Source organism: Coptis chinensis, chromosome 1 (genome assembly GCF_015680905.1).
Source record: "Coptis chinensis isolate HL-2020 chromosome 1, ASM1568090v1, whole genome shotgun sequence".
NCBI classification, from domain to species: Eukaryota; Viridiplantae; Streptophyta; class Magnoliopsida; order Ranunculales; family Ranunculaceae; genus Coptis; species Coptis chinensis.
Window position 1 is genome coordinate 42,844,266 of NC_141456.1, and position 72,089 is coordinate 42,916,354.

The window sequence follows — 72,089 nt, forward strand, 5'->3', positions numbered from 1 at the left end:
TGAATAATTGATGAAAGGAAAGCAGTTTGCAACTACGCATGCGGACTCAAGTCATTTCACCTAGATAGTAAGAGCATTCCTAATGCAAGTCACTATGAGGAAAAATTGAGAGTTTTTATATTTGAATCCCAAAAAACTCTTGCCCAATGTAAGGGTGACAAAGTTGGTGACTTGTAACTAAGTGACAACGAGGGTAGCACTTGCTATTGAGATTTTCACTGAGTTGTGAGCTCCGGACTGAATGTTTTATTCCATCCGATGAGTTTTTTCAATTTTTACATTCAGACGGAATCAAACATCCGGTCCGAGATTCAAAGTCACCTCTGCATTGGGCACTCTCACCTTGCTTTTCACCAAAGCGATAGCAAAGAGGGTAAATTGAGCCTACGTGGAGGTAAAAAAACACTTACTTGCATTGGGAATGGTCTAAGACAATTATTAGTGCCACAAAAAATAGGAAAAGAATCAAGAAGGAAAAAGAAGGCTTGATTATTCGAACATAATAAAAGGTTTGTGGAAAAAGAGGCTTCCGAGTGGATGCCCATCCATGTGGTTTTGACTTTTGAGTACATGGTCACCTTTCTCTTTAAAGAACTAGCTTTGTTGTGTTGTTATCTTCTTTCTTCCTATCAGGTGTCATCGTTTAAGTCTTCTGAACCCAACCAACTGCCATTTTCTAAGCACAAGAAATGGCTGATACAGCTCTTCAAGTTGTTGTCTCTCTCTTTCTTGGAGTAGTCTACGAAACATTAAGCTCTCTGATTCGCAGGGAGTTTGGTCTAGTGTCGGGTGTCAACAAGGACTTGGAGAAACTTTCTGAAATATTGGACACTATTCGACTAGTCCTTGAAGATGCCGAGGCGATCCAAGTTAGGGACAAGACGACTAGGGACTGGCTAAGACAGCTCAATGACGCTGCTTATGATGCCGACGACGTCTTGGATGAGTGTGCATACGAATCTCTAATGATAGAGTTGAATGTTGGTGATAGAAGTTGCAATGATAAAGTTAGTGTAGTGGGCAAATATCGTGCCTGGAGATATTATAACTGATATTTCAAAACTCGAGACATTGGCATAAGGGTCAATGTCTCAGTATATTTCGTAGTTGTTTTCAAACATTTGCAGGTATTGAGCGGGAAAGAGGAGGAAGACAAGGGACACGTATCAAAGATTGACTGGATCAAAACCAAATCAGGATACTATATAAAGACTGGAAGAGAGAAGGGATTCTTGAGTTCATTGTCAGAAAAATCATTAGAAGAGAGAGAGAGAGAGAGAGAGAGAGAGAGAGAGAGAGATTGTAAATTTCTATCGCCAATCAATAAAACTTTGATTCAATTCATCTTCTTCATTCTTCATTCATTTCTGTTCATTGATAAGGTTGTGTGGTCTTAGAACAATTGAGAAAAGGTGTTCTTAGACATCACATTGGCGTCGTCTGTGCATCAAGAACAAGAAAATTTGAAGTTTTCTTCTTCTTCAATATAGAATCCATAGTTTTGTTTTGCGTTTGAGTAACAGAAGAGTGAAGGTAGTTGAGTAATACAGTGAGCCTTGAATCATAATGGCTCCAAGGAAGAAAACAAACAGCAAACGAGTGGATAATGATAATCAATCACAAACAAGAAATATAAGAGCTTCTGTGAGTCGGCGATACCAGGAGGAGAACATGGAAGGTAACACTTCAATTCAAGAAATTTTGAAAAGGTTGAGGGAAGTGGAACAGCAAAATGTGATCTTTCAAAAGGAGAACTAAGAGATGAAGAAGGGAAGTCTGAGTGTGGTTGTCAAGGATATCCAAGGAGACGAGGAAGAGGAGTGTAGTTCAAAATTAGGTAGTAATTTTACGGGAAAAGCATCAGAAAGACATGAAAGAACTACAGAAGCTTCGCCAATACTTGAAATGCCAATACCACAACCCATCACCAAAGAGATGATACAATAAATGATGCAGAACCAGCTTCTTGAAAAGACTTCTGCTTCGATAAGGAAACTGGCAGACGATGTTAGTAGAAATCCGATACATCATAGCGTTGAGATGATGCCCGTTCCACCAAAGTTCAAACTTCTGAAGTACACCCAATATGATGGGACGTCAGATCTGATGGACCATCTATTCGGATATCAACATCAGTTTTCGATATACAAAGGTACAACTTATCTGGATTCATTATTATGTAAATTTTTCTCTTCAAGCCTGAAGGGGAAGGCGTTGAAGTGGTTCTGTTCTCAACCGGAAGGGTCGATATTATGCTATCGGGAGATTGAAGAGAAGTTTTTGTCCAATTATGGTCATCAGCGAGTAAAACCAAAACAGGTGTCAGTCTTGTTCCAACTTAAGCAAGGGAAGAAGGAATCTTTAAAAACTTTCTTATTGCGGTTCAAGGTAGAGGCACAGCTAGTGGAGCATTTGGATCAATCGGAAATGACAACAGTAATGGCGTTTCAGACAGGACTTATTCCAGATTTTGACAAGCAAAAATATATGCTTCAAAGGAGATCAAAACTCTGAAAGAATTGTATGATAAAACTCAAAAAGATGTGCAAGTTGAGGAGGGAATTATGGCAGCATCGAATCAGTCAGTATTACAGATTTCAAAATCAAGTAAGTCTGCTAAAGAGGATAATTACAATAATTCTGATAAGAGGAAGACGGTAGATTCTTATGCAAAGGTGGAGAACTAACCATCACAGAAAAAGAGATTTGAAAGATCGCTGAAAGAAGAGTTAGATCCCAGCAATTATATCGCCATTAATACAACAGTGGAGGATATCTTAAGGAGGGTGGGGAAAGAACCATATTTCCAGCATCCGATTCACAAGCTCAGAGAAATAGCAGATAAACTTGTATACAATTTCCATAAGGTGAAGAATCATGAAACAAATAAGTGTTTACAACTGCTCAGAGAAGTGGACAGATTAATGCGAGATGGGAAGCTTCACGAGTTCAGAGCGGATGCTCGGCCAGAAGTAACAGCTATGGTGAATGATAAGCCTTTAGGAGTGATCAATATGATTTACAAAGGAGTTATCCCACAGAAAAAGATTATAAGGGATAAAATCCAAAAGATATCGACAGTAAGGGAGGTGCTAGAGGTGAACATAGAGCCGATACCAATGAACCCCTCATTAGTAATGGCAAGCATACCTGGAGCTATTATGTTTGTTCCTGATGATTTGTCAAAGGTGATGTTACCTCATGATAATGCATTGTTAATTACATTAAGGATATCTGGCTATGATGTGCAGAAAGTATTGGCGGATTGTGGAAGTTCGGTCAATATTTTGTTTTGGAAAGCATATACAGGTATCGAATTTGATGAGTCGCATCTAAAAGAACCACAGTTTAATTTGTTTGGCTTGAATGGAACTTCAACCAGACCAGCTGGAGAAATAAAATTGCCAGTAAGGGCAGGTCCACAGATAATAATGACTAACTTTATAGTCATCAAGCATCACTCGGATCATAATGCTATTTTAGGAAGAAAATGGATACATGCTATGAGAGCGGTTCCCAGTATTTTTTATCAGGTTATCAGATTTTCGACTACTTTTGGACCACATGAGATACGAGGTGATCAGTCAAAATATGATAAGTGCAATTTTGTTACTGTGAAAGGTTTGATGAAAGGGAAAAAATAGATACTGGGGGATTCTCAGAAGACACCAAATAGCAATTAGCAGAGGATTTATCTCTAAAGTCCGATACCACGAAGCTTCAGCAGGATTTTAGATTTACGCCAGAGCTGAAAACAGAGATGGAAGTAGTTCTAAGCAAAACAATGGAGGAGGTACAAAAAGTCAATATCGGTCAGAATAATGAAAGTTGTTTTACTTTTATTGGAACAGAGCTGAGTACGAGGGTCAGACAAGATTTGGTAGATTTCTTAACAATAAATAAAGATGTATTCGCTTGGTCGATGACATATCTCCCGGGTATTGACCCTCTTATATGTTCTCATAAGTTGAATATGCAAGAAGGAGCAGTTCCTGTGCATCAGAAGCATAGGAAGGTTCGGCCGATATACGCAAATGCGGTGCAAAATGAAATAAAAAAGATATTAGAATGTGGAATCATTAAGGAAATCGATAACTCATAATGGGCTGCAAATATTGTTGTTGTCCCAAAAAAGAATGGCAAGGCTAGGATCTGTGTGGATTTCACCAATGTTAACACAGAGTGCCCGAAAGATTATTATCCGATGCCCAGGATTGATGAATTGGTTGATCGAACAGCGGGTTTTGAGTTGCTGAGTTTTTGCGATGGGCATTCAGGATATTTTCAAGTTGTCATGGTAGTTTTAGATCAGTTAAAAATAGTGTTCGTTGTGGAAGGAGGTCTTTACTGTTTTGTTCGAATGTCATTTGGTCTAAAAAATGCTGGAGCAACGTATCAGTGGTTAGTTGAGAAAATGTTTAAGCATTTGATTAAACAGATTGTGGAAGTCTACATCGATGATATGGTAATCAAATTGAAAAAAGTAGAAGATCATGTTAAGGACCTCGATGCAGTGTTTCGGGTATTCAAACAATTTAATATGAAGCTCAACCCAGAGATATGTACTTTTGGGGTCAGTTCAGGAAAATTTCTGAGGTATATAGTCACAAAAAGAGGTATAGATGTGAATCCAGACCAAATTCGAGCTATTCAGCAGATGCCTTCTCCGAGTACTAGGAAACAGATACAAAAGCTAACAGAAAGAATTGCAACTTTAAATTGTTCATATCAAGAACTTCTGACCGATGCAAACTTTTATTCAAGTTGCTGAAGAAGAATACAAAGTTCATATGGGAGGAAGAATGTGAAAAGACTTTCTCAGATTTAAAGAAGTATCTCCAAGAAGTGCCAACTTTGATAAAGCCGGAGGAAGGTGATATTTTATTTTTATATTTAGCAGTATCAGATTTTGCTATTAGCTCGGTATTAGTAAAAGTGGAAAATGGGGCTGAGCGACCTGTTTATTTTCAATCCAAAACCATGTTGGACGCTGAAACTCGATATTCGATGTTAGAAAAATATGCATTAGCCCTTCTTTATTCTACTCAAAGGTTGAAACCTTATTTTCAAGCCCATTCAGTCATTGTCATGGAAAATCTTCTGTTAAAGCGTACTTTAGCCAAAACAGCCAAATCAGGAAGAATGGCGAAGTGGTCAGTACTTATTAATGAATTTGGAGTTGAGTATCGGAATAGGGTTTCAAAAAAGAGCCAAGTATTAGCGGATTTTTTAGCAGATTTTCCTGCTGAAGATGAAAATTGGGATATTGAAGAAGATAGTGGTTTATAGTTGAAAAAACCTGATGATGTGATGGATGAGGATGATCCATGGGTTGGCACAAATGGATGGAGACTTTTTGTCGATGGGTCATTAGGTCAAAAGGGATATGGTATCGGAGCGGTTCTGATAACGCCAGACAATTAGAGATTGGAATCAGCAATTACGTTAGGGTTCCATGCATCCAATAACGAAGTAGAATATGAGGCGTTGATTACAGGATTGGAAATGGCTACATCGTTAAATGTCAAAGAATTATCTGTATTCAGTGATTCTCAGCTAGTGGTAAGCCAAATCAATGGAGGATATTTAGCTAAATGCGACAATATGATTGATTATTTGAACTTCGTTAGAAAGAAGCTTCAGAATTTCAGCAGAATCAAATTTCAGCACCTTGATCGAGGAGAAACTCGATTTGCAGACGCTTTGGCATATGTCGCTGCTATGCTGGAAAATACAGAGGGACGTATGTTGCAAGTGGGTAATCAGCAGAATCCAAGTATCGATATGAAGCATCCTGAGATTAGCTGGGGGCGCCATGGTTGAGCAGTTATATTTTATTTTTATCTAAAGGGGGGTTACCCACGGATAAAAATGAGGCTAGAAGAGTAAAATCTTGAGCTGAAAGATATCTACTGATAGAGGATGACTTATATTGGAAAAATCCTAGGGGACACATTTAAAATGAATATCGGCGGCCGATGCTAATCAAATCATTGCAGAGATGCATGAAGGGGAGTGCGGAAATCATTCAGCAGGGAGATCTTTGGCTAACAAGATAACAAGACAAGGATATTTCTGGCCACAAATGCGAAGGGATTGTCTTCGATATGCAAAGAAATGCATTCAGTGTCAGAAACATGGTCATGCAATTCATGTTCTAGCAAAGGAATTGCACTGTGTGTCGAACCCATGGCCGTTTGCTTTGTGGGGGATGGACATTGTTGGACCTCTAATACCTGGGAAAGGCAAGAAAAGGTTCATGCTTGTTGTGACTGATTACTTTACTAAATGGGTAGAGGCTATAGCTTTGCAACATATCAGGGAGCAGGATATTATCGGTTTTTTGTTTGAAAGAGTGGTATGTCGATATGGTTTACCATATGCAATCATATCAGATAATGGTCCTCAATTCATTGGAAGCAAGGTGAGAGATTTCCTAGAATCATGTAAGATCAAACACTTCACATCGGCACCTTATTATGCTCAAGGGTATGGGCAAGTTGAAGCAAAAAATAAGACTATTATGGATAATATCAAAAAGAAGTTAGAGGATAAGAAAGGCTTATGGGTCGATGAGTTAAATAGTGTGCTATGGGCATACATAACAACTCCGAAAGTAGGTACAAGAGAGTCGCCATTTACTCTGGCCTATGGGATGGAAGCAGTAACTCCAGCTGAGATGGTAGTATCTACATCCAGAACATTGCTTGTGGAAAAAAGGTTGAATGAACAAGGGATGCATGCAAAGATCTTAAACTTAGAGGAAAAACGGGAGCAAGCAAGAATTCAGCTTGATTGTTACCACAGACAGCTAAGGAAAGCATTCAATAAGAAAGTCAGAGGAAGAAGTTTCCAAGAAGGCGACTTAGTATTGAAAGAAGTCACTCAAGCGACAAAAAGAAAAGGGAGCTGGAAAGTTATCAGCAAACTGGGAGGGGCCTTATATTGTATATAAGGTTGGAATAAACGGAGCATATTATTTGAAGAATGCTAATGGCGATTTACTACCAAAATCTCAGAATGTCAATAATCTGAAGGTATTTTATCAATAATGTATTTTTTCAATTTTATCGAAGTAATGAGCTATGTAGCAAGAGTATTCATTTTAATAAAAAAAAATTTGATTCATAATGAAATGATGTTATAATATTATGTATGAAAGTCCTGGTATCGACAGAAATGTTGGCATCAGGCATATTGTCAAATGTTCTGGTATCAAAAACAATGGCAGATACCAAGCACATAAAGTCCTGGTATCAACAGAAATATTGGCATCAGGCATATTGTCAAAAATCCTAGTATCATAAACAATGGCAGATACCAGGCACATAAAGTCCTGATATCGATAGAAATGTTGGCATCAGGCATATTGTCAAAAGTCCTGGTATCAGAAAAAATGGCAGATACCAGGCACATAAAGTCATGGTATTGACATAAATGTTGGTATCAGGCATATTGCCAAAAGTCCAGGTATCGATAGACGTGTTCATATCAGGCACATCGTCAAAAGCCCTATCACCAACAGACGTATTGTTTTCAGGCACATAAAGTCGTGATATCAGCAGAAATGTTGGTATTAGGCATATTGTCAAAAGTCCTGGTATCAAAAATAATAGCCGATACTAGGCACATAAAGTCCTGATATCAGCAAAAATGTTGGTATTAGGCATATTGTCAAAAGTCCTGGTATCAAAAATAATGGCCGATACTCGACACATAAAGTCTTGATATCAACAGAAATGGTAGTATTAGGCATACTGTCAAATTTCCTAGTATCAAAAAACAATGGCCGATACCAGGCACATAAAGTCCTGATATCAGCAGAAATGGTGGTATTAGGCATATTGTCAAAAGTCCTGGTATAAAAAACAATGGCCGATACCAGGCACATAAAGTCCTGATATCAACAGAGATATTGGTATTAGGCATATTATCAAAAGTCTTGGTATCAAAAACTATGGCCGATACCAGGCACATTAAATGATTCATATCAACAGCAAGGATGTGGCATTAGATATCATTTTAATGATAAAGGTGCGTGGTTAAATTTTTATTTTTTATTTTGCAATAGTTGCTACGTTTATACTTATCAGAATGTTTCAAAGTTAAAGATGAATGTCACAAGTATAAATTATGGTGCAAAAGCTTCCTGGATATAAGTATTAAAAGATCATTTTCTAGTGATACAAGTCTAAGTATCGCCGGTACTCTCTTTTTGGTTGAGGGTATCAAAAATTTAATTTTCTGGTGATACGTACCAGTCTAAATATCGCCGATACTCTCTTTTTGGTTGAGGGTATCGAAAATTTCATTTTCTGGTGATACAAGTCTAGGTATCGCCAATACTCTCTTTTTGGTTGAGGGTATCGAAAATTTCATTTTCTAGTTATGCAAGTCTAAGTATCGCCGGTACTCTCTTTTTGGTTGAAGATATCTAAAATTTTATTTTCTGGTGATACAAGTCTAGGTATAGCCGATACTCTCTTTTTGGTTGAGGGTATCAAAATTTCATTTTCTAGTGATACAAGTCTAAGTATCGCCGATACTCTCTTTTTTGGTTGAGGGTATCGAAAATTTCATTTTCTAGTGATACAAGTCTAGGTATCGCCGATACTCTCTTTTTTGTTAAGGGTATCGAAAATTTCATTTTCTGGTGATACAAATCTAAGTATCGCCGATACTCTCTTTTTGGTTGAGGGTATCAAAAATTTTATTTTCTGGTGATACAAGTTTAGGTATCGCCGACACTCTCTTTTTGGTTGAGGGTATCGAAAATTTCATTTTCTGGTGATACAAGTCTAGGTATCGCCGATACTCTCTTTTTGGTTGAGGGTATCGAAAATTTCATTTTCTGGTGATACAAGTCTAGGTATCGCCGATACTCTCTTTTTGGTTGAGGGTATCGAAAATTTCATTTTCTAGTGATACAAGTCTAGGTATCGCCGATACTCTCTTTTTGGTTGAAGGTATCGAAAATTTCATTTTCTACTGATACAAATCTAAGTATCGCAGATACTCTCTTTTTGGTTGAAGATATCAAAATTTTCATTTTTTGGTGATACAAGTCTAGGTATCGCCGATACTCTCTTTTTTGTTGAGGCTATTGAAAATTTCATTTTCTAGTGATATAAGTATAAAAGATTATTTTTTCTAATTATGTTAAGTTAAGTATAGATGATACTCTAATTTGGGATGAGGATATCGAAAATTTTGAATTTTTTGTTTACAGTACATACATATGGGTGGTATATTGCAAAAATGGTATAGATTCAAGTTCCATAGGCATCAAAGGATATTACAAGCAAAAATATTACAAAAACGGTTGTGCAGAGGGAATTTTGGCATGGATAAAAGAAAATAGTAGCAATATTGTAGAGTATTACACAAATGGTACATAAATCAAACAGGAGGGGTATTAAGTAGATAATCTATGTCGCTGAACTCAGTAGTAATACGAGGGGTGGTATCAGCAGCAATACAAGAGGTTGTTGTAGTTGCGGCATCAGGAGTAGATGGAGTTGTAGTTGGAAGTTCCTCTATAGGAGCATTATCGGCAGTAAGCCCATGTTCTACAAGAACAACAGGAGGAACATATGGTCTGAAGGCTTCCAACCGATTAGCGAGAATGTTTAAAGATGCAACAATATCGTTAAATTCATTATCTGCAGCTTCTTAAGCTTCTTTATACTTTGCTTCTGTGATAGCAAAGTCTTCGGTAACTTTCTTCAGAATCTCCGTATGTGCTGCAATCTTTTGTTGTAAAGTCTGTTCAGCAGTCTCGGCATTCCGTTTCAAATCGCTTGTCAATTGGCTGTTCACTCGTTTCAAGCGAGTCATTTCTTGGTTCAGTTTATCATTCTCCAACCGTTGAGCCGCAACTGTTTTCTTAAAGCGACCAATATCATGGTCTTGCTAATAGTGAGAGTCAAACTGGGCAAGACAAGCTACTTTAGCCTAGAAAGATAACGAAAATCGATAAGCCAATAAAAATTGGAGATGAAACACCGTATACCTGATTAAGGAAGAAAAATGTAAATACCTTTTCTATGAAATCACAAAAGGTTGTTAAGCGCTTTGCAGGAGTTACGGCACGCATAGCAATCTTATCTTTTGGAAGAACGCAGTTGGAAGACAGGGTCACACCTAAGTCTTCAGGAGGATTATCGGCCAACAGTGAGGCGTTAAGGGAATATAGGTTACATCACATAGATGAAATACAGGCTTGAAGAGTTCACTGGTATCGGAAGAAGGAATAGATTCGAGTGTTTGTCTTTCAGCAAGCCCACTCTCCCCCAAAGTTTTTCATTTCTTGGAACTAGATTGAGTATGGGTATCTTGCGACGAAGCACGAGATACGTCTTTAGGAGGAGCAGAATGCTTGTCTTTAGAAGAAGTCTGAATGTCTGAGGGTGGGGTAGGATGCTTATCCTGTAGAGCTTTAGCCAATGTAGTGTCAGCAGCTTTCTGTTTTCCTTTATCAGGAAATTGGCGACTAACACTGGTTCGCTGACAATCGAGGTGCCATATCTGTATACAATAAACGATGCTGGTCAAATATATTTTGTAACAGCAGATATTCATAAAAATCAAGAACTTCTTTTTTAATTTGAGGAAAAAGATTAGGAGTCATGGTAAGATTGTTATCTAAGTAATCAAAGAAACTTTGGGGAAGACTAGGAGGTAGTTCATGCAAAGCAAAAGAGGACACAAGAAAAGAAGGATCGTCTAAAGGATTTGTTAAAGGAGATTGAGGGGGAATTGGCGACTGACCCATTTTTTGAAGAGCCCGAATCTGAAGAACATTAAAAGGAGCTTGGTAATATTTGATGTTAGGGAGAGCAACAGTACGACGGGGATTCCCTTTTTTATCAGCCCTAGTTCTGACATCGATTTCTTCATCGGTTCCTTCTAAAAGTTTGAGCACTCTGTCTGAGTTCCCATGAGCTTTTTCAAAATGAGGGAGAAGTACTGAAAAGATACAGAAAGTTTGGGGTCAGAGTGGGATTCCGATATATATAAATATCGAAATTGTATTAGAAGGAGGATATACCTGAAGAATTGAAGACTTGATGTTTCAGAGGGGGTTTCGCTGGAGTATCAACACTTTCCCAGTCACCCAAAACGATGATAAGGTACTTGGTCCATTCTTTGTTGCTTTTTCGGTTTTTGCGGATGATACCCTTGATGTTTGAACAGTTGTGTTTTTTGGGGTAAAAATATCTAGGAAATTTTTCACTGAATTTATAGTGCCTAAGGATATTGGATAGTCTGATTCTATCGGCTTTGTACTTTATTCTAGGGAGAGGTGGTTATTGTAATAATTACAGATAAGCATTAACCTCCAGAAATTTCCCATACCCTGGCCAGGGGAAATATTCAGATGGTTTAGCATTTCACTGTCGAAATTGGTCAGAGGAAATCTCAATCCAGCGGCAAGTTGGCCAATAGTAACAATTATCGCTCGTCTGGTACCACTTTGACATTTGGTCAAGGTCCGAGTACCAGCATAGTGTTGCAGATAAATGGATGTGGGAATTTGATAAGCAATCTGAACTAATGCTAGATTAGGTCTTTTGATGAAGAAAGGGTTGAGTCCATGTTTCCATTGACTTGTATCTTCAACAGTTTCGCGCTCAGATTCTGAGGCAGTGGTTTCAAAATGATGACAAGGAATCCCTTCTACAACATAAGACAAATCCCAAGAAGTTTGGGGTCGATATGGTCTCGAAGAATTAGAGGCAATATTATGGCTACGAAGTCTATCATCAGAATGGGTCTCTTCACTATTAATGCTATCATTAGATAGGGTATCTTCACTCGCCATTGGAAGGACTATAAACAAAGATGGGAGGACAAAGGTATTCTTAGTATTGTCAATTTAATATATATAGCATATTATCAATGGTACAATTTTTATTATCGGAAATTGCCATATAAAGGTTGCCATATCGGAAATTTCGATATACGTTTTTAACAAGTTGATATATCCGATGGGCAAAATAGTACAAAAAGAAATATCTAAACAAATCATCTTAAGACAGTAAAGATGTAAACTTTGAAACATTATCAAACATACTAGAAGTGCTATCTACAGTAGTATAAACACAAAAGTAGACAAGCTTATGGTATTCAAAATTCCATAAGACTTTAAAACCCTAGAGATAATTATACTATCATATTTTATTTCTTATAAACTAATTATGGTAAGGGATAGTCTAGCAAAACTAACAAGATGCAAGAGATTACAAGCATACCTGCAAGAGTGAGATTTCTTTCTAAGAATTCGAGGGCAAGAAAGCAACACAATAGAAACGAAGCAAGGAAAATCGCGTTCTGGAGGGGATGTAGCGTATGGGAGAAGCTTGAAGTTGTGGAAAAGATAAACGATTTGTTTTAAATTTTTGTCTAACAATATGGACCGGGTCGATATTTGGGCCCAAACTGATATAACTGCTTCTCGAAAAATTGAAATTTTTGAGCAAAATTTCAAATTTTCGAGAGGGGGCGATGTAGTGGGCAAATATCGTTCCTGGAGATATTATAACTGATATTTCAAAACTCGAGACATTGGCATAAGGGTCAATGTCTCGGTATATTTCGTAGTTGTTTCCAAACATTTGTAGGTATTGAGCGGGAAAGAGGAGGAAGACAAAGGACACGTGTCAAAGATTGACTGGGTCAAAATCAAATCAGGATACTATATAAAGACTGGAAGAGCAAAAGAAGGGATTCATGAGTTCATTGTCAGAAAAATCATTAGAAATAGGAGAGAGAGAGAGAGAGAGAGAGAGAGAGATTGTAAATTTCTATCGCCAATCAATAAAACTATGATTCAATTCATCTTCTTCATTCTTCATTCATTTCTGTTCATTGATAAGGTTGTGTGATCTTAGAACATTTGAGAAAATGTGTTCTTAGACATCACAATTAGTGCCTCTATTTCAGCTTGTTTTGATCTTAAACAAATTATTTTTCATTGTAAAATGGGGAATAAAATTAAAAAGATCATAGAAAGATTTGATGTTATTGCTGATAAAAGATCCAAGTTCCATTTAAGCCCTGGGGATAGAGGTGTGGGAGTTGAGGAGTCGAGTCATCCAATCCAAGAAACAAGCTCCACGCTAAATGAACCAATAGTTTATGGAAGAGACGACGAAAAAGAGAATATTGTGGAGATATTGCTAAACAACTTGAGTAATCAAAACAGTCTTTCCATTTGTCCGATACTTGGAACTGGTGGTATATGAAAGACTACACTTGCTCAATTTGTCTATAAAGATGAAAGGGTAGTAAACCATTTCGGCACCAGAATTTGGGTGTGTGTTTCTGATTATTTTTGTGTCAGACGGATTACAGAGGTGATCATAGAGTCTTTAACGAACAAACCCTGTGATCTCAAGCATCTAGATCCTATTGAAAACCACCTCAGAGAATTGTTGAAAGGGAAGAAATTTCTCCTCGTGCTGGATGATGTCTGGAGTGAGGATGTAGAGAATTGGAACAAAGTGAAATGCCTACTAGCATGCGGGGAGAAAGGAAGTTCGATTATTGTGACCACTCGACTCCAGCCTGTAGTAGAATCTCTTAGTCACCAAAGAGTAATAACAGATTCTATCACATGTACAATCAACCCAACAATACCTCTAAATTCTCTTTTTGAAATTTTTTGTTTGTCTCTGTTCAAGCAACACACATTTGGTGCAGGAAATGAGGAGAATCCAGATCTAGTAGAAGTCGGCAAGGAGATTGTGCACAAGTGTGATGGTGTGCCTCTTGCTATGAAGGCACTGGGAGGTTTGTTACGCTTTGAAAGAGAGGCAATGTGGAAAGTTGTTAGAGACAGTGAGTTATGTGACTTGGGAAAACACGGAGAAAAAACCATATTCCCTACCTTGAAAGTAAGTTATAACCATTTGTCTTCACATTTGAAGTAGGGGTGCAAACGGATAGGTTCGGATTCGGATATGACTGCATCCGAATTCGAATCCGAAAATTTATACCGATATCTGAATCCGAATCCAAAGAATATTAAAAAATTTATTCGAATCCGATTTCGGATATCGGATAATATCCGATCCGAAAATTAATATTAGTTGAAATTTTATTTTCTTTGAATAATTCATTTTACCACTATAAAAACTATTATAAATATATATATTTGTCATTTATTATTATTATTTCGTTATTATAGTTTTATATTATTAGTTTATGATTTTATATAATATTTTATACAATAATAAATAAATAAATAAATTATATATAATAACTATTAATTTTTTAAATCAGATCGGATATTTTCAGATGCGGATATGGCAATATCCGAATCCGTATCCGAATTCGTATCGGATTCGAATATTTGGATATCCACTTGCACCCCTAATTTGAATTTTGAAGTAATGCTTTGCCTATTGCTCCATATTTCCAAAAGATTACGAGATAGAGAGAGAAGAGCTTATTTGCTTATGGATAGCAAACAACTTTATTCAAACTTGTGGAAGGATGGAGCTGGAAGAAAGTGGTGATCAAATTTTCAATGAATTATTGCGACGGTCCTTCTTCCAAGACATTCAGGAAAATGAGTATGGTACTATAAAAGTGTGTAAGATGCATGACCTCATGCATGATCTGGCTTCCCTTGTCATGAAGAATGAACGACATGTATCACTGGGATGGGAGTTACAAACCACTCGGCGCACGTTTTTTCGCTTTCGCAGAAAATTCAGCGTCTAACCCATCGTCATCCAACTTTCAACAATTTAAACGCCTATGAGTGTTGAATCTAAGTGGTCATGTTAAAACTCTGCCAGCTTCAATAGGCCATATGAAACACCTGAGGTACCTCAACCTTTCTGGTACTCGTATTAGATCATTACCCAAATCCTTGAGTTGCCTACGAAACTTGCAAAGCTTAGATCTAAGTAGAAACAATGTACTTACTTATTTGCCTGTCTCAATAGGCAACTTGGAACGATTGAGACACCTCAACCTTTCTTACACTCGTATTGCGACTTTACCTGAATCCCTTGCTCGCCTTCAAAATTTGCGCGTGTTAGATTTACATCAAAATGTCGAATTCTCAACTCTGCCAAATTACAGTTGGCAACTTGGAACAATTGAGGCATCTTTACCTTTCTGGCACTTGTATCTCATCCTTACCAGAAACCATTGGAAGCCTAAAAAATTTGTGCAATTTAAGTTTAAGTGACTGTCGCAAACTTACAGCATTGCCACTCTCAATGGGCAACTTGGAACATTTGAGGGATCTAAACCTTTCTGGCACTTGTATCTCATCCTTATCAAAAACCATCCGAAGCCTAAAAGACTTGTGCAGTTTAACTGTTTAAGTTTAAGTCAAACTTACAGCATGGCCACTCTCAATGGGCAACTTGGAACATTTGAGGGATCTAAACCTTTCTGGCACTTGTATCTCATCATTACCAGAAAGCATCGGAAGCCTAAAAGACTTGTGCAGTTTAAGTTTAAGTTTAAGTCACTGTCCTGAAAGCATCGGAAGCCTAAAAGACTTGTGCAGTCTAAGTTTAAGTCACTGTCTCAAACTTGGAACATTGCCACTCTCAATAGGCAACTTGGGAAGTCTTAGGTTACTTGACCTTTACAAAACTTCCATCTAACAATTGCTTCCATCTAACAATTGCCTGAATCTATTTGCCATCTGAAAAGACTACAGAAACTGAATCCAAATTGAAATATGTTCAGTCACATACCAGTGGGGATTGGCCAACAACTGACTTGTCTCCTACATTGAGTTTGGTGGAAAACCTCCCTCATCAAATTCGTTGCGCCAAGAACTGAAAAGTTTTTCCAACGGAATTATTTACAAACTGAGAAATTCTTTTCAAAGGGTTCTCTGCAATTTCATTTGTGTATCCGTAACTGCCAAGAACTGAAAAGTCTACCTGTGGAATTAGAAAATCTTACAGCACTAACATACCTGTCGATTGAGTCGTGTGGAGCGTTGGATTCTTTTCCAAAGGGGTTACAAAAGCTCGTCTCTCTCCTTCATTTGTGTATCTTTCAATTAAAGAAGTTTAGATGTAATCAGCCCCATGACAATTTTATTCATGCTATCTATTTTAAACACCCAAACAAAAAATATATATTATATTTGAGGAGAAGATGGATTATCCCTAAATAAATTTGTTTAAAATATCCTTTCACAAATATATTTTAACGGTTTATTTCGCATTTATTTTAAGAATATATATATGTAATTCTATTTTTAACAAAGTTGGAAAAATGATATTTTGAAGCAGCGGTGGGGTTCTTGAGTTTCTTAAGAAAGCACCTCGTTTCCCTTTACAGAGCTTAAAAACAAAAACAAGTTTTGAGCCTCTGAATGCTTAAAACTTAAGTTTAAGAGGCTCTCTGAATTCAAAAAAAACAAACAACCCCTAAGTTGACATCTTTGCCGGAGGGACTACAGCATGTCACTACACTCAAAAGGCTACGCATTGTGGATTGCAAAAACCTTAAAGTTTTACCAGAATGGATGCAAAACCTATCCGCACTTGGAAGATTTGAAATCGGAAGCTGTCATCCTGAGCTGCATGAGAGCTGTGAAAAGGACAAGGGACGGGACTGGCACAAGATTTCCCACATTCCATATTTCGACAACTGCCCCCAATGATCCCCTGGTGAGTGAGACTGCAGCAAACTTCATTTCAGGGTTTTAATCTCTTTCCTCTACAATGATTTGATCACGAGAATGTATGTTACAAGTTTACATACACAAGGAATCCATTATTTTGAAAACTTAATAGTTGACAATTTCAATATTTTCCTCCTTTCTCAACTTCATTTCATACAGTTAAGGTTTGAAGTCGATAACAGGCAATCTTAACAGCAAACTTGCAAGTTCCATACTTCAATAATACGCTTAACATAGACTCCACACTTTTTTTTCATGTTTTTGTAGGAAAAGAGGAGCCTAGAGAGGGTGTTATGGTGGTGAAAACACTGAATTGGTTACTCATTGACTCAAGGTTTCCCAACTGTCCATAACTCTTCACCTCGTATTGCTTTCTTGGTGAGTGAGACTGAATTAACTAGTTTTATGCTATCTTCTCCTACTTCGTGTATCTTTGCACTTTCTATCACATTATTTGAATGTATTTAAATTGAGTAAACTTGCATGTTCACATAACGACCTGGATGACTAGTTTATGTAAATTATCTTTTCATCACAGGGTTTTGGTATCTATTTGTTTTTTGGCTGTGAACCAAATCTTTCTTAGTTTCTATGTTCAGATCATGAAAGAGGATGGTAGCATACTTTCGGTTTCTCTAACTCTTTTCACTGCTCTTGAGTCTTGCATCTTCTTTTTGGTTTCCACTATCAAATTCTTCACTACCAATTATAACTATATACACAACTTACTTCAGTATTTCTCCCTTCTCAACCTACTTATCTTATAGATAGTGTCCTAGTTTGAACTCATCAACATTTAACAGAGGATAATGAGCAATCTTTATGAAAGCAACAAAAATGCAAGCCCCATACTTGTTGTACAAAGTAGTTCAACAATTTTGCACTGATTTTATATATTTGTCTCTTATTAATTCAGGTTGTAGATAGATGATTCTCCTATTCATTTTTGGAATCTCCCCAAGTCTCTTTGTTTTCCTTCAGTCTGATCCTAACAAGTGAGAAGATATGCTACCATTGAGTAAGTTATCATTAGAGCTGAGGTATATGTGCAACTTCCAATAACCTTGACTCTGCCCTATGTAATTTTGTCCTTTTTTTGTTACAAACTTTCTCTCTTATTGCTTCCTAGGCTCAAGTCGGAAATAACAACAGAAGGGGAAAGAGGTTCTCATGAATGCATTAAACATGCAAGAATCGAAAAGTCTACCCATGAAAATAGAAAATCTCACAGCACTAACATTGCAACGGACAAAGCGTGGGGGAGTGTTGTAATCCCTTCCAGAGGGATTACAAAAAGCTCACCTCTCTCGTGGATTTGACAATCATGGGATTACTGAAGGAAAAATCTCTGCCACATTTAACAGCCATCAAGACATCATAAATTCATAACTCAAAGACTGTCCGGAGTTGGAGATACCAGCGGTGTAGTTTAGCTTGGGGTTTTGCATACACTTGTAAGGCTAGAATTTTAGGATTGCGAGAACCTGACAGTTTTACTAGAATGATTGCAAAACCTATCTGCCGCTTCAAACTTTTGAAGTCAGTGTTTGTCATTCTGAAATCTGAACTGCATAGGCAATAATGCAAGTAGGACTCCCAGACTGGGTGAATATATAACACTTCTGATTGATCCGCTGGTGACTTGGTGAGTAAGATTGAATCAACTATTCTCTGGTATCTTCTACTTCCAATTTTTCTTCTTCCTCCTAAGTAGTAGATATTTACACTGACCCAAATGAGGTAGACTGACACTGATATTGTTTAATTCTTTTCACTATGAAATCCATATACAACAAAAATCACCATTATACTCAAATATTCAGCATTTATCTGATGTAAATGATGTGGCAGACCTGTCCAAGTTCAAGCCCAAGTCTTATTTTATTGTTATTATTATTTTTATTATGTTGGTCCACTTGTCATTGGTATATTGGTTTGCTTTGTTGTCAAGCAAACCCTAGGTTATAAATAAAGGCTTGTAATAGATTAGAAGGTTGGTTGTTTTTGGATTAATGAAAAGGTGTTAAAGCTTAAGGTTTTATCCCTGTTTCTCCTAATTGTAATTTAGTGTTCTATCTATGCTAATGATGTTGGATCAATTGATCAAAGATTCTGCCGATTAGATCACATCATTATCTGCCTCATCACCAAGACGGCACTTCCAACAAAGCTGGAAAGAGGAATTTCAGTGAAAGCAACAAACATGCGAGTTCCATATTCTGATTTATACCATTTCACTTGAAACTAAATATTGGTTCATAGTTTAGGGGAACAAGGAGCAGTTCGATTCGGAATAAATGAGGTAAATTCATTAGCATCTATTTATGTATATTTGTTTAGCTGTATGGTTGAAATGTTGAATCAAGATTGCAAGTTCTGTAACATACTCATGCATTGTTTCTGCAGATACTCAATTCCGATGGTTTGCCAATTTTCTGAAGGAGTAGGTTTCACTAACCAAGGCCGCCAACTCGACATTGTTGGATGAGTTGCCTAAATGGATCATCAACTCTTGAACTGTTAGAATTGTCAAAAAACGAAATTGCTCCATATTATATGTGAATTGTGACCTCGAGAGTTCCTCGACGGCATAGTGACAGTTTTCATTTATCAGATGCGAGTACAAAATGCGGTCCTCACCTTCACATTAAGGTTCGTTCCAGGCGAGCAAGATGGTTTTAAGCAATTAGATAATTAAATAATGAATGTTTACAAAGATATTCACCTCAGACAGATACCGCCCATTTAAATGACATACGTTTTTGTATATCTGTATGAGATGAATCAACATTGGCAACTTCTGTAACTCACTGACATTGTTTCAGGTTGAGCAAGATGGTTTTGTAGAAAAAGTATGATCAGACAGGTTAACTTTTCCCAAGTAATACTTTCAAGCCCATGAATGTACGAGGTACAAGAATTTTACTCATAGACTGAAGGAAAAAGACTGGCACGGGATTTCAAAGAGTTGATAATTCTTTTTCTCATATTGATTCCCTGGTGAGTGAGACTAAATCAACTGTACTCTGCTACTTCGCATATCTTTTCATTTTGTCTCATGTTATCTGCATTTTCTTAAATGGGTAAACCTAAATGTGCTCATAAAACAACTTGGATGACTGTACTGGTCTTAATTGGTTTCTCTTTTCATGACAGGTTCTGTATATCTCTCCATCTCTGGGTCTGATACAACTCTTTCTTAGTTTCTCTGTTTTCATCATGAGAAGGTATGCATTGTCACGTTTCCATGATATTTATCAAAAAAACGGACTTCAAAAAATTCCCTAGGAACTCTTCTTTTTCTGCTCAATAAGTTACTATCCGAATTATTTGTACATAAAATGCTAATATGTAACTTTTTTCTAACTCTTCAAAGGAAAAGTCTGTAGGTGTTTAATTATGAGATGCCAGAGAAAATGGCACCTGAAGCCAAACCAGTATCTATCTAATCTTGCGATCATGGAGTTGTCGTCTATGGATTCTACCAAATATTCCTTACTTGATGCTTCCTCGCGCATGCTGCACAATGTTTTTACTTTGAAGTGGGATCTCTTCTGTGATATCTCAGGGCCTTACAAGTTTGATTGATTGAGAGACAGCGCGGACATGATTGATCCAGCTGGGAAAGGCCACCATTTGGAAAAGAAGTTTGTTCGGGTAGTCTTATCTCATCTATTTTCTTCTCCTAACCAACACTGGAAATCGTAAACACTAACTGGGTTGTATTATCCACTTACTATGTTGGTGCTGCAGATAGCCGATAACTGTTGTCTCATGTTGGAAACAAGGAAGAAACTTGTGAAGTTGACATCTCGTTGATTCACAACTTCGTCAACGTGCTCCCTTTACTTATTCAGATTGAAGAATAAAGAATTGTTCGATCCAAGAATCATCAAGGAAAGAAGAAGTAACACCCCTCCGATACCCAAGCAGTCTGAAGGGTTACAGGGAAGAACCTGTTATGGGTAAGCCTCGTCTTTTGGACTCCTTGGGTTTTGTGTACTCAATTGACCTTCTTCTTTTCTTCTCGTATATAGGTCGGCCTCTCTTTCACTACTGGCAAGCTTTTCTGGAATCTTGAGGTCTGGAGTGAGACTCCGGCTTTTGGACTCAGGAGATATTGGATCTCAAGAACAAAGTGCAGAGAAAGGAGAGTGAGTTAACGGGCACTGGCTTGGCGAGGTTTGAACTCCGTGAGGTCAAGGGTGCCTATGAGGAGAGCTGGGGGTAAAGTCGGCCGTTTAGAGGTGGTAGTGGTACTCAGGACTTGGGAGAACCAACTAAAGCTTATAAAACAAGGTCAATAATATTGATGCCTTGAGGAATTAGTTCATGGAGGCGAGGAATGTCAGGATAAACGAGTGGGGGAACCTCACCCATGAGAAGGACTGGTTGAAGAAGGAGAGGGACGGTTTTGAGGTTGACGGCATCAGTTTGAGGGAGGAGGTGTCGTCCTTGAAGTTCAAACTCCATGAAGCCGAGGACCTGCACAAGGCAGCTTAGGTGCAGGTGAGCAGCCAGGAGACCAAACTTTAGGATTCCAACGTCGTGATTGAAGGCCTACTCCTGACCCAAGGAACATGACGGTTGAGGTGAATCTCCTGCGGGCCAGCTGGGTTCCGCCTCTATTTCAGCTGTCGCTCCTGCCCCTTGACAAGAACCATCCGCCACTTTAGCCGGCTGTAAGGCTTTCAATGCGAGGGTTGTCCGTTAGTCAAGGAGAATGGTTTTGAGAATTTAGTCCGCACCATCCTCCAAATTTATGTGCTTTCCAAGACGAACTACAGAGAAGTACACAGCTCCTTTCCAAGATGGACCACAGAAAAGTACACAGCCCTATTGCCCTCCTAATGCTGAAGGACTTGCATAGGATTTTGGGCTGGTGTATTTCTTCAGGACCTTTGTATCTGTTAGGGTTAAGTGTGAAGACTTAGCCCTTGCAATGTGCTAACGCTTAATCCAACACTTCTCAAATCTTATAAGGCATGCATTACTTATGCTATTTTATACTTTTTTTTTTCAGAAATTATTGTTAGTTGTTAACTCAAACTATGATCTGTCCCAAACTCCCAATGATGTTGTCTTAACATACATGCAGGCAAGCTATTCATACTAAGATCATGCAATGAGGATACACTGAGTTTGGTAGCCTCCCTCATCTTCATTTGCTTGAAATTTGCGGAAATTCATTAGATGCTTTTCTAATGCAATTGCTGCGAAACCTTACTTCTGTACGTACTTTGGTGATCAAGGACTGCGAAGAACTGATAAGTCTACCTGTGGGAATAAAATGTCTCACAGCACTAACGTGGCTGTACAACAAGCGTTGTGGATAGTTGGATTCTCTTCCAGAGGGATTAGAACAGCTCAGAGCGGTAACATAGCTAATGATTGAGGGATTACCGATGCTAACATCTCTGCCCCAGTCCCTGCCACATTTAACAGCCCTCCAGAGTCAAGACATTAGAACTCAAAGACTGTCCAGAGTCGGAAATATCAGCCGCGCAATTTCAGCCTCTCATTTCCCTAACAGAGCACGTTTTTAAGAGTTATGACTTATGTTGGGTGTACTCTCACCCAAGCCCAATATTGACCCCATCTATGGATGGTGTGGGGTTCTAACTCAAAAAGCCTCCCAGGGCTGAGAGTTTACTTTATTAATTGTGGTTTAGCTTCAAATCACAGTTCGGTCCACACACCCAATAACTTAAGTGTCACAGTTTGCCTGGCAAGGGCACATCTTTACCATCAATCACATTGATGAATGTGATGACTTAATCCTTAGCGTGTGGCTGATTTTTTTAGAAGACTACCTACGGGAACTCTCCTACGCAAGGGCAGACTGCCTAAACTAGTTGCCGCTCATGTGACAAAATTATAGTTCCTTTCACATATGCATTAACTGATATTTATTCCGGTGGCACCTTTTGAAAGATTTGATTCTTCATTTAGCAAAAAGTGTTAATGACAACATAATTTTGGTTCTGATAGATATTGAAACGGTTGGATTCCCTTTTTGTTCAACACAGAATAGAGTACATGGTCTATAAAGTGCACTGTACATAATCTCGCCTACAACTAAATCCCATTAGTCTTCAACCTTCAGAAGACATATATGGTAGTAAACATGCATGTATTCTATCTGTCAATGCCTCTTTCTTTCAACCTCGCTGTTATTACATTTGGTGGTTGCAGAGCAAAATGGCTTCAGCATTAGGATCATTCAGTGATTCACCGGATTATCCAGGTAATCTCACCCTTTAACAAAGACTTGAGAGGCTTTACAACCAAACAAATGATTATGTTAGTCATATCGCTTCAGTCTTTGAACGTAGCTCGACTAATCGATCGGAGACTATAGAGCCAAAATGGATTAGTCCACCAGTGACCGTTAAGAACCCCTACTTCATCGCTATTGTAGGCCTCGGTACCTTCGAGCAACCCCAAATACACTACAAGAATACTTACTTGATGCTAGACACCGGGTAGCGATCTTATATGGACTCAATGTGAAAATTGTAGAGATTGCTTCCCTCAAAGTGATCCGCTATACCCTTATACCACTTCAAAATCTTTCCAAAATCTCCCTTGCAACAGACACCCGTTGTGTTCTCCAGGAAAATGTTTGGGTGACAAACGCACGTATGAGGAAATTTATGCTGGCAGCTCCGTATCAGAAGGTCTTGGTGGTGAAAGATTCACATCTATCTATCTATATCTATCTATCTATATATATATATAAAAGCTCCCACCTTACCTCTCTCCTCACCATATCACTCTATTTTTCAAACCGTGCATTCTCATACACTCCTAAAAAAAAGGCAACTTTATAAATTAGTTTGACCTCCCTAGATTTGCTACTTTCTCCTTCTTTTATTCTTTATTTATTTGGTTCTCCTAATCTCTTTTAAAACGAATCCTAATAAAATAAAAGTCCTAAAAACTACTAAACCAAATTCTTAAAATACTATACAAGGATGAAGAGATCAAAGTTTGCCAGAAGAAATCACCATCCGTTGTTTGCTATGTTCTTTCACTACTTTTGCTTCATTATATCGAGGCAAACAGGTTCATGCATATGTTCTTAAGATCAAAGTCCGGTCCTTTCTCCTTCAGACTCAGGACTAAAGTCATTTCAATCAAGGCTCCTGCAAGTGCATCCTCCCTTCTCTTGGAGAAATGCATCGATGGTCCCGGTGAGGTCCAGTGGCTCCATCTCTCCCTAGCTTTGGAACCTGGATTTCATGTTATATTTAATTGAACCATCGCCAGCTGGGAGATCTATAGTATGGCGATTCACTAGCGCTTTGGGTAGGAAGGAAGGTCGGTAAACCACGAAAGAGATCGCCTTCAATTCCCACCTCCTTCGCATCTTTGTCCGATCGAATGCATTCTCACCGCCAGTCCCATGCTTCCATACTTCAATTATTATGAAAGGCGGAAATCCTAAAATTCTTTTGGTGGGATCAACTGCATGCATTCCAAAGACATCAAAGTTTGCCGAAGAGATCACCATCCGTTGTCTCGCTATGTTCTTTCACTACTTTTGTCAACATTAAGACCAACTCAAATGGTTTCTTATCCATGTAAAACTCTTAAAATTTCCCTCAATGGCCCCCCATAGACCAGCGTATTCATCTATCCGCAACAACTGAATTTCTCGTCGTGCATATGCAACTAAATATGCAGGGGTGGCTCGATTCGCCCCCCGTGGGCGAAAGGACACCACTCCCAATGGTTCTTGAATATACCAAATATATTTACCAAGAATGATGCATCACTCGACATTAATCTACCGATCTTCGACCATTAGTATCGGATGTAGGCACATTAGTATCGGTGGTGTAATTATTAAGAATTTAGGCTAATTTGTGTCCACTTTTTAAAAGGAAAGTTTAAGGAGGTGGCCTCCTCTATATCTCAGAACGCCCTCAAGATCATCGGTTTGAGTACTTTCGATGGCAATCAAAACCACCGTGAGAGCTACTCGGTTGATCTCCAAAGGATGCATTGGTAGGAAAGACTACCGATGTTATTAGTCTATGCATTTGCTAATATAAATGTAGTCCGCTTCATATGCCACATATTCATAAAAAATGCCTTGAGTATGTGCAAAATTTGTTCGTGAGAACTTGAAAAAGTGTGCTCATCAATATTCATTAGAAAGTATATTGTATGTATTTAACCTTGCTCATTTTGTATTTTAGGATTGAGAACGACAAAGTGGAGAACTATACCATCACACATAGTTTCAATAAACAAGAGAATTGGACAAAGGCCCTCAAATACACCCTCTGCAACTTGAAATGGGCGCTCTTCTGGTTTATTGGCAACACAAACTTCCAACCTCTTTCTCCATTGGTCTCTTCTCATGATTGGTCTCTTCTCATGATGATGTTTCAACCATGGGTTCTTTGTACAAAACATGAGCAACTTGAAACAAACACGGTCAGATAACATCCCCGATTTTACCGATCAAGAAAAAAAAAAAGGAGGTTTGTTTTTAACATCAGAAAAGGCTTTGTTGAGCATCGACTTGCTTTCTTCATCCTGCCTACTCTTCGTTTGTATTACCTGATGTATCCTTTTCTCTTTTGTTGTTTGCTTTGAATGTTGATTCTGACTTTATGAAAAGGGTTATTTAGGGATTGGTCCTACTTATTTAGGGGTATTTAGGGATATATCCTAAAATTATCGATTATTAGGCTTTAGTCCTACTTCTATCGATTGACCTTGAGTCAACTCGGTTGACCTTGGTCAACCCATTTTATAATAATAATATAATTTTCATTTTTTATGAAAATGACCAAACTACCCTCCATATAAAAACAGAAGATTGTAACCCCTTACATTCTGTAATCCAATGACCAAGCAATAGATCAATCTCCAAACACCTTCAGTGACAAGATACATAGTACAACACGCCTTGTTCTGCCAACCGTCTACTACTTCTTTTGTGCAACAAGATCTTCAAGATATTGGAATATGGGTACTTAACCAACGCACAAGAGAATGGTCTCTAAAACAAAAATTTATGGCGATTTGGTTATGATTTGATGTTTCAATGTGATTGGTTGTTGTTTAAGTGTTGTTGGAGGTGTCAATTTGGTGTTGGTATGTCTAGATTGGGTTGTGGAAAATATGGGTAGAGAAGATGATCAATGGGTCGGTTAGAACCCAGTTCAGATCTTGGTTAAGTGGGCCTTAACTTTTCTAATAGATGTGGGCTGATGGCATGTGAGGTAAATACTATAAAGTTGAGTGTGATTGGACTTTCTTGTATACAAAAACTTATTTCTCATGATGATGTTCAACCCACGGATTTGAAGGAGATATGGAAGATAGATGATGTAAAGTTGAGTGTGACTGGAAGATAGATGGTTAAGGTTTCGAATTCTTCAATGGCAGTATATGGAAGCTTCAAATCTTTCAATTAGAGAGAATTAGTTTTTTAGGATTTAACCCCTCCTGTATTTGAGTTAATTAGGTTTTAGTCCTACTTTTCTGCCATTAAAGAGTTTGAATTTAAGTTCGTGAAATACCTTGGATCAATGTTTCTAATTTTGACCATTGGATCAATGCTTTAGATTTTTGACACGTGTCTATTGTTTAACTTGGTGTTCGAAAGGTCCAATATAAAGTCACATGTGAAGCACGCTGAAGGGTAGTTTGGCCATTTTCATAAAAAATGAAAATTATATTATTATAAAATGGGTTGACCAAGGTCAACCGAGTTGACTCAAGGTCAATCGATAGAAGTAGGACTAAAGCCTAATAATCGATAATTTTAGGACATATCCCTAAATACCCCTAAATAAGTAGGACTAATCCCTAAATAACCCTTATGAAAATCCTGCCTACTCTTCCTTTGTATTGCATTTGGATTCCTTTTCTATTTTGCTAATTCTTTCACTCCCATGTGCAGTATGATACGTTTGAAATTGGTTTTATAACCACGGATGACTTTACAAATGCGGACATCTTAGAAGCAACTTATCTGCTGTTGCAAAGAGGTTGCATGGTGATTGGATTACTGATCCCGCCATTCTTGTTGTTACTGGCTTCCTTGGAAAGGTCTTCCTAATAAATGAAATTTTATTTTCTTTTGCCAATTATCAAAATCTTTTCTTTGAGATGGTTGTTTCATCAATGGAGATTTTTGTCATTTTTTTACTATCGTGTTGTATGTTATGTTGTCTCAATTGTAGGGTTGGAAACCTTGCGCAGTTACTACCTTGGGTAGAGGTGGTAGTGATTTAACCGCCAAAACAATTGGTAAAGCCTTGCGAGTGCGAGAGATTCAGGTAAGTTTAAATACATCCAGAATTTTTTTGGTAATGTCTTTTTGGCTTTGCTGGAAATGTATGTTCACGTTTTGAACATATCTAAATCCTTGATCATCTACACCTCAAACAATCTCGAAAAGTCTTCCACTCTGTGTTCTTAGTTCTTTGACATATCTAATCTTCCCAAGAGTTTGTTGGTAAAGTTTGTGGTAGTTTTTAGTTTTTACCGCTTACTTGGGTTCAAAACCCACTGTCGAGAAGAAAAAAAAAATGAAGAAAAAAGAAAAAGTACTTGATTAATTCTATAACCGGTATTACATTGTTCTACCTCAACATGTATTCGATTAACTGAAAATTTGAAATTCAGTTGTGCAAAGAATTCATGATGTGGTTCAAATATCATTCGATTTTAATTATATTAGTTTTGACAAGCCCTAATACCTCCTCGAGGCAAGTTAAACACCTCGGCTCATACCTTTTCACTTCAAAAAGTATTAGTGCATACCACAATTTAGATTGAACTGATCTGACTTCATTTTGCTTTGAACCAATCTCCAAAAATAATATAGTATGTTAGTCCTAGATGAGGGTCTATTATCTTTTGAGTTTCCTATTAATTGATTAATAGACCACAAATTATGTTTGATGAGCTACTTTTCAATTCCCCGCAGGTTTGGAAGGATGTGGATGGGTTTTAACTTGATATCATAATATATGTGAAAATGCATTGCCTGTACCACATTTGACATTTGATGAGGCATTTGAGCTTGCGTTTTTTGGAGCTCAGGTATGCTGCTAATTCGAATTCCTATTGCTTCTTACATAATTGAGATGTTTCATAATTAACCAAAAAGAGACTTTAAATATTAAATCTTATTACTATCGTTAGTATTATTGTCGTATTATTCTCTATGGTGACAAGTCTATGCTTTAAGGATACAATTGCTCTAGGTTTGAGTAGTATTACATAGAAATGGTAATTCCCTCCCTCACAAATAAAAATAAAAATGATAGTAATACTAATATATACAGAGAAAAGAAAAGAATAACGCAAATAATAAGACAATTGAGGAGGGGAAGGGGAGGGGAGGAGAGAAGAGAAGAAAAAGGGGAAGCTTAAGCCTTTCAAAAACAATAATATTAGCGGACCGAAATGTTATTGCATTGTTGATTGAACCATCTCCAACTTATATTTATAAGAGAACAAGTAGAATTAGGTGGAGAGAAGTCAGATCATATATCTTTGTGGATGAAGAAGTTCAACTTTCCATTGCAATTTTGATGAAGAATCAATTGATTAGGCATGGTTAGGAGAAATAGGGAGTAGACCACTTTTTTTCTATTAGATGTGCATGTCTATCCGCTAAACAATTCTATACTACCTTTCATGCATGAATCAACTAAACTCAATATTGAGAATATTGTGATATTCAATCTTATGCTGTAATAGCTAAATTAGAAATACAAATAAAGTGGTTACTACTATCTTTGTTTTTTTCATGCAACATTTGTTTAAATTGTGATTAATTTATATATGACCAATCCTAAATTTTATGGAACTGTGGCAAGAACACGCTCGACTTTTTGTAAAAGAACATAGATTTTGGAAACTTGATATTAAACAAAGTTATATGTTGCTACTTGCTAGGGATATTTGATTGTGTCTATGTGATTACCATGTGGATTTTGTTTTCCTGAAATTGGTCACAATGGAATTATACTGACTGGGCTTTCTACATGACAAATCAATTAGGGGCTACAAACCTAACACTGTCAAGATTTGCGACTCGGGTAATATTTCATCCTTATAAGCGTTGGTATTTTTCAATCAGTAGCTGCCTTCATGTAGATTTTGTGTCTCATAATTGTATAAATCTTCTCATGTGGCAGGGAGGTGTTGGGAATTCCTCTTAAATCAGAGTGACGTTGCATGCTTTTAGTAGCCATGTGAGAATAGTTTTTCTTTATTTTCGGCTTCCAATCATCAAATCTAAAGGTACGATTTTTTTTCAAATTTTCTATAGTTTTACTTCAATGGGGTCTTCTTTCTTTCTTTCTTTCTTTTTTTTTTTTTTTTTTTTTTTTTATCTTATTATATGCTCGCTTAAGCTTGATCTTTTATGATTATCCAAGTGCACAAGTTTGAAATATTGCTGACATTTATGTTGTTTAAAAACTAAAGCCCATGCATTCATTAATATAATTTCACTTGATGAATAGGTTGCCTATTTATATATATATATATATATATATATATATATATTTATATATTTCAAACAATGATTTCTAATATCAATATCTAAAATGTCTGTATTTTTTACTTAAACACCGGTAAAAGAAAAGGTTTTTTTTTTTTCCCAATATTTTGATTTTATTATATGCTCGCTTAAGCTTGATCTTTTGTGATTATCCAAGTGCACAAGTTTGAAATATTGCTGACATTTATGTTGCTGCTAAATTAAAGCCCATGCATTCAGTGTATAATCTCCCTTGATGAATACGTAGCCTCTTTGCTGATATATATATTATAGTTTTTCAAACAATAATTTCTAATATCAATATCTACAATGTCTGTGTTTTTTACTTAAACACCGGTAAAATAAAAGGGTTTTTTTTTTCCCAACAAAGAAAGGGGTTGTTTGTTGTTGAGCTATCCTTAAGTAATTTTTCTGTTTCTCTGAACGTTACCGCACATGTTCACATTAAACATGTAAAAATATTTTGTGTAGTGTGTTTTGCGCATAACTGTGTTTGTGTATTTCATTAGTTCACTTTCGCTGCTAGGTATTGTGTTCTTAAGATTTTGCTCTATTGTCTATAAACTGTAACAACACTTCTATATACAACAACCCATTCCATTTGCTAGCTACCATGACCATGCGAAGCTTTTTTGTACTTCGGCAAAACTGCTTACAAGTCACAACCATGTATTCTTATTATATTTTCATGCCTATTATGTTTTTCTTTTTTAATTTCTCATAAATTTTATTGTTTGAAACAATAATTGAACAACCTGTTTGGCTGCCTTTTAGAATTCTTTTGTAGGGTCACATAACATTATTCGAAAGTACGAATGGAGTGATCCCTTATGGAGAAAGTTCAGATAGTATACCATACATTACCATAGATAGGGTTCTTTATGCTAATGATTATTTCTAGCTTCAGTTTAACTTTCCCTGCGTTACATCACACGCCACATTAAACATGTTTCCACAATATTTATGTGTGTTGTGTTTTGCACATTATTGGAATTACGAGAAAACCCTTTGATCTAAATCAAATGGTTTCCTATATGTCTTAGCAAAGAAGAAACTCATATTTTTAAACCCCTTCATTGTCACCATTAAAACCTCAATCACTCTCCAAGATCACATAGCAATGTTCTCTAAAAAATCAATTTCACTTTGATCTCAAAATTCAGGTTAAAACTCTCATTGTCCTTCGACAATTAATTAAAGTTTGTCTTCTCATGTTAATAGTCAGTATGTACTATTTTGGAAATTGTTTATGAGGAATTTTGATTTAGTACGCATGGGTCAGTTTACATATATTATGAATAATTGATAATTACTGCAATGAGTTTGATGTTATATGTTTCAATAATAATCGTTTTTCTCTATAAATATCTTTGCAGGTCTTCCTATTTGAAATGGTGTTTTAATAGATAGGATTACAAGTTATTCAATTCTCTCTATTTTGCAGTCTTACCAAACAATTTGTTGGTCATGTTTTAGGTTATGTGCTTCTAAGAGGAACAATGTTGACTAGAACCAGTCATCCATGCATGCTGAATTGTCCATGGAATGTGCTCACTGAATGAGTTTCAAGAAAGTTCTCAAAGATTCTTGAGGGCAGACAACTACATTACTATTCTAATCTTGCTAATAGTAGAGGTACTTTATCTGTTCATTAAACACATTCATTTCTTTTGCTACATTGTCTATTTTTTGTTTTTTGTTTTCTGTCTTTTTCATTTTTCATTTTTCATTGTTAATTCTTTTAGTAAGTCAGTCATAAAAATGTAACTTATATGAAATACACCTATATGGATTTAACTGTTTGTTGGATTAATACCAATGTAGTACACATTGATTAGAAATAAATCAAATACTTATTCGCTTCAATAATTTTTGGGACATATTGGCTTGAAAGAATGGTTTCTAAAGTTAGTAAATAGTTAGATCGAAAGTGCTTATCTTTAAGCATTAATAACCATTATTTATCTTTTATTAGAATTTTACCATCTAACTTGAGCATTCATAACCCACTGTTCAATGAGAAATATACACCGAAAGTGAAAATACCAAATTAACTTCACATTATCACGTATCCATTATGAAGGATCATAAGCATGTTTGTCTCTAAAGTATGTTTTTGCCTTCTTAGCTCGGTGGTAGAGTGTGTGGTTTTAATCACGTGGTCGTGGGTTCAATCTCCACAAATGGCTAATTTTCATGAGTTTGTACTAATAAAAAGACAATATAAAATATTGCCTCTATGTCCTACTTGAGTGCCTTTTCTAACCATTCAAACGAAACCGTAATTGATTTTTTTATTAGCATCTTGATTACCTAGATGCACACAAATCTTCTTTCTATGACGGATTTATGGATTTATGCATCTTTTTTTTTTTATGGTTGCACCTAATGGGCTTTATGCCGTATGACAAGGCTATGCTTGCACTAATATATTGTTTCATTGTGTGTGAGATATATCTATCAGAAATTTAAGGGTTGGAAATTGATTGATGAAAGATTGAACCCTTACATTAAAACCAATTGTGGCTTCTCATATATGAAAATCTTATTTTAATATGTCATTTACAAGTATAAGTAGAAGCAAAGAGGTATAATTAATTGTTTTCTTTAGTGGGTCCAAATGTTGTAGTTATTGAGGTTAAAAGTAGCAAGTGTTATAAGAAAATGTCAGTGGAGCTCCTTCATGCCAATCTTCTCCACACTGATGACCAACAACGCAAATTTTTACTTTTTAATGAATTTTACTCAGCGCTTTATGTTTGTAACTTTGTTTAATAGCCATAACAAATTATTGGCACTGGGAACTTTGATCAATTAATTTATTGTATGAGTTTCAATATAGTTTGGAAGTAAGATTTTTTATACATAATAATATATATAGGTGCTAGCAATTAAAAATGTACACTAAGTGTCTAAGTCACTAACTATATTCCATACCTGGTGGTTTTTCACATAGAACTTTTTCCTTGCTTATCCTATCATAATTAAAGAGATCTATGCTTAAATTGTTTAGGTTATAGACCGTTTGTGGTGGCGTGCATTGATGCAAGATGAAAAGGCTAAAGCAAGCTGAGGTAATCTTGAGATTTTACTTCAAATATAGTTTTTCGATTTATGCCGTTAAGACAAAATTATATTGAAGAGTGGTACATTTATCCACCTCAAAGTTAAGTATTGGGTTTGTTTTTAATTTACGAAGGTAATGAACTAATGATATTGGTTTATGAATGGAATTCATCGTTGAATGTGTGCACGGAATTTTGTTAAAAATATGATAAATATTTAGGCTACTATTAGATTTTAAGTGTAAAAGTTGAAGCCTTGGATTTCACCTACATGAGCTAAAAGTGGAAGGTGACAAGATGGTAGTACTGTAGGAATACCACTTAAACTTATGATAAGTTGTTATGCAAATGCTGACTCTAAAGAAAGCATATGTTTGGTTGACATTCATGTATATCTCACCAATCATAAGAAATATACCACCACGAATAGACAATGAGAGCTTATTAAGTTATTAGCAACACCATTCAATCAAGGGGAACCACACATCCCTATATTGTTTCTTGACTTTGTGGAATGTGTGTCTGTTGTTCAAGAAAATCATATACCTATTAAGCTACAAAGCTTGGGGTATTTCTAGGATTAGGAAGGTCACTGTTGGTTCTACTCGACTTTTATGTTTTTTTTTCATCTATCAAATGTTATGTGCAAGATAAGATTACTGCTTCTTTTATACTAAGTTGTGTACTATATGGTGTGGTGAATATATTAATGGATTTTGTTAGTTGACAGGCATGTGTAAATAGCTTTGTCGAGTATGTGTATGCTTGAGGTATTAAATGTTATTATAAAAGTTGATTTTTATAAAATCTCTATCAAAGATTAATGTCCGAGAGACCTAACTAAGTAGAAATATGGTGATGTTAATACCCAAGAGGGAGGAAATATTTTAGAATTACAATCTTTCTTTGAGATGCATGAAATGAGAGTACAAATCTTCATAACCTAATGCATGTTTCCTTTAAAATATTTAGATTTGAAAGAATTAGCAATGCTACTCAAGAACTCATTTTTTGGCTGGATTATATATTATGACACCAAAGTAGTTTTTTATCTTGATGTACAATGCTGCTACTGCTATTTAGAACATGTAGGACTGAACCTCAACCGCTTTTCGAACTCGGTAAGAAAAACTGTAACAGAGTTTTTTTTTTTTGTTCTAAGGGTTGTTCAGTTCATGACTGAAATTGCTTGATTAATGTTTGCCTCTTCGTAGTCTTTTTAAAGTTTCATTTGTGAGAATGTAGGGTGAACATTCATAAAAGGTTGCTAGCCTTATAAATGTGAGTTTGGTTGCAGATCGATATTTAAAGGGTTGTTGTTCAACTCGATACATGTCACACCAGTTGAGAAATCTCCAGGCTAACCTTGGCACAAATGCACAATGAGCGTAATCTTTACAGGTTTTGTAATCCCTTTCGATCAATTACATCTACTTTGTTATAATATTACTTGGTATCCTCTATGCTAAGTTGACATTAAAAAATTATGGTTATTCTTCTTTTTTAGGCATATTTTCAAGATAGTTGTTGTTTCCCCTTTTAGGCATTTTGTTTAGCAGAATATATTAGTGTCACAAATTCAGGGGATATGATATGGTGCATATCCATATAATAGCACAATTATCCACTAAAGGAAATTAAAGATCGCCACAATGATCTTTATTCTAGCATTTGATTAGTACAATCTGGTATTAATTAGATTGATGTGGTGCATATCCATATAATAACACAATTATCCACTAAAGGAAATTAAAGATCGCCACAATGATCTTTATTCTAGCATTTGATTAGTACAATCTGATATTAATTAGATTGATAAGATCCTATCAAACCAAACCTCATGAAAGCCACCTAAACATGTCATAGTATAAACATACTCATATATTGCGCCCCACTTTTTTAGGAGATTGTGGTTGTGTTACCATATTATATATGTCCGGTATGGAAAGGTTTGTCTTAGTGTACAATACTTGCTTTTTTTTTCTATGCCAGTTGTTTTAAGAATAGCAACCAACGCCCTTTTATTAAAGTCTAATATTCTGAAAATTTGACAGACGTAGTCTGATGTGATATAGTTAGGCTGTAGGGCATTATTACCCCCCCTAAATGTGCTACTTAAGTCTAGAAGACTAAAACTACATACTCATGCATGCTCAAGACAAAACATACTACGTTAGTGCTAGGATTAAATATTTCACCACATTAAGATGCACCAAGGGCTACATGCTCTGCTCAAAATTACATAACAATTTATTCATTATGCACTTATGCCAATTTACTCATATTAAACATATCGTTATCAATATCATTACATACAAGGATAAAGACATGGGGTTTGGAAAAATTACAATGTTATATACTTATATGTTATATGACTATCAGTATAAGATTTTCTGAAACTACGAGGTTTCACCCCTACAAAAGCTTTTGAAAAACAATGTACTACTACTTCTCACACACTCTCTCCCCCCCTTGATTGCATATCATGTATTAGTTTTTGGTAGGGGTCCACTTTGGGTTTTGCCTTGAATGGTAAGGAAGCATTAGTAAGTTTGTTGTCTATCTTTATGTTCTTTTGATACTCAGATTTCCCATTATGTTTAGCTAATTGCTCAAATGAAGCATGGTTAATTAAGAATACTAATTTTGGTAGTTGTGCAATATGAATTTTAAACCCATTTAATAGACTCTAGGGATGCAAAGATAGCGCAGATCACATGGCTACATTCAAGGGGTACAATGGATTACAACTATTTATGGTTCTAATGAAAGTGCCAAACTATGAAGGATTAATGCATAAAACAATTGTGTGGTATACCATAGAGGATGATTAGACTATGTGTGGTGTTTAATATTTTAAAAAATATACACTTGAATGAGTTTTTGGTCGGAGTGTGTTAGAGAGTTTACGACTAATGTTGAGATAATTTCTTAGTTATGTACATGTGTTGCTCTATATGTAAAAGAGAATTGAAATATGTAGTTGAATATGAGGAATTTTTGTGTTTTTGATGATATGTTCAATGGCAGTTCATTTTTATGTTTTCAATAATATGTTCAATGACAATTTTCCAAGGGAACCAATGTGTAAATCCAAAGGGTACAGTTTCAAGATTGTAAGGTAGTATTGTAGTAGTCAGTCATGATAGTATCCTTCGAACAAAGTGAGGGCAACTAAAGCAATGTAGCCCAGATAAGATGTTACAAAGCTCTCTTGACTACTAAAATTTTGAACCATTTCTATGAAATCACTAAATATGTTAGTAGTGGAAATAGTGCATTCAATAAAGCCTTTGTCATATATCCAATGAAGGAAACTTTTCAGTATCTCATGTGGTCTGTATTATTTCATTCATGACTCAGTGCCATATCAAACATTTTAACCTTGGCTATTTAACTAAAACATAGAATGGGCTACCCTTACTTACACATAACAAAACATCAATAATCTCTCCTCCCAACCCCTACATATATCTTATAGAGCTTACCGCTTGTAATATTGATCATGGATTTCCACTTGATTCAAAAGTTAATTGGTACTCTCATCTCCTTAAAATCTCCCTTAAAATCCCTCAAACCACCAGAAAATATTAGTTTGACAAGTATAATTTCGTATTTAAAATGGTGTGTTATCATACATCTTTTCAATATGATCTTCACTTTCCGTAAGTAAAAATTATTTGAATATCTCATAAACTATGCATAATTATGAATATTTTTCATAACAATTTAATATAACGACACCCGTTCGTAGAGAGTTTATGTATGAGCTTAGTATATGGTTCGTAGAATAGATGCTTGAAATTTCTAAACTAAAATTTGGGAATTCAACTCATTCGCTATCAATGACGGTTTCTTCTACAGCAATTTTTAAATATTAAAACAAATATGGTAAAATATGGGACACATTGAATATTTCAAAAAAAAATTTGTTTTGATCAAAACTTCAATCATTCAAATATTTTGGAGTTAAATTTTTTGACACATAATAATTCAAAAAAATAAATTAAAAAATAATAATATGAAAACGGTCCCCGTTAATATTGGACACATTGAATATTTCTATAAATATGTGTTTTCATCAAAATTTGAATCATTACAATATTCTATAGTTAAAACTTTTTGATACATAATAATTCAAAAATTAAATTTATAAAATATTAAAAAAAAAAATCAAATCAATTATATAAAATCGGTCCCCGTTTGTTGAACGGGCTCAAAAACTAGTTCAATTCAGATAATGGAGCCACTGAAAGTGTCAATCTAGTTTTTGGCTGTTGTTTTGATCAAAAGCGATACATTTTTAAAGTTCGGTCAAGCTGCACAGTTTAAACCAGGGCAACAAATACGTACTACCCCATTGATCCGAGGACTGCCGACATGAATCTTTATACTATGTAGAATTGCAGGACATCAGCGTTGCAGGTTGACAGTCATTCTCTTTCCATTTCCACCAATTGATAGAACCACAAAAATTTCTTTGCAATTATTGTCGAGCTTAATTTAGATTTAGCATTTCTCATGCCACAAAATGTTCTATTGCATATCGTGGATATAGGATTAGAAATAATAATAATCCGATGCAGAGTTTACAGCCCTTGGATTAAGCAGAAAAACAGAATCCAGTGAATACTCACGATAAACCAAGAGAACCAACAAAGAAAGAAAAAGACCACCATATGTTGACAACAGACATCGTTTCCCAATTCGATTGATAATTCAATAACATCTTGCAGCTTTACCCCAAAACAGAGAAGACTTCATCTAGCAGGAATGGACCAAGGTTACCGCCATCCATGCAGCTTTCTGCGGCTTCACTAGAATATGTGCACAATGTCATATGCAAATCTAAGGATGTTCAAGGAAAATCATTAACAAAAAAACCTGCAGTAATACCAAGCTAAGCTGATTTTCTCTTTGATAATAGCTCAAACCAAGCTAAAATGTTTCAATTAATTGATTAGATCATGCAAGTTGTAGTGGCAAAACCAAATTTTGGGATGAGTGATGTGCTGTTTCTGCTAATCAATTATATAAGAGCAATATACATACGTAGTAAGCTCAAACACAGGAAAAAGAGCTTATAGCTTTTGAGAATGCCAAATGGGGCCTTACACAATTCCAGAAGCATAAGAAAGCAATACACTTCCATATCTTACCTGTTCCTACAGTACTGAAATTTCAATTTCATTGAACGAAAAGATAATATGTACACTGGAATCCATTCTTTTCCAGCCATCCCGACTGCATACTCTTTCCATATTCATCACTCAAATCCAAATTAATATGGCTTCCTTTGAAATGTATGACAAATGGTTTGAGAATGGATCCTCAGCGATTAAGTAAGTTTTTCCATTATTTTTTGGTCACTAGTGATTAAATATGTATCATAGATAATTAACATTACGCAAATCTCGGGTGCAGAGATATTAATAAGATTTCATTATAAAACTGTTACTGTATTAGAGGTAAAGCAGCATTGAAGGATACGTCCAGAACAACACGAACGACTGCAGAAAATAAAAAAGTGTTAATACCAAACCATCATCAGTGAGTTGCTATAAATGACTTGAGAGAGAGAGACGGGGGGAATTTAATAACTCTTAAGCCATTGGACATTCAATGGAACCGAGAAAAAATGATTAGAGATGCCTGACGTGAAATTGCTGGGAACAAGATACATGAGGGGTCTAATGACAGGAGCTCCTAGATGCTTAATGCTTTAGAACAAAAAATAAGATAGATATGAATTCTAAGTCCAACAGTACATTCCTAAGAAGCTAACATATGTCGTAGGGCAAGAACGAAATGCTAAATGGTTGGATGGGAGGAGAATAATTATCCTATTTGGAGGGGGGGTATATGTCCTAGCAACAACCAATGGAAAGAAACAAATTTTTCCTTTTAGTAAGCTAAAATTCCTTTGGAGTTATTTTACTATATATGTATTTGTTCCCATTTTGTGCAATGTGCTACCCTAGTATTTCTCTTTCTATTTGTATTTTTCCCTTCTGTGTTCGTTTATTTATCTTTTCTTATTTGTATAGCATATCTTGTACTTACTAAAAAATTGTAGGTTGAAATGAACTACAGGTCAACAAGTAAAATAATATAGAAATTGTGGGTTGAAATGAAAGTTTTCAATTGAAAAGGAAACCATCTGGAAAGCCATAACTGTCCCTTGAAAGAGCTAACACTGTTATGCTCAAGTCATATACCCCAGAAGACAAACACCAGTCCCCTACTATACGAAAAATGTGGAGCAGCAAACTACAGTGGGTGCGAATTCAAAGGACAGTGCAAACACCAGGACAATAACAGAGATGGATATATAACAGGTACAAGATAGAGGACCAGACGAATGAAGTCCTCAAGACTACTGTGTCAGTAAATTTTTTGGCTATCGTCTAAGAGGAACAATGAGGAATTTAAGCACAGCATAAGGATTGAGAACAAATTGTCAAAATGTCTCAAGAAGCAGAGAAGAGATTCTACAAGGATAGAATTCAACATCTCAAGGATCAAGGAAGCCATGCAGCTTAACATTCAGCTTCAACGAAGAAGACAATCCAGTGCACTTGGGAACCACCTAAGCAGGGAAATCTCAGGATTAACACAGATGGTAATGCCAAGATCAATGTAGACGGTATTGTCCTATAATTTTCTTCCAGCTCAAGGATCATGCAACTCACTCATAGGAGAGCTAGCACCAGACATCAATGGAAGGAAAGAAGTATATTGGTACTACGTCAACATAGTCCATATCTATCTAATAAGATAGGGTTTTTTTTTTTTCACTAAAAGACAAAACTATAATAAAGAACGGTCCAGATCTGTTTGACCAAGATCTAATGGTAGAGATGCGGGTTTCCAATGCAAGTAAAAGTATGAATAAAAGTATGAATCCTAGGCCTCTTGGCATACTTAACAGCTTCCCAAGCAGCATCAATATCAGCTTTATTACATCTAGCAAGACCACAAATAACAGGAACATGCCCATCATCATCAATAGCATTACCGACTTCTTTGGCAATAATCTTAACAGCTTCAAGATCATCATTCGATGAAGCAGGAAATCCACTTCAATTATATCAACCCCGAAGTTTGAGCAATGATGGCTTGAATTATTATTAGTGTTGTTTCTAGAAGAAGATTGAGAAGATGAAGAATTGGAATTACTGCTCCTCTTGGTAGTCGATTTGAATGCCGGCGTGGCCATTTCTATTTCTTATTACCTTTGAAGAAGAGAAGAAGAAAAAATTCAATTTTTTCGCGAGTAGATTATTTCATGAAAATTTCCAATGCAAACCCTAATTGGCAGGAAATTAAAGATGCTCAAGGAACACCGGACTTAGACACTTCGCCCGAAAATAGTTGCACGGTATTCGCTGAAACGAAAAGCAATTATGAAAGAAATCTTGAAGAATGATATCTTCGGCCGGGTGGTTGCATATGTCTATACCATTGAATTTCTTTGAGGCAGGTCTTCCACACATGCATTGCCTTTTATTTCTCTTTCAAGATGATGACAAGATCCAAACAATTGAGCAAGTGGATAAATTTGTATGTGCGAATTCCCGCACCCAAACCCCGCATTGTTTGAAACAAAAAGAAGTGCATGGTTCATGGCCCCCGTGGTGATCGAGATCCGAGTGCTTCATGTATGGAAAATGGTCGATGCACCAAAGCCTATCCAAAAGAGTTTGTGGAGGAAACAATTATGGATAAAAAGGGTACTCCATTTACCGAAGGCGACAATCGGCAAGAAATATTTTGTGAAGAGGAGGAATAAAATGGTTAAAGTTGATAATGGAGATGTTGTTCCCTACAATGCATATCATAAATCGAAATGTTTGACCGCCATATCAATGTTGAAGTTTGTGCATCGTGTCAAGCTTTAAATATATTAACAAGTACATCTACAAAGGCTATGACAAAGCAACGATGGTGGCGCGGGAACAAATGATGAGATTGACAATATATCGATGCAAGGTACATTGGACCAACCAGTGAATGGCATCTATTTGTAATCCAATGCATAAAGAGTTTCCAAGTGTCCAACGATTGGATTTAGAAGGCATGCATAGGGTTGTTTTTTCAATAGCAAAGAGCCCATGGATGCAATTCTTGCCCGAGCCAACCAAACCTCAACACCGGCGGCTTTCTTTAAGTGTTGTCTTTGAAGATCCAAATGCACGAGCATTTACCTATCAAGAATTTCCAAGACACTATGTTTTTCACAAAGACTCTCAAGAGTGGACTCCTAGGACTCGGGACCTTCCATTGGTAGGATGTATTTTGCAAGCCCCAATGCGGGAGAGGTTTTATCTACGTTTGCTACTTTATCAGTAAAAGGGCCTACCTCCTTTGCATATCTTTATAAAGTTGGTGATATACCGTGTACAACACATACAAAGAAGCATGTATTACCCGCGGGTCAGTTGGAAGTCGATGATGAGTGGATACAATGCCTAGAAGAGATAATGAAAACTATATCAACTACGGAGGTTGTTTTGTGTAATTCTTTTAGAGTGTCATCCGTTTCCGTATCTACTTTGGAGCAAATTTGCATCGAGTATATGTGATGATCTTGGACATAAAGCACGACATCCCGATCCAATTGAGCAAATAACAGATTATCCGAGGAACAAATCCTTTTAGAATCTTGGAAGATTTCCGCCCATGCCAAAGAAAAAGGAGGATTGGGCAAAATTGTTGGCAATAGGCTCATTTGGGAGCAACGCCAACTTCAAAGATGAAGGCATAGGAGAAGAGGTCGGCGGTGATGTGAGTCGCCTTAATGCCGAACAACTTCATGCTTATAATCGGGCCGCGGATCGATTCAAGATATGGTGACAAGAGCAAACTTTTCTTTTTGAATGGAGCGGTATGCACAGGGAAAACTTTTTGTATAATACAATTGCAAAGGCACGCAAAGACGGGTCTTATTGTCATCCGCGGTGGCATCATCGAATTGCATCTCATTGTCCGGTGGACGACCGCCCATTCTACATTTAAAATTCCAATTGATGTGATGGATACCACTTTTTTCAGGCTTTACTAAACATTCGAACCTATTTAAAGAAACAAAACTAATTGTTTGGGACAGGTGCCCATGCAACATAGATACCTGGTTGAGGTCGTGGATAGAACACTTCAAGATATTTGTGGAAACAAGAAGATATTTGGTGGTATCAAAAATTTTCGACAAACACTTTGTTAGGCGAGAGAGCAATTTGTTGGTGCATCACTACTGGCTCTTTCCTTTGGAGTTATTTAGAAGTTTTGCACTTGGTACGTAATACATGGCTTGAAATGGCAGAGTCCGAATGTCGAATTCACCGATTTTTGTTGGAGGTGTGCTACTAATGCCTTCTAATTAGAATGTTTTTTCTCCATTAGTTCCATATATAAACGAGCTATTTTTAGAAACTAATAAATTCATTTTTTTGCTTTGATTCATTTAGATTGGTTCGAATCCCAAAGAATCGCATAATTGCCAATGGAATACGAAATGTACCAATATCCAAGAACTCATCTTCTCTCGTCATCCCCAATTGGATGTTATGGACACACCGTTTCCAAATTTCTTAACCGATCGCAAAATGATGATGTGAGTGCAATTAATGAGGTTGCACTCAATTTGTTTCCCCAAGCGCAAATGTATTTGGCGGCAGATAAAATCATCGAAGATGATATTGATAATCCAAGTGGGGCTCACTATCCCACCGAAGTTTCGAACTCCCGACCGCTTCTAGCTTACCACCTTTCAATATCAAGTTAAAACCCCGATGCCCTATAATGTTGCTCGGAACATAGCACCTAAAGATGGCCTTTGCAATGAGACCGCGACTTATGGTGCTTCAATGTGCGAAAAGTCCTTCACTAAAATTTTGATCCGAAATCCAAAGATCATCCCAAGAATATCTCTGGCTCCCTCAAATGCAGAGTTGCCTTTCAAACTATCAAGACGACAATTCCCTGCTCGAAGCTTATGCCATGACAATTAATAAAACAATATGTTGGCATTGATTTGAGGACACCGGTTTTCAAACAACTCTATGAGGCCATGTCCGGATGTACTTATTCAAAAGAATATCCGTTTTTCTTCCACCTAATGCAAGAAATTGTACTACAAATGTCGATATACCCGTAAGTTCTTCTCTAAGGACATCGATACCAAGAAAAGGCAAGTGAGAAATTAAAGAATGTTACTTTTATTGGTTTAGAAAATAAAGAATATATTGTATCCATATATATGCTATGTAAGTTTTATGATAGTTTTTTTTTTGTTGATGATCGTGGATACTTAAAAAAATAAGAATAGAGATTATTTTATTTTGAAAACCATCTCTTTTGTAAACAATATGCTAAATGTATCAAGTCTAAAAAATCATGTGTATGTGGTTTGTTTGCGGTACCAAGTTAAATTGCCATAATTTTTCAAATGACATGATTGTAGTCTTTTGCTCCAATCCATATGGTAGCGAATGGTGTGAACAATAAGTGGGCGGAGTATTTATTTTATTTTATTTTTCCCTTTCGTTACTAGAATTAGCCCTGTGAAAAATTATGCAAAGTCTTCTTTAATGTTTAATGAGTTGTCTTTTAGTTTTAGAAGTAATTTGTGTTATGTATAAATATGAAGTTATATATTTTGGTATGGTTGATCTATGAGAATTGTATTGTTTGATTTTTAAATTGATTTTAGGTTTTTGAAATGTTGAAAATACAAAGGAGACTTCTTTGGATTTTTTTATTTTTTTAAAAAAATGATGATGCTTTAATTGAAGACTCTCCCCTTATTTTCATCATTCTCATTCGATATGTATTAAATTAATGAATGTATAAGAGTATGTGTAATGAGTTGGTTTGTGAGAAATGAAATGCATAGAATTGCAATAATTAAACTCACTTGAGTATGTGTATGAAATGATTATGAAGTATAAAACTGTTGGAAATGGTTATATCATCGATACAATGCTACCATAGAGATGGTCTCTCTTGGAGTGTTGTTCAAAAGCAATGTGTCTAGAGTGCCGACTGGCACGGGCATTCACTAGTTTAGAATAAGAAACAGCTAAACAGGGAGTACTTCTAGCACGAGTTCAGAGTGCAACAGAGCAGCAGATTGGTTGGGTTCTCTCAAAGGCACAACCAAGGACCCCATTCGACGCAACAAATATTGTAATATATTATACAGGGGAATACTGGAACAACAGGCCAGCAGATGTAACTTTAATGATCAATGTTACAATAAAATAATGAGAAGGAAAAGAAAACAAAAGCATGTGTCCAGAAAAATACCATTAGCCCGCTCAAGAATCCATCGAGTACGATTCTGTTCCAGCAATCAAAGTGATCATGAACTGAAAACTTTGCCTTGGCAGTAAGTCCCAGAGAAGTAATTGCCATGACAAGGAAATAAAAGACAAAACCAGTCAAGTTGGTGAATCCGAGTATTCCAGCAATGACTCCAGCGACGATAGACAAAAACGTTCGGCTGTTGAAACAAACATAAATAAAGAACCTTTCTTTTTAGAATTTTGACCCAAAACTATATCAGGAATATCTACTTTAATTAACAAATACAAAGTGAACCTGTAATAGATGACTCTCATGTTAGATTGTAATTTGTCGGCATTGAGAATAGTCGTGGAAAGAAACTCATCAGCTGCTACTGATTTCTTCTCAATCTCAGATGACCCACCTCCACTCGTCATATTACAAGTATGGAGAGTTGTTGTTGTTCAGATGGGGGTTGTAATTTTTTCCAAGGTTACAAAGAGAAAGAGAAACTATTTGTCGATTTATGTATACTGTACTTTTCTCTTTTACAATTTAGCCCATAGTACAAGATATTAAAATTTGGATATTAACTTGTCATTCTTGTGTAATTATCGCTGATATCTAACAATATATCGCAATAAAATCACGATATATTGATATTTTACGAAATATCCCTAGAAACAAGAAATTGGCCGTCCCTTGTAAGAAAAAAGTTCCAGCAAGCTAAGGCTTCGATGTGACAAAACTACAACCTTCTACTTCAACTTGATGTAGCAGGACTTATTTCTTCTTACCACAAAGGCCTCAAGAGTGCAGACTCCATATTCAAGTCTCAATCTTAAGGAAAAAAAACATAGACCTAAAACTATAAAATCTGTCATCTTCCTCACTTATGAAGTTTTATCAAATGTGGTGCAAATGGCAAGCGCAAATGACCGGTACCACCCAACTGATATTGCAAGAAAGTGTGAATGATATGGTAAAGATGAAGGTGAGGACATAAAACCCAATTCCAATTTGTTCGAGTAATCTGGTTATATATTGGGGAATTTGAATTGTAAAACAAGAGCAAAACAAAGAGAATGAAAAGAAAAACAAAACGGAAAGGGAAACAAATAAAAAATTGAAAACTAAAGGATCGTGGTTTGGTTTAAGCTGAATATGAGTAGCAAGAAGAACAAGTGAAAATGGGTATGAAGAACATGCAACAATTTTTGCCAATTTTTTATTTGTCATTGCTCGGTTGGGCTTATATATCTACCATAACATCATTAAATATCGCTCAAATATCACAAATTATTGACGATTTTTTATTTCTATCGATATATCTACGATATCAACAAATGCTCCTATGTAAAATATCCCCACACAAGGGGATATATCGACGAAATATATCGAGATTTTAAAAGTCGATATATGCCCATATCTTGATATTTGGTACTATGATTGAGCCCATATTTTGCTTGTTATAATTTAGCCCAAGTCCAATGGAGGGGCTATATGGACGGCTAAAGACAAATATAGCAACCCAACCACAAAAATGTCATTTCAATGGGGCAGTTAAAAGGGTCTTAAATTTGGAAGGAGTCAAAAATTCAGCCAAAGTTAAGACCTTTGCTTTCTTAAGATGCCCCCCAGTGTTAAATTTTGACGACAAAACCGGGTCTTTGTCCGAAAAAAAATAATAGACGGATGGCAGAAACTATACCGTCGGTATCATTTAGCACTTCAAAATAGAAAACACGATTTGATTGGTTTTTTTATTTTGGGGAGCCAAATTTGGCTGGACAAGCTAGCCTATATGGCACTTTTAGCTGCCCAATTTAGCAACTCTCCATTGGACTTGCTCTTATAAGATGTTCCAGCAGTACGTGCTTATTTTGCTTTGTGCAATTGGACAAAGAGAAAGTTAATATATGAAATTCAAGTCGATCGATTTCATTTTTTTAGCTACAGTATTGTTCGTCTCACAACATTGATAATTAGCAAACAATATAAATATACTAGAATTACGGCATAGCAGTGGGGAAGTGAGCGTAGCAAGGGTATGGTATGAGATGAGAGGAGGAGGAAGATGAAGAGAAGGGCGGAGAACAAAGAGAGTGAGAGGAGAAAGATGAAAAGAGAAGCAGAAGAAAAGATCAACTTTAAAAAAAAAATTATCAATGCATTCACATACCCTCACTTAATTGCACAAAAACCAAGAGTCATTTTACACCCTCTCCACAAAAACAACCAACTCAAGAGCGTTCACATACCCTCACTTAATTAAATCCTTCGACAGCCCATCGATACCTACTTCTCTATGTCCTCTTATGTTTTATATTTTACCCTTACAACAAAATGCATTTACACATTTAGCTTTTTCTTAAAAAGAAATTATTAAGTTAAGGGACCCAAACTTATATTCATAATCAAAATCTTACATAAATATTCCAGTGAGCATCCTCATTTATTTACAATGGTATTTATTTATTGATTTACAATATATAGTATCTAAAATAGAGCCTAAAGGGGAATAAAATATAAGACCACACACGAGTTGAATTTTTGTAAAGATGATTTTTATGGTCAATAGATTATATCCACAAAAAATTAGATTTTAATTCATTTTGTAGGTGAAGTTGTGAGTTGCAGGTGCCGACTAGCAAAGTCGGTAAAACCTTTGGGTGATGATACCAGAGGTCTGGGGATTGAACCCCGCCAGCATCAAAGAGTTATTGATCTCATTTAAAACAAGCTTGCCAATAAAAAAAAAAAAATTTGTGAGTTGATTTAGATTTGGTACTTAGTTTGGTATAAAGTCCTTTTAGGAGCCGGGCTGAATATATATATGCTAACGTGGTGTTCACCGCTCTTTGAGTGGTCCTAGTCACAACGGAGTCCTGCCCTCCCAACAGACATTTCTCAAGGTAAGTTAAGGAGTAGGCTATCACTCCCGCCCCTTAATTACTCACTTTCGATTCAATAGCATTGCAACTGAGGGCCGGAACTCGAACTTGCATCTCTTTCGATTTTCTCAAGCTTCAGGCTAACTGGGCTACTACCCTGATGGGCAAAAGAAGCAGGCAAGAAATTATATATGAACTGCAAGAGTATACTTTAAATTGACTTGTACTCTCTTCAAACTATGTAGGATGCAACCTATAACAAGTTTTAGATGTGCCTTAGATTACTCCCACCAAAGCACACTAACTGGAGAGTTCCCACGGAATCCATAGCTAAACAATTCGGAAAAGGCTTCGACGTTAGCATTTGGTAGATCAATTACTTATGCCCCAGATCTTGAACAACTTCCTAGGCGGTAGAATGGAAACTTGGTGCCACCCTCACCCCACAGGCTAGACACAACCTCTCCCCACGGGATTGGCGCGTTCCAATATATCCATACAAAATATTGCATTCTCCCCACCTCAAAAAAGAGCCGTTCTTGGCTCTTATACCATTTTGTAACGATCCGCTACTTCCTACCACATCGATACTATCCTCACTTAGTTGCTGCAGACATCCGACAGTGTGGGATTTTAACTCCAGACAGCTACTTCCCAAAAGGTCACACATCCTTGGATTACTCCCACCGAAGCACACTTAACTGCGGAGTTCCTATGGAATTCGTAGCCAAACAATCCGGAAAAAGCCTCGACGTTAGGATTTAGCGGATCAATTGCTTATGCCCCATATCTCGAGCAACTTCCTAGGTGATAGAATGGAAACCTAGTGCCACTCTCACCCCACGGGCTAGGCGCCTTTCAAGATACCTAACACAACCTTTCTCCCATGGAATAAAAGCTTTTCAGTATATCGGGTATTACACTCTCCTTACCTCAGGAAAGAGATGTCCTTGGCTCTGATACCATTTTGTAACAACTTGTCTCAACCTACTACGTCGATAATATTGACACTTAGTCACTGCGGACATCCAGAAGTTTGAGGTTTTAACTCTAGACAGCTAGTTCCCAGGAGGTCACCTTTCCTTAGATTACTCCTACCAAAGCACATTACAAAATGTTATCAAAACCGAAGACGACTCTCTCTTGAGGTAGGGGAGAATGTAATATCCTATGGGGGTATATTGAAAAGCGTTTATCCTGTGGGAGCGAGATTGCATCAAGTATCTGGAAAGGTGCCTAGCTCATGTGGTAAAGGTGGCACCTGGTATGCATTCTACCGCATATGAAGTTGTTCGAGATTTAGAGCATAACTAATTGATCTACTAAATTCTAACGTCGAGACCTTTTCAAAATTGTTTGACTACGGATTCTATGGGAACTCCACAGTTAAGCATATTCCGTGGAACTCCATATGCTGGCCCCACAAGTAGGGGTGGTAGTTTTGTACACGATCCGACATGAAATTAGCAAGTTCGGATTGGGGAAAAAGCTTTTGGGTCATTTAAGGGTTGATGTGCCGAACCCGTCAAATAAATGGGTTGGGTTAGGGTCACATATGTTAACCCGAGTAACCTGTAAATATACCCGATTAGTTCTCGTGTCTAATAGGTCAGGTTATCAACCCGTGACCTGTGTAACTTGTTTTAAGACAAGTTTCTTTATTTTTTAAGATTTTTTTTTTTTTTTTAACAAGCATGCATGTTTTAAATGAGATCAATAACTCTTTGATGTTGGCAGGGTTTGAGCTCCTAGACCTTTAGTATCATCACCTAAAGATTTTACAGACTATCTAAAATAAACGACTAAAAGATAAAGATTAGTCGTCATATTGATTCATTCAATAAAGATATATTTCGTTATTCAATTTTCATTGATATCTAATTGAATTATGGATGATTTTTTCATTTAGGGGCAAATGTCAGCCCGTATTGACAGCTTATCTTAAAACGTTCATCTCGCTCTCAGTTAACATATGAATAGAAATGGGGCAGATTGGTCATTTAACTTTCTAACATGAAATGAAATGAACCCCGACTCTTTCTTCTTCTTCATTGTCTCTCTCTCCCAACAAATCAAACCAGACTGAAATCACTGAAGTCTCTCTCTGTCTCCAACCCATTTATTTCCGTCTTTGTTTCTTATTAGAACTAAACTTTGGAGAAGACGTGGCAAGACAAAAATTAAACCGGAAAAGACAATATTGAAGGAAAGAAGTCGACGAAATTAAACAAAGAAGACGCAATGAGACGAAAAGTTCAATCTTGCTGATGCTCAAGCTCATCGTTCAACCCCGTTTCTCTCTTTCGGTTTTCGATTTGTTTTTGGCATGTAGTTCAAGTATTTTTCTTTTCTTTTTTCAATCGTAATGTAAGAATCAATTAATGAATTATTTGATTGCATTCTTAGAACCAATTGACTATTTTTTACGAATTTTTGGGTGGCAAATGCAGGAACCAATTATCAAGTTAAATATTTTTTTTTACATGGAGCAGATAAACAAAAGGTTAGTTATGCGGCAGTTCCAAAGAAACGATCTTGAAAAACCTGTTTTGTTTTGTTGATTTTCTCTGTTAGGGCATCTCCAATGGGGGGTGTAAAATTACACCTCCACCTAGGCTCCACGTAGGTGCCATTAGGATTTTACACCTCTAATTGTATAGTATTGTATAGCTCATAAATATCCACACTCTATACTCTCCAATGGAAGAGTATAAAAAAAATAGATTTTAAACTCGGACGTCACTCCAAGTGACGTCCCTCTTTAATTTAAACTAGGACGTCATTTGGAGTGACGTCCGAGTTAAAAAATAAAGCTTCAAACGTGTGCTGAAGTGACGTCCGAATTTTTAAGTTAAACAGACGTTATTTTAAGTGACGTCCGGGCTTTTTATTAACTAATAGCGAGAGGGGGAATTCCCCACCCTCTCTATTAGCTAATACACTATTACCTATGGTTTAGCACCCCCATTGGAGAGAGTTTTTTGATATTTGGGGTATAAAATTTCCACTCTATACGGTTTACACCCCCCATTGGAGATGCCCTTAACAATGAATCCAGAAAACTTAACCCATAAAACTAATGAAGCATTATTCAATGCCCATGAGGTGACCCACAAATCACACCGTCCATGCATCTAGCCCTCTCTTTATTCTCTGACCAAAACGGTATCTTCTATCAAGCACTATATAACGCTGGTGGTCGAGATAAGTTTTCAAAATCAGTTGAGTGTGTTTTAAACCAAGAATTAAAAAATATATCCCATCACAAACACTACTACCTGATCAAGTTCCATCGATCAATATTCACTTATAAAAGTTATTCGTGGTGCCCAACCTTCGCAAAAATCGTGAGGGGATACTCATCTTGCTGCTAATCGGTTAATATTTGGGCTACTTGAAGACTCTTTTCTATTACTTGTGAACGGAAATTTGTAGAAAAACACCTCATACATCCAAACCAGCTTATACAAGTTGAAGGAGAGAGACGGAGAGAGATAGAGAAGGGGAACAGTTCCGCTTTTTAGTTTATTTGTTACTAGGTATTCCCCGTGCCGTTGGTTATGGGGTGCATCCAAGTATTTTAAAATAGTTGGCCTACGTGGGAATTTGTACACATTTTCTTTTATAGTGCTACTATATATTGATGGCAATTATGTTAATTATATTCTCACTAATGGATAACATTTGTGAATTAATGACTGATGATTAATGTCAATCGTTAGTGTTTTACATTAGGTCATAATTTACCCGGTGTTTTTAAATATTCATGATGTGCTCATCAACAATAGTTTACATGTTGTTTAAGTTTTGTAATACATTGGAAGTTGGAACTATGTCTAGTCAACCGAAAAATAAGAGGTGCATTTACTGAGTTGCATAAAATATAATTGTCAATATTGCTACCACTGGTTGTATTTTAGTGTAGCCACAATATAATGTTAACCCTATATAGTGTTATTGATGAGTCTCGATCTTAATTACCTGCAAATGAACTCAGCAATAGAGCAATTTTGCCAAAACTTACTCGACGTATATATATATATATATATATATATATATATATATATATATATATATATATATATATATATATAGAAGTGACAAAGAGATAAGATCTCTAGTAAAAAGAGAAGATCGAAAAGTATAGGTTACACAGAACCAGATTGAAGGTATAAAGGTAAGAAATTAAGAAAAGGAGAACCTAATAACTTGGGATTTGATATTTTGTTTCATCATCATTACATTCTAAGTATGTTTAAATCTCAAGTACTATGGAGTGGATGCCAACCAACAGAAGTCTAAATGACATCAACACCAAATGAAACACCAAGTTGAGGAGATAACTACATGGTTCAAAGCTCCAAGCCTATTGTGCAACCTGTTGCTAAGTTACCATGATACCATTTCAATGCCAAAAGAATGCATTTATGCAGTTAGGTCGACTTAATCCAAAAGTTAAGTCATTCATTAGTCTCTACCCATTCACTCATTCAACCCCCTAAACTATGGAGCAACATTCCGTATGGTAGTTGGTTGTGAATAACATTCTCATGCTCAAGGCCTTTAGAGCTTGACTTGTATTATCCCTTTACACAACTCCAATGCTTTCAAGTCCTGGGTTCCCTTTACAACGCCATCAGTGTTCATTTTAATTAAAATAGAGATGGTGGTAGCCATTTGCAAAGTGAGATGATTGATGGTGCCCTTGCCAGTATGGGTTCAATACCCAAACAGTTAAGAATGCAAGCATGTCGAATGTTTTTCATTGTTCTTGGTTAGTACGTGTACTTGCAATTCTAAAGATCATGTCTGCCTATACAAATAGAAATATAAAGTAGTGTCCAATGAAAAATAAAATCCTTGAGCACATAAGAATTAAGATAGCAAGAAATGTAGGTCGTCTTGTTTTTTGATCTGCCACTCTTACTACTTGTTCTCAACACTCGTTATCCAGGGTAGAAGCAGTTTTTTGTTCAAACAAATGGTTCCAGGGAGTGTAGTATAGTAGTTCCCTATATTTTAACTGATATAAGACTAATGTTAACAAATCCATACAGTTAGTATTCCCTTTCCTCAATTTTCTTAAGACGTTTTGATGGCCCCATCTACATATAGTCCTCAATTGGACGCAGGTGATTTTAAAGGCATGGATATCTTGAGCTCCAATGTGCAAAGAAAGCTTCGAGTGCAGCTACGGGAGAAATTGGCTACAATGGTGCATGTTTTTGGATTTAGAATCATATCCAAGAAAATAACTTTAGGAATTGGTCATAACTTGAATCAAAAATTCTAATTTCATTAAAGTTACGCTACCTGGGCAGGGAAGACCAAAAGGCAAAGCAACCACACACTATATAAATAGCTAGCAGAATATCCTTAGTAAAGGCTCTCATCTGAAAAAACTTAAGCCACAAATAAAAGCAAAGTGTCCACCATTAGATAAGACAATGGAAATTGCTTCATTTCATTATCAAAGTATTAGTGGAAATTGCTTCATTTCATTATCAAAGTATCAGTGGAAATTGCTTCATTTCATTATCGGAGTATTGCAAATCACTGCACTAAAATTGAAATGGAATGCACTTGAATATGATATTAATTAATTTCTTGATTGGAAGAGAAAGCTTACAAATGGAGTTCACGCACATAGTTCCACAGGCAGTGAAGTAGAACTAAAAAATAGTAAACAGTGAAGTACATTTGTGTTAGGTAATTTAATTGAAACCAAATTCTAAAGTACGCAAGCCGTACCTGCGCTATGACATCTGGGCCCTCCATCAGGCAAGGGGTGAGGGTGTATTGCATGGCAGAGTCTATAACCAAGGCTCTAGATGCCAGTGCACCCATAATCCCGTGTACTCTAGCAGCTCTATTAATTGAATGACTTGTTTAGCTGTTTGTCGTGCATCTTACATTCAGTATATCTAAACCCTTGAAGTGGTATGGTTGTCAAAGAAACCCTTGATAGTTACTACTGCCACATAGTTAGAGTCTACCCATAGTCACCTCCACCATTTATTTGGAGCTTCGTCAATGCTATACATTCACCCATGGAGGATGTAATAAATTTCATTGTTCCTGCATCATACAACATTAATATAAAGAAACATAGGTCGTGAAGCAACGTAAAAAAATTCGCAGGCGCATAAACAGGAATCTTAAACAACCTGCAATCCCTAAAAGAAAAAAACCCTGAAAAAATTTATAATAAAATTTAACATTTATTATAAAAATTGTGATAATCGAAATGAAAGGGTATGTACTTGGTATAACAACTGTCTCTAATAAAAATTTCCACATTAAAATAAAAAATTCCACATTAAAACCTGAGCGGATAACTACTGTCTCCAATCAACAATGCACTTATAAAGATAAAAAAAAAGAGAACCTAACTTGGGATTGCTATAGCACACCCATAAAGATTTGATGTATATTTTCATCATTAAGTTCTAAGAGTATTTAAATCTCAAGTACGAAGTGGAGGCCAACCAACAAAAGTCTAAATGGCATCAACACCAACTGAAACACCGGGTTGAGGAGATAACTACGTGGTTCAAAGCTCCGAGCCTATTCCGCAACCTGTTGCTCAGTTACCAAGATACCATTTCAATGCCAAAAGGATGCATTGCTGTAGTGGAGTCGACTCAATCCAAAGATCAAGTCATTCATTAGTCTCTGCCCATTCAGCTCCCTGCAATATGGCGCAACATTCAGTTTGGTAGTTGGCTGTGTTATGAATTCTCATGCTCAAGGCCCCTAGAACTTGACCTACATTATCCCTCTACACAACTCCAATGCGTGCAGGTCCTGGGCTTCCTTCACAGCACCATCAATGTTGATTTTAATTAAAATAGAGATGGTGGTAGCCATTTGCACAGTGAGTTGACTGGTGGTGCCCTTAGCAGTATGGGTCCAATACCCCAATAGTTAAGAATGTAGGCATGTCCACAGGTTGAAACAATGTAGCTGTTTAATTAGAGAGGAAAAAGATGAAACAGTGTTGCCATAAACCCACCATCTTATTCACCGAACCAACACATGCTTCACACTATGTCAGGAAAGATGGTCTAATCAAGATGAGTGGGAGCAACTAATGATGGCAGTTAACCTGATGTGGTACTTTGTAGAGAAGAGAAAACTAACAATAGCGTCAGGAATGCAAGTAACTAACATTTCATTGAGCAACATACCTTGTGTCGTGTTCTTCCACCTTGCATGGCATCATGCAAATGGACCAATGTCGAATAGCTACTAAGTGCATCCAACATTTACTTCGTTCAAGTCGGACAAAGCAAAATGTTACAGTAAGATTATACTTATTCCAAAGTTTTAACTAATAATGGTATAAGCATGGTGCACAATTCAATTAAGAAAAAGAATAATAGAAGAAAAAGGAATACAAATGTAGGAAGTAAAACAAACAATAGATTCTCTTAGAATGTCACATGGTTACTACAGAAGAATAAGAATAAAAACTTTGTTTTGAAATCCAAATCTGGATTTGTCTTAGTCTTGTTTATCTGTAGTATAAATTTCCCCTTACAGTTTTGTAACCTCTAATTAGTTTCTAATTTATAGGGTTTGGGATGCCAAATCCTGAATCCCTATCTCAACTACATATCTCCATATGCAAGCTAAAACAAACAAAAATGACCAGTCTCGATGATTAAAGTTTGTACCTACAATTTCGAATAAAAAAATGACGTTGAAAAACCATTAAACTTTATAGAAATGTTGTCTGTAATAACATTACACAAAGACCTCCTCACCTTATCTTACATAGGATTAACAACAATCTATTTAACCAATAATATTTGGAATTCATCACAGAGCTGAATGTAGTACCAACCAATTGGCCCAAAAATGAACCCAATCACATTGCTCAAAAGTGAACAAATGTAAAAAACAATATGCAATTACTTGGACATAGCTAATTTTTAATAGGTAATGAATTCTATGTTAGTCGGGCTGAAATCTAATAATACAAAAAAACTTGAAATCTAGTAAAAAATATGGTTGCTACTGGAACAAAAAAAAAAAAAATGATATATAGAGATATTAATTGGTTATCCATGGTGTATCTAGGATCTAAGATTGGTGAACTTCAATTGAAAACCAAGAAGTGGTTGAAAAATTATTGTAGAACTAAATTAAAGCACATTAAAATTTGTCATAAACGATACAATTTCAAGTGTTTACAAAATCACAATTGCACTTATATGGACATGCCTCCATGTCTAGACTTCAACTCTTCATAATGCATGGTCATGGTTTTCCTCAACTATAAAGTCGATAGACCTCATCCCATTAAACCTTAAGAATTAAATACGAAATTAAAGATTTGATTTTCTAAACTTCTTAAAAACAATGTGAGAAGGATTGAATATATCCTTTCACATTGTTCCAAGTCTAAATTGAAACTCTTAGGTATTAAGAAGTAAAGGAAGTTACACAAACCACAATGTGATAGTACGCAGCAAAACCAATTATTACACAACACCAGAGCAACCAAGACCATTAACGGTGTTATGAAAGTGTAAACAGAATGAACACTATGGCAATGCTTGGTTTGTGGAATCAAGTTTCCTCGAAAGTGATGGATATATTACATAATAGAGAACGCGAAAAAAAGAAATGGAAATGGAAATCACGGGTAGATTGACACCCATATAAATCGAGATTTTTCCTTCTAAGTGTATCTATATATATTAGGGAAGACAATTTTCTTTATGAAAAAATGGTGTTTACCTTCCTTAAACCGGTGGAGCAGATTGGGTAGCTTCCCCTTTTTCCGTCTCCTCTTCACTCGTCTTCTTCAATCTCACTCTATTCTTCCAGGAATCTCAATTCCCCTAACCAAACACAGCCCACGAGTTACCAAGTGAATAGAGAAATGAGCTTCGTCTAGATTCATTAAATAAGATTCCAATGTATCATACCTTAGGAGAGACTGTATTTCAGGCTACACCGTTTATTTCACTTTCTCTTATCATGATTATATATCTGACTCAAATCACTGTCATTTCAGAGAAATTGGTTTCCCTCATTCTAAAAATTGGTAACTATATATATTAGGGAAGACAATTTTCTTTATGAAAAAATGGTGTTTACCTTCCTTAAACCGGTGGAGCAGATTGGGTAGCTCCCCCTTCTTCCGTCTCCTCTTCACTCGGCTTCTTCAATCTCACTCTCTATTTTTCTAGGAATCTCGATTCTCCGAGCCAAACACAGCCCTCGAGTTACCAAGTGAATAGAGAAATGAGCTTTGTCTAGATTCATTGAATAAGATTCCAATGTGTCATACCTTAGGAAAGACTGTATTTCAGGGTACACCGTTTATTTCGCTTTCTCTTATCATGATTATATATTTGACTCAAATCATTGTCATTTCAGAGAAATTGGCCAGTAAATATGATACAAAAAGAAAGAAAACTGTTAGAAAGTAAAAATTACACAGAAGTGTTCTTAAATGTTTGTTGATACTTATTTGGAGTTGTAATATCGATGATGCCAAAAATAAATGAGAGAAAAACAATTATACATAGAATTATACAAATGGATGCACCTACAAATCTTATATCAATGGAACCATGAACCATTATCAGATAAAAGGAGAAGTTCAAAAATGTTTATGTACCTTCAATGTTGCACAAAAGACCTGCTTCACAGAGTCTTGCCCATGCCTTCATTTATTATCTAGCAAACCAAATTAGATGGCTTTGAAGAAGAGTGAGATAACTACACCATTCCATACAATATGAACGCTTAGAACAGGAATAAACTTAAAACGAAATTGTTTCACTTTTTGAATGAGAGAAATAGAAGTTTTAGAAGATGACGACTCTCACAGTGTACCTTTCTGATTACAATTGTTAACATTCATCGAGAATTAATTATGGGGTTTACCTTATGAATCCATTTAACCACGAACCATTAACATCCGAAGCCCATCTCTTTTTTACCGTTTGTTTATGTGTGCACAAACCAACCATTCAGTCAACAACATTTGAGCTTGTGTGGAATAGTCAAATGGTACTATTAGTTCAAAATTGAGTAACAAAAATTTGTAAATCAATAAGAAAAAAACAAAGGAAAAAAAAAAAAATTACGAGCAACCTGACTTTAATAAAAATGAAGAGAATGGAGTCGGTGAGACAAATGGTTTCACTGTGTATTGAAAAGAGGCCGAAGTCTGTATTCAATTCAATAAATGAGAAGATTGAGGGTTACTCATACTAAAAAAATAAGGCATTCAATCATTTAGTTGATGCGTTTCAGTATTTATTATTTAAACTATGTAGAAAGAGCTTTTTGGATTCCACAGTATTACAGCTCGTTTAGTTTTCTTTTGGGATTTTTTTGTTTTGTTTTGTTTTCTGTTTTTCCCCTTTTCCTGACAATTCTTAATTAACTGAAGCTAAAGTGATTTAATGTCTTATTAAATTATTAAATGTGGGCTATTAGGAAGGTCACGGACTCACGGTGGTTTTCAAAATTAAATGCATTTATTAGGAAGGTCCTACCTCAAAGTTTTTCTCAAAGTAATCTCCACTGCACACCTGCTCCCATCAAACACAGATCCCCACGCGATTCCGACTACCCTTTATCTATCCATTGTATTTTATTATAATAGATAAAAGAAACTGATATTACTTTGCAACCCCCAATCATTTCCTTAGTTAAATGAGAGTAAGATATAGCCGTTGGATGAGATGGAATCTAGTGGATGTGGGGAGCTGTCAAGATATGGGTTGTTATTTGGAGCTGTTAAGGTAGTTTGCATATATATATATATACTAGCATTCTGGGTATGCTCGATGAGCGTGAAAACTATTCTGGCACGCACGATGCACCTGTTGTTTTTCACACTTATTTTATGCTATCTATCTGAAACCGAAATCAATTGAGTTATTTCAAAATTCAAATTTGAATCGATCATTAAAAATTTAAATTCCTGACCCGATTTGTTGCTCTAGATGTAAAGAGGTCCTACTAACCATAGTTAGCAATTCGGTGAATTATTCGTTTAATTCGGAAAACGTTTAAAAATGTAGTATTTATCAATAATACGGAATAATTCATTCATTCGGCAAGAAATCATTAATTCGTGAATTATTCGTATTTTCACTATAAGTTTGCCAAGTATGTTGTCAAATTTTATCGTATTTTTTTTTTTTTAGCTTCGTATTATACTCAAATTACTTACGAATCCGAACTTTTGTCGTTTCCATTTTTTTTAATCCGCATTAAAAACGAATTATTCTTGAAGCTCAAATTTTATTCGAATATTTTCCGTATCGAATTTTTGTCATATTATGAATTGCTAACTATTCCACTAACCCACTAATTTAGACTAAATATGTTAAATTTGTCGGAAAAGTAATTTATGAAAATTTGTCCGGAATTTCTTATGAAATTGTCGAAATTTCGGGTGGTATTGTCGAAAGTTCGGATGGCATAGGTTATGGCATGGGTTGTAATAATAGTGTGAAAATTTGTCCGGAATTTCCGATGAAATTGTCGAAATTTCGGATGGCATGGGAAGTGGCATGGGTTGTAATAATAGTGTTTGGCGAGGGCAAATTTGGGAAAATAAAAAAACGACGTATAAAAAATAACTGTAGGGGGTGGGTGCGCATTCTTTAAAGGAGAGAGATATATATTATTTGATAAATAAAATCATGAAATATTAAATATTTTGCATAAAAGTTATCTGTGAATCCGATCCGAAATTGACCCGTTGACATAGGCGGGTTGGGTTTAGATTTGACAAACTCAACACAATTAGTAATTGGGTCGGGTTTGGGTTTGCTCTCCTAAGACATGACCCAAATATGACACAACACGAATCCGACCCAACATGACCCGTTGTAACCCCTTTCCCACATGAGAAATTTTTTAAATACATTGTGGGCCCACTGAAAGAAAGATTTTTTATCTTTTTTTATCTCTGATTCATGTATGTCATAATAGGAGTAGAAATGTAATCTCAATGTTTTTAAAATATTTTTGGCAATTATCAAAACATTGGTGGGCCACTTTTTGATAAACAATGGTTAAATATGATACGAAATGATGGGCTCATGAAAAAATTGGCAATTGGCCCCCTGTGACAGAAGTGCAAATACGATTCAATAAGGTGCATATTTTTATAAGTAGTAAGATATTGAGATACTAGGGTATGCCCGTGCCTATGGCCCGTGAGACCTCGTCGCGCCTGTAGTGCTACCCCGATAACTTGTCGCGCCTTCGGTGCAAGGCCAGCCCAATTGCCCATTATCCATAAGCCTAATAACATCAATTGGGCCAGCCGATTGTGCAATACCATGTCAAATTTGGAGGCCCAATAGTTTATGGGCTAGCCCAACAGTTTATAAACCCAACCGCAATTGTTGATTTTATTTGGGTGTTTTTTGGATAGATCTCCTGGTATTAATTGCACTTAACAAAATTGCACACACCCACCAAACACTTGGATCTGCCAAGTCATATTTTTGTGAGAATGATTACCTACCATTGGATGAGGCTTTTTGGGCCCCACACTTCCCTATTTTGTTAGATAGATATAAAAGGACCCACTTATAACAAGCTTTAACTAAGCACTAGTTTCCTGGCACGTGTCTACGCCATGTGTGCAGTCAGTTGCTTTGGGCCGGACAACACAAAAATCTAACTTTCGGCCAGTGGTAATATCGCAAATGTTTGTAAAATGGAGGGCAATATCGTAAAATAGGGAGAGGCGGTCAGTTGGTTTGGCCCGGGCAGTACAAAAATCTAACTTTCGGTCAATGGTAATATTGCAAATGTTTGTAAAACTGAGGGCAATGTCATAAAATCAGGGAGAAGCGTCTGAATTTTACATGACAATTTTACCCTTTCCTCACATATGTTATTACAAAATGTCTTTTTTACCATAATCGTAATAATTTAAACCGGATAGGAATATAATTGGGAAAGTCTATTGTTCACTGAACCATTCTCTTTAAAGTAGTAAGAACATCTCTAGGTGGTGGTAGCATACTCTTCATATTTGAAGAAAAAATTTGAAGAAGTTAGTCGCAAATTTCGCCCGCAAAATCACTTGTAGAGCATAGCACGCGACATTAGTATCGGCGCCAAGATTAATCTGTAATGCGTGCTATGCTTAATATAATGTCGCGCGACAGTCGGACTTTTGTCATTTCACAACTTTTTTTTCAACTTAGTCACTCTAGTTCTAGGAAAAAAATGAGTTCCGACGACGAATACGTCTATAATAACCAAACACGATGGAGTGGTGACGGTGAGGAAGAAGAAAACAATGGTAATAGTGCATATGTTTGGAACAATCCCATTGGTGATCTAGATGATGAACCAACCACTTCTGGAGCTGGAAATCAGGGAGCTGAGGCTGACGATCCATTGCTGCTTCAGTATCAGCAAGTCGATTTTGAATTTCCTGCGGAGGCTATTGATTTAAGCCATCTTAGGCCGGTGTCTAAGAGGTTTCATGATAGGCATGTCTCAATAGTTATTCTTGAACAACAGGTATGTATTTTAATTTCATATATTAGTAGTAGTAGTAGTAGTAGTTCAATACGTACATTTATTTTTTATTATTATTTTTTTTAATTTTAGTTTCATTTTGCGTACATCAGAGATGTGTTATGTATCAGGTTCGGTGCACTCCACATGCGCTTAAGACGTGGTGGGATGATATTAAAAAAGTTGGTGCACTTGACCATGTTAGAGATGCAATTTTAGCGACTCCCTTTGCTCATCTAGTTAACATCCCTTATAATAAGACTGACATTCAGGGAGTTATTAATGGTTTAGTTGAGAGATTGTGGGATAGTACACATACTTTTCACTTCCCTCAGGGAGAGTTGGGCTTCACTCCACTAGATTTTTGCATGATATCTGGTTTGAGTATAGGATTAGGTAATCCGTTGAGATGTAGCACTGAATTCCAGAGTTGTGCCCAAATGATGATTTTCTTCCCTTGTCTGACTGAGGAGTCATATGACAGTGCCGGTGTTAGGATTTCTGGTATCAAGGCTGCATACATTACACCATTGACTACTGATTCAGGGTTGCAGTTTTTGATAAATTATTTGTCACTTGATTCTGATGATGGTCAAGCACATGTTGATGAGTTTGTAAGAGCTTTCTGTATGTATTTGATGGGCATCTTCTTTTTTCCTTTTGGCCATTCCACGATTAACTTGGGGTATCTAGCCAACTTTGAGCACTTGCATGAGTCGGGTGGTATTGATTTTGGTGGAGCCATATACTGTCATTTGTTACGTTGTTTAGATAGGGCTTCTCGGCAAACTGGTGTTATCAGTAGTCCCCAGATGGGAGGGTTTGTCATTCTCTTATAGGTATGGTTTTATGAGTATTTCCGTGCTGCAAATTCTATCCTCACAGAGTATACCGATGAGAGGCCTAGGCTCAGGGCTTGGCACGGACCTCATCGAGCTCGTCTGACTAGTGAGATCAGTCATAACATAACTTATGTCTGAACCCAGATCAAGCTTAGCACATAGGCTTCTATTGTTTGGAGGCCTTGGAGGACATCTGTGCACATTAGCGCGACTGACTGTAGATATGCATTGTTCATTTCTCATAGGAGGATGGTATTCACTTGTGGGAGTGATATAGAGTGGTATTTAGGGGATAGATGTTATAGACAGCTCACACCATACTTTGGTATCCCCCCTGATGCACCTACCCATGTATCAGAGGCTAAGGACATTACCTTAGAGCAAGTCATCGAGAGTAACGTGCATTGGACTTGGCTACAGGCTTCTGACCTAGTTACATTGCAGACTTATGAGCAGTACTACCGTTACTGGTTTAGGGTGTCTATTGGTCATTTGCTCCCAGCTGTGGGTCGTACAGGCAACATTCATACGGTGAGCAATTTGGGTGTCAAACGTGAATTCCAGATTGGCTAGCCGTCACAACCGACGTTTCAGCATGGACCTGTACACACATTTGTTCCAGTGCTAGATCCCCCTCAGTCAGAGTGGCCTTGGGTTTTCAGTTTGAGTGATCCGAGTGGCCAGATGATTTACCAGCCCATTTCTTCTATTGATGACACTCACGTCGTACAATTAGAGCCTGACCTTGGACATCTATCTCTGGTAATTATTTTTATTGGTTTTGGTTTATTTTTTTTGTTTATTATGAAAATGTCATAAATTATTAATGAATAATTATTTCAGGATGACCTACACATGAGATATGAGACAAGCATTCATGTAAATGATAGCTTGCGCTCCTCGGTATTCGCCTACAGTGTTGAGAGAGAGAGAGACTTCTTTCCCAGGCTCATGTGGATTATGATGATTTATAATGCCAGATTGATGAGTTACAGGCTCAGATTGATCGCACAAGGGTGAGTTCATCACAACATGGACAGACGGAGAGTTCAGCACAAGGACAGTCGAGGAGGAGTTCATGGCAGAGGAGGTGTATGTAGGACAATCGAGGAGGTTGTTGTATGACGATTATTATTATGTTGTGTGATTTAGAATTGTTCATTTGATCATTTTGATATGTTCTAATTTACTTCCTTTGATTTAGCAAATGAATTACAATTTTTATTAATAGAACGACAACTAATACATGAAACATAAAATAAAAATAAATAAATAAAAAAGACAACTATAACATATCACCCTTATTACATACTACTAGAGTTACTCTAGTTATCAAGCCAGTCACCATTTTCTTCATCATTGGCTTCTTCGTCGTTGGAAGCTTCATTTGTACTACTTGCTCCAGCCTTTTTTTCATATTTAGCTACAATTGCATCTTGTTTTAGCTCTAAAACCCTTCGCAAATGAGGCTTGACTTTGTCGAGTGACATTGCCAACAACCTAGTCTCATTTTCCTCCTCTCTAACACGGAGTTTTTCTTGCTTCAAAAATAACTTTTTTTGTGTCTTCTCTTGCTTCAATTTCATCATACTTTGAAATTGCCCATTTAGAATCTCTTCTTTATTTCTTCGACTTTCTTTAAAAGCTTCAAGAAATTCATCCATATTTTTAGCAGTGGATGCAACATTACCCTCGACAGTAGAAGCAACTTTCTTGTTCTTCTCAATTTCTTTGCTCTGCTTCCTACCGACCGACCTCTCCAAAAAACCTTCGGTACTGCTAGGATCGTATTCCGAGTACAGTGAAGGTGAAGGGGTAGAGTAAGGCGTTGAAGGGGTTGGGGTTGAGGGTGAAGAATCGAAACCTTCAACATCTCCGGATCTTGCTTTCTTCTTTGGCCTTGGAGCAAGCGTTTCGTTGCGTAACTGAGTTTTTTTCCACTTTGGTGTATTTTTTACTAGATTATAACAATCTTGCCATATCCATGGTTTTCCAATAGTAGCCTAATAAGAGCCCAAAACTGTAGTTTTAACCCCTTAATAATACTACTTTTAGACCAATTATGTGAGTAATAAATAAAAGTTAATGCTAATTACGTGCTTTTATGTATTTCAGGCATGTAACTCAATTATGTGCAGAAATGTGCCACTTTGGCGATATAAAGGAGCAAAGGGTTGGTTGCTAATAAGTTCTGTGATAAAGGCCAAGATTTAAGGAGACAAAGCCTTTATAAAACCCGGTCAAAAGCTAGAAAGTCAACACGGGTAGAAACAGGGCACAAGTCAGCAGAACTTTCAATGACCATATCTTTGGACTCAGGCCTCGGATTTGGTCCTACCATACGTCAAAACGACCGAATCGAAAAGAGCTTTCCAATGGTTCAAGCCTTGAACCAATCAGAGGAGCAAAAGTGGATGAAAAGTCTGCTGAAGTTAAAGCCAACTGAAACGGGCTCTGTAGACTGAAGAAATTGGGCTTTGGGCTCGATTTTCCAGCCCAAAATATGGCTCCTCAGCCCATGCATGAAATTGTGGATCTAGTCTCCTGCTTTACATAAAACAAGACTTAGCTCTTAAGAAGGAAATAGTTAGATAGCTTAGAATAGAAATTAACCATTAAAATAGCTTATAGATCTAGTTTTTGAATTCAATTAGTTAAATTAATTAGTTTCATTCCTTGTTTTAGATTAATTCTTGTAATCATTGTTCTTCATTGATTAGATAAATAAAATAGTTTATTTTTGTTCATTTCGATTTTGTCAGTTAAATTTGTAGATCTAATTTCAATTCTTGTTGTTATTCAATTCTTAGCTATTAATTAGATTTGAAGTATTGTTTAATCAAAATTAGTAAAATTCAAATCTTTATATTATGTCTAGTGTTAATTCAATGGGAAATGATAGCTTGATGAATCAAGGCTAAACCTCCATTAGAGGGGTTGAAGAAGCCTTAATGAAACTTGATCTTTGTTAACTTAGAAATCGTCGTGAGAGTTTATTCCACTCTAGAAGGTCGTTGATTCGCCATGAGAATGGGTGGACGACCTCACATGCTAGTTATTAATTGGTAGAGATGCCATGTATAATTAGGGATTAGAATTACCATTTTGATATGCGAAGCATTACAATTTGGATCACGACGAGTCTTTGTTAGTTTATTATTAAGTCGAGTTAAGGTGGATTCAATTCCCTTTAATTCTTTATCTAGATTCAAACCCTTAGCATCCTGTCATTTCGTTATTCGTATCTTGTTATTTGAATTCACATCGTAGTATAAATTCCCTCGTAAATCTCTCATTGACTTTGGATAGACTATCAATTGTAGAAAACTTGAATGCTAAAGGACTAGGAGTGGAACGAATCTTCTATTCCAACTCTACGTCAATAGATTTGAGAGTAGAAAACAAATATCTTTGATAAGTCTAGAAATAATCCAGTTTATAGTTTTACTTGCGTTTAAAGTTTCATCGCTTTATTTGTGAGTAAAACTATCTTTTTACGTTTATCAAATGGCGTTGCTGCCATCTTAGTACTCTTTAGTATTGTTTTCTTTAGAATTGATAGTTTTTCAAAGTCCCATAACCCACCCACCCTTGTTTGATTCTCACTGTGGTTGTCTGTTTCAGCACTTAAATTCTCACTGTGGTTGTCTGTTTAACTAGCTGAGTCTTAATAAATTAGTCTTTCTAGTCTTATGTTCTTCGACTCTTCTTCTTCTCGTTCTTCGTGTTCTTCCTTCTTTATGGAAGGTTAATCTTCTCCTTCAAGGGAGGAGATGAAGCCAGTGCTTAAGGTTTAATGATTCTTCTGGTTCATGGTGTTCTTCAATCAGGTTAATTAGTTCTTTATGTTTTTAGTTATTAGTTCCATTGCCTACACCAGGGGATGGAAGTATAGAATAGGGTTTATGTTTTGCAATATTAATATCATGCTAGTGTTCTTTACTTTTCTTCTAGTAGTATAATTCTTTAGAGTTAGGGAAGTATTCTTTGTGTTGCCTTAGAAGGGGTAGCTCAGAGAGTGGCTGCCTAGGGGAAGTATTCTTTGTGTTTGCCTTAAGTGGTGATTCATTGAATGGCCGCCCTATTAGGAAGTACTCCTTGATGGTCTTGGTAATACATTGAATGGCTGCCCAAGCTTACATAAAAGGAAAGAAGATATTAATAGCATAAACATAGGAACAACCGTAAGTAGAGTTAATTGTTAACGATGTTCGATCCAAGAGGGCATCGACACTCGCTCGATTGCCTAATTGTAGTCTACTTGTAAGAACAACCATGAAACAGAAGGTCATAGATTAAAAGTATTGGTGGATTCTAATCTTTTGAATTCCCTCTTATAAATTCTCAATAGTTTAGTTAATTTAGTTTAGTTTAGCATTAGAATCTAAAATCTCTACAATCATAGTTTTTAATCCCTTAAACCCCTTTCTAGTCCTGTTCCTCACATAACATACACTTAAAAGTGGAACAATACCCTACTCATCCTTTACTTATTGATGGATAATTAGGTTTTGATACGCTTCTGTTTTGTTCAACGACCATACACCATCTACATACACAAAAAGAAGCTTGCCAAATGGCGCCGCTGCCGGTTTAAGTTGTTTGTGTTTAACGTTTTCTTTCAAGATTAGAATTTTAGATCTTGAGGTAATTTTAGCCACATCATCCATCCTTTTAAGAAAGAAAGAAGCTTGAAAGACATCTCGAAGACAAGATCTACCATCCAGGTTATTCGAATCTTCATTCTTTTTATTGCTTTCTTAGTATAATTGCATCGTAGTTTAGTTTTATTGCTTTCTAGTATAATTGAATTTAGGACCTTTTCAACAATTGAAGTTGTAAGCCAACACAGTGAAATATCAAACTCTAGTGTTTCTTGTCTGAATCTTGACAAACGGACTATCGTCTGTGGGCAGTGGTACTTAAGCAATCCAAGTGATTTACCATAACCCTAGAAAAGACAGCTTTAGACAACGGGTGAGATACTAGCTGCAAAGCCCAACCCAGTTGAAGGAAAGTAGTTTTGCATTTTAGTATAATTTAGAATAGTTGCATATTAGTTTAATTGCATTCAAGCATAGTAGGATATTTTTTTTTACCATTTTCACATAGCATTTTATAGTATATGCCCCATCGTCCATATCATCATCTGGTAAGAATACAACAGTGGACAAGGTTTAATAACCGACTCACAAGAATACTAGACGAGATTGATACAATGGCCGCAAGCAATGATGGAGGTGTTTTGGACACCAATAATCTTAAAGCTATCCCTCCCATGCAAGCACAACAGAGGAAGAAGCTAAGTGATTTCTATTCACCAATCATTAATTGGAGACCCACCAAGCAGTATTGTTTTTCCAGAGACAAAAGCTAACCAGTTTGAACTTAGAGCATCAGTAATCTCTATGCTTCCAAAGTTCAATGGTTCGCATAATGTTCAAATTTTTATGTTCACATGAACAAATTTCTATCAGTCCTCAGAACTTTCAAGAACCAGAATATGAGGGATGAGAGTATCAAGTTAATTCTTTTTCCACTCTCACTCGAAGGTAAAGCATCCGAATGGTTAACCGCACAAACGATCATTCAATCAACAAACAACTGGGAGAAGTTTAGAACAAAGTTTATGAACAAGTTCTACCCACCCCCGTAAGCCAGATGCCATGCGCAAGTTTCCAATTTTTCAAAGGGAAGGTGGTGACCAAGAATATCATCAAAGCTGGGAGAAATTCAATAATCTGCTAGTCTCATGTCCACATCATGGTTATGATAAGAGCACACTAGCTCATTTTTTCTTTCGAGGACTTTCTACTATGAACAAGCAGATGATATAGTCAATGCATCAAGGTAAGTTTACATCATTGGATGGAGAGGAAGCCTACAACTTTCTCGAGAATTTAGCTGAAGACACTCAACAATGGAGTACTAACAACGAGGATGTAGCTAGAATGGAGGGGGTGCCGAAGCAATTTGGCAACCAAATTCAAGAAGACCCAAATCAAGCAATGCTATCAATTATGGCAAGCCTATCAACAGTACTTGAAACTCTAAACAAGAAGTTTGATCAGTTCTCTATGAATCTTCCAAAAGCAAACAATTTCCAAGCTAAACCTCAGCCAACCAAGCCTTGTTATGCCATTTGTGAGCTATGTTCTGATGAAGGCCACACTATTGAAGAGTGTTCGTACTATCTGGATACTAATGCAAAGGCATGTAGTATCAACTCTTTAGGAAGAAATAACCAGTTCAATCAAGGACAAAATTATTGGAAGCCACAAAATACAAATCAGAGGAATTTTCCTCCAGGATTCCAAAATCACCAAATCGGCCCAAAATAACCAAGATCGGGTTCCAAAACCGCCAAAGAACCATACGTAAATCAATAGTCATTCCGAACCCGCAATACCAAGCCAACACAAATAGAGAGTTAGTACCGATCTTATGAGGGATATATTGCCCCTACGCTTTAGTCGAAAGCAAAGCAGCTTATTCCACATCCGGAAGAAGATATCACCACCATTGTCAATGAAATAAAACGCACAAATCAAAGAACCCAGAAGTTGGAGAATAACTTTAGTGTCATTCAAGGCCAGATAGGGCAAATCGCTGCTGCCTTGACGGAAAGATCGAAAGGAGCATTACCAAGCCAGCCAGAGCCAAATCCGAAAGGAAGAGGTGTATTGCAGGTGGATAACCTTGAGATTACTCATGAACAAGTTAATGTTGTTACCACTCTGAGGTCAGGCAAGAAAGTTGATAACAAGATTGTCTATGAACCAGGAAAAGATTCTACGGAGCCTGAGGTAACTTATGTTCCCACAATCCCACCCAGTTCTAACATTCCAGATATATCTAGTGTTGTGCCACCCACTGAAGTAACTGTTGAGAGAGAAGCTGAAGGAACTATTGTGGAAGTAAGTAAGAAGAAGCCATCACGAGTGACTCCACCTATCACTCCACTATTTGTTACCAAGCCAACCGAAGCCGAAAGAAGAGAACCGATATTGAAGAATCCACCAGCACCGTTTCCTTCGAAACTAGTGAATACCATAAAGGATGACCAGTACAAGGAGATTTGCGATGTATTTCAGAATTTGCATATCAATATCCCATTTCTGACCGCCATCAAGCAAGTTCCCTCGTATGCCAAGTTCGTGAAAGATTTAGTGAAGAAGAAGACCAACATTTCGAAAGAAGCTTTTATCGCTCAAAGATGTTCATCGTACCTACAGAATCTAGCGGTTGTGAAACTGAAAGATCCTGGAAGTCCAACTATTACATGCAGAATTGGAGATTCTTTAGAGGAGCAAGCTTTATTAGATTTGGGTGTCAGTGTGAATCTTCTACCATATGTCGTCTACGAGAAGTTAGGCTTGAAGGATCTTAAACCGACTGATGTTACTTTACAGTTGGCAAATAGATCAGTAAAGATACCTAAAGGAATCATTGAAGATGTCATAGTCAAGATCGAAGATTTCTATTATCCGGTTGATTTCATAGTACTCGACACAACACCTACATCTGGTAGGAAGATACCAATCATTCTAGGCAGACCATTCTTGGCCACTGCAAATGCACTCATCAACTGTCGAAACGGTAATATGATGTTATCTTTTGGTAATATGAGAGTCGAAACCAATATCTTCCATAATGCTACAAAGAACCACGAGGTGTGTGCTGTGAACGAGGTATGCATGATTGAAGTGTTAGCACAGGATTATCTGACTCATTCATATCCTGCTAACGAGTTGTTGACATCTCAGACAGACTCAGACTATGAGGAACTTAGTGTCGAGGAAATCAATACAATTTTGGATTCATCACCTATCATGGATGACAGCAAGTTCAAAGAAAAGTTTGAATCGCCTATGCCTGATGAACCATCTAAAAGGCTTAAGAAGGAGCCGCCTAAGCTAGAATTGAAGCCTTTGCCATCTAGACTCAAGTATGTTTTCTTGGGAGATTTGGGAACCTACCCAGTAGTCATTGCATCAGATTTGACTGAGGAGCAGGAATCCAGGTTAGTAGCACTTTTAAAGGAACACAAGTCAGCTATAGGTTGGACAATTGATGATATCAAGGGGATCAGCCCTATGATAGTTCAACATAGGATTCATTTGGAAGAGGATTCCAAGACTTCTAAGCAAGAGGTGGTCAAACTCCTTGATGCCGACATTATCTACCTTCTTTCTGATAGTCAATGGGTTAGTCCAGTTTAAGTAGTGCCGAAGAAGTCCAGAACCACAGTAATCGAGAATGAGAACAATGAGTTGATTCCAACCAAGATTCAGACTGGATGGAGAGTTTGCATCGATTACATGTGAAGTCAATAGCGATCAAGGAAAGACCATTTTCCATTGCCATTCATCGATCAGATGTTAGAAAGATTAGCTGGACAAGCTTACTATTGCTTTCTTGATGGTTACTCAGGATATTTTCAAATCCATATTCACCCTGAGGACCAAGAGAAGACCACATTCACATGTCTGTTCGGAACATTCACATACTGTCGTATGCCTTTTGGTCTATGCAATGCACCGACCACTTTTCAGCGATGCATGATGAGTATTTTTTACGACATGGTGGAGAAATACATGGAAGTTTTTATGGACGATTTTTTAGTTTTTGGATCATCTTTTGAAGATTGCATACACCATCTCTCCTTAGTCCTTAAACGTTGTTGCGATACCAACTTAGTTCTGAACTGGGAAAAGTGTCACTTCATGGTAAAGAAAGGGATAGTGCTGGGTCACCAAGTTTCAAAGGAAAGAATTCTGGTAGATCGAGCGAAGATTGATATTATAAAGGATCTACCTAAACCAAGAACTGTCAAAGATATCCGTGCCTTCCTAGGTCACGCAGGATTCTATCGTCGATTTATCAAGGATTTCAACAGAATTGCAAGACCGCTGTCACATCTGTTAGGGAAAGATATTGTCTTTGATTTTGATACGTCATGTGTTGAAGCCTTTATGAAGTTAAAGGAAGCACTCACTTCAGCACCAATCATTCGTGCTCCCGACTGGAGCCAACCATTTGAGATAATGTGTGATGCATCTGATTATGCTATAGGAGCCGTTCTAGGACAAAGAGACAAGAAAGTGTCGTACGCAATCTATTATGCTAGCAACACTCTAAGTGGAGCTCAGATTAATTATTCTACCACTGAGAAGGAACTTTTAGCCATCGTCTATTCTCTTGACAAATTCCGACAATATCTGATAGGTTCAAAGGTGATTATCTATACTGACCATGCTACCTTGCATCATTTACTCGCTAAGCAGGATGCCAAGCCTAGGTTGATCCGATGGATACTACTTTTACAATAATTTGATTTGGAGATACGTGATAAGAAAGGAACAGAGAATGTCATTGCTGATCACCTTTCTAGATTGCTAGTGGAGAATGCGGAAGACAGCTTACAAATCTGTGAGACTTTTCCTGATGAACAATTGTTCAGTATATCAGAAGTACCATGGTATGGCCACATCGCAAATTATCTTGTGATCGACAAGGTACTATCGCATTGGAGCAAGCAGGAAAAAGATTTATTCTACTCAAAGGCCAGATATTATTTTTGGGATGATCCATACTTATTCAAGAAGTGTTCGGATCAAATTATTCGAAGATGCATCCCAGAATCGGAACAGGAATCCATTTTATCATTCTATCATGATCAGCCTTGCGGAGGACACTTTGGCCCGCAACATACTGCAGACAAGGTATTACAAGCTGGATTCTATTGGCCTACTCTTTTTAAAGATGCAAATGTTTATTGCAAAGCATGTCCGAGATGCCAATTTTTGGGTAAGACCTCGAAAAGGTTCGAGTGGCCTCAACAACCGATCCTTATCTCAAAAATCTTTGATGTATGGGGTATAGATTTCATGGGACCATTTCCGCCTTCTTTTGGTCACACCTACATTCTACTGGCTGTGGACTATGTTTCAAAGTGGATTGAAGCAGTTCCTACAAAGACCGCCGATCATAAAGTCGTCGAGGACTTTCTGAAGAAGAACATTCTACCAAGATTTAGAACACCGAGAGCCATCATCAATGATAACGGTTCTCATTTCTATAACCGTGTATTTGGGAATCTTATGGCAAAGTATGGAGTAATTCACAAGCTAGCTTTACCATATCATCCTCAGACTAATGGTCAAGCAGAAGTTTCGAATAGGGAAATCAAGAGTATTCTGGAGAAGACAGTTAATCCTTCTAGGAAAGACTGGTCTCTTAGACTCCAAGATGCACTATGGGGATACAGAACAACATTCAAAACACCCATAGGGATGTCGCCCTATCGCTTGGTATATGGAAAGGCATGTCATCTACCTGTTGAGTTAGAACATAAAGCCTACTGGGCAGTGAAAGAGATGAATTTCAGCCTAGATCAAGCAGGAGAAAGGAGGAAACTTCAGATCAGTGAATTAGAAGAATTGAGAAGTGATGCTTATGATAAGTCAAGGATTTACAAGGATAAGACTAAAGCATTACATGACAGAAGAATTCTGAAGAGAGAATTTGAACCTGGACAGAAGGTTCTGGTCTACAACTCTTGTCTAGAAATTTTCCCTAGAAAGTTGAGATCTAGATGGACGGGACCGTTTATAGTAAGACATGTCACACCTTTTGGAGCTATTGAAGTAGAAGACATAAAGAGAAGGACTCGTTTCAAAGTCAACGCTCATCGACTGAAGTCTTTTTTGGAGTTACCTACTGGGGACGTGGAGGCCATTTTTCTCAAGGATCCGGTTTATCAGACCACTGTTGAAGCGGAAAATTGGGGTAAGTTACCTACACACCTTAAAGATTACATTCTATGTCTTGTCAACCCATTACTGTCTAGTTTAAGTTTTTTGCATGAGGAAGCCAAGCGTCGTAAGCTTGACTCCTTAGGATCTCATTAGTATAAGTGCCACCGATAGCCGGGCTCTCAGATTTTCATAACTTTATCCTTTATTGAGAGGAGTTGCAAGCACCGGAGTCAAAGTCTTATAACTCTAGTAGACCGAGTATAAAATGTCTACAGGAAGTAAGCATGTTATTGAGAGATCAGTTTTGAGGTGGGAATACTAGTCTTGAGGATCTGACTATAAAAGACTCAAAAGTCTTGAGAATCTAACTTTAAAGGACTCACATTATGTCTTGGGGATCTGACATAAAAAGACCTAAAAAAAAAAAAAATTGTTTATATGGGTTTGGGCCGAATCAGTTCACATTTCAGCCCAACTCATTCTCTTCCCCACACCATCTCAAAAC

The 72,089-nt window shown here is 36.7% G+C and overlaps 2 protein-coding genes and 4 long non-coding RNA genes across 12 annotated transcripts; 4 read left to right on the forward strand and 2 right to left on the reverse strand.

Moving 5' to 3' along the window:
* The first annotated feature begins 12,983 nt into the window (after window positions 1-12,983).
* Window positions 12,984-15,502, forward strand: LOC147524117 (putative disease resistance protein RGA1). Its single transcript, XM_086573680.1, has 7 exons — window positions 12,984-13,239; window positions 13,357-13,598; window positions 13,686-13,842; window positions 14,429-14,696; window positions 14,785-15,141; window positions 15,223-15,282; window positions 15,364-15,502. Exons 1-7 carry the CDS (start codon window positions 12,984-12,986, stop codon window positions 15,500-15,502), a joined length of 1,479 nt encoding a protein of 492 aa, XP_086429806.1.
* Window positions 15,503-16,417: 915 nt separating this feature from the next.
* Window positions 16,418-23,441, forward strand: LOC147524118 (uncharacterized). Of its 7 annotated transcripts, none has more exons than XR_015218596.1 (11): window positions 16,418-16,655; window positions 16,937-17,047; window positions 17,586-17,687; window positions 17,799-18,971; window positions 19,076-19,321; window positions 19,495-19,669; window positions 19,826-19,896; window positions 20,046-20,326; window positions 20,423-20,634; window positions 20,707-21,652; window positions 21,768-23,441. It is a non-coding gene; the product is annotated as an uncharacterized LOC147524118 (long non-coding RNA). The 7 variants fall into 7 exon arrangements; XR_015218601.1 differs by lacking the exon at window positions 21,768-23,441 and having other exon boundaries at window positions 17,799-18,314; window positions 18,779-18,971; window positions 20,707-21,718; XR_015218603.1 differs by lacking the exon at window positions 21,768-23,441 and having other exon boundaries at window positions 17,799-18,314; window positions 18,793-18,971; window positions 20,707-21,718.
* A 3,006-nt stretch (window positions 23,442-26,447) lies between these two features.
* Window positions 26,448-27,936, forward strand: LOC147524119 (uncharacterized). The gene is made up of 3 exons (XR_015196873.1): window positions 26,448-26,743; window positions 26,878-26,973; window positions 27,627-27,936. It is a non-coding gene; the product is annotated as an uncharacterized LOC147524119 (long non-coding RNA).
* Window positions 27,937-28,696: 760 nt separating this feature from the next.
* Window positions 28,697-33,747, forward strand: LOC147524120 (uncharacterized). The gene is made up of 5 exons (XR_015196874.1): window positions 28,697-28,746; window positions 28,846-28,951; window positions 30,690-30,848; window positions 32,227-32,287; window positions 33,576-33,747. It is a non-coding gene; the product is annotated as an uncharacterized LOC147524120 (long non-coding RNA).
* A 3,006-nt stretch (window positions 33,748-36,753) lies between these two features.
* On the reverse strand, window positions 36,754-44,631 carry LOC147524121 (Rab5-interacting family protein). Its single transcript, XM_086601997.1, has 4 exons — window positions 43,880-44,631; window positions 43,586-43,781; window positions 37,769-37,788; window positions 36,754-37,126 (listed from the first exon to the last, which is right to left on the reverse strand). Exons 1-4 carry the CDS (start codon window positions 43,999-44,001, stop codon window positions 37,096-37,098), a joined length of 369 nt encoding a protein of 122 aa, XP_086458123.1. The 5' UTR covers window positions 44,002-44,631; the 3' UTR covers window positions 36,754-37,095.
* Window positions 44,632-52,042: 7,411 nt separating this feature from the next.
* On the reverse strand, window positions 52,043-53,773 carry LOC147524122 (uncharacterized). Its single transcript, XR_015196875.1, has 3 exons — window positions 53,649-53,773; window positions 52,948-53,149; window positions 52,043-52,536 (listed from the first exon to the last, which is right to left on the reverse strand). It is a non-coding gene; the product is annotated as an uncharacterized LOC147524122 (long non-coding RNA).
* Between the last annotated feature and the right edge of the window lie 18,316 nt (window positions 53,774-72,089).

Coding starts and splice junctions, on each gene's coding strand:
- LOC147524117 (XM_086573680.1), top strand. CDS start 12,984: ATGGGGAATAAAATTAAAAAGATCATAGAAAGATTTGATGTTATTGCT. Junction 13,599..13,685: donor AATCTCTTAGTCACCAAAGA/GTAATAACAGAT, acceptor TCTCTGTTCAAG/CAACACACATTTGGTGCAGG. Junction 15,142..15,222: donor TCTTTACCTTTCTGGCACTT/GTATCTCATCCT, acceptor GCAAACTTACAG/CATTGCCACTCTCAATGGGC.
- LOC147524121 (XM_086601997.1), bottom strand. CDS start 44,001: ATGACGAGTGGAGGTGGGTCATCTGAGATTGAGAAGAAATCAGTAGCA. Junction 43,782..43,879: donor ATGAGAGTCATCTATTACAG/GTTCACTTTGTA, acceptor TTGTTTCAACAG/CCGAACGTTTTTGTCTATCG. Junction 37,789..43,585: donor GATTCTTGAGCGGGCTAATG/GTATTTTTCTGG, acceptor TATTTTCTGCAG/TCGTTCGTGTTGTTCTGGAC.